The sequence below is a fragment of the Lepisma saccharinum genome, chromosome 3, assembly GCF_977018435.1.
Source record: "Lepisma saccharinum chromosome 3, izLepSacc3.1, whole genome shotgun sequence".
Classification (NCBI taxonomy): domain Eukaryota; kingdom Metazoa; phylum Arthropoda; class Insecta; order Zygentoma; family Lepismatidae; genus Lepisma; species Lepisma saccharinum.
The window spans coordinates 137814012-137886100 of NC_139231.1; the positions used below are offsets into that span (position 1 = coordinate 137814012).

Genomic DNA, 72089 nt, shown 5'->3' on the forward strand with positions numbered 1-72089 from the left:
TTTTGTTAGCCAAAAAAATGAAGGGGGAAAAGCGACGAATGTTGGGAATAATTCCGTAAAAGATGGATTTTGGTCAGTTGTTAGACCTCTACTAGAAGAAAAAAATCTCAAAAGTTCACGTCCTTCTCCCCTGTGCTTCCCCTCAAGCATCAGATTCACAGACTCTTAGTTACTGACCTATATCTAAAAGTTATTTTCTATTAAACTTTTTATCCTCATTACATGGACTGAAGTAAAGGTAATGTTTCGTTGTTCATAATGTAAGTGCATGGTTTTCACGTTATGTAAGAAATCATCTTTTAAAAAAAGACAAGTCTTCCTGTACTTTCAGAAGTTTCTCCATTGTAACTTTCGAATAAATTATGCGACAGAAAATTATTTGGAATAAAAATTATAGCCTAATTTATAAGCGTTAAACTGATACAAGTTTTAATGTATTTAATCAAAGAATCGCCATAAGATGTGTCTCCAAATAGAGGATCGTACCCATCATCTTGACCACTGTCCAGCGGCTAAGTCCCTAATGATTGACAAATTGTTACACTTTCTGATAAAAACTAGAGACTTGGTAGTATAATTATTATGCCATTTAAGGTATTTTCAGTCGAGGAGTCAATCGCTATGTGCGTGCTGATGCCTCCCATGTTGAAAAGAGTCAGCCATATTGGATACTTTTGGTTTGATATATCTCGGGAGCGGTGACACCTATCAACGTATGGTTTTCTCAGAAATGCTCCAAATAGTGTAAACTTTCACATTAAATCAATACATCTATTTTTAAAAAACATAAAGGATTATTTTGTGCAAAACTCATTTTTAAAGCATTTTGTGAGAATAACTGCGAGTTGAAAGTTATGCTAATGGTTATTATCTTACATTTTCAGTCATGTAAATTAGAGCTCATTCCAACATCTCGAAATGCGGTCTCCAGCAATAAAATTTGGTAGAATTGAATTTATTACAAATTGCATTTGTCCAGTAACTTTATAAATATAAAAATAGTATTTTAAGTATTCAGTTCATACAAAATTTAAACTAAAACGTTTAACAAACACTACCCAATATTGCAATAAATATAATATTATCGTTTGATTCGGGAACATTTTTAAGACTGCTAACTAGTAGCGGCGATTGGGTCCCGAACCTTGAGGGTTGGGGGGGGGGAAGGGGAAGTTAATTTTCTTATTAGACAAAACTTTGCATTAAGAGGACATAGTGGGAGGCAAAAAAGTGGCAAAAAGTTGGGGGTAATTGCCCCAAGGTCCCCTAATCGCTGCTATTGGTTCTAACTCACAGTTATTCTCATAAAATATTATAAGTAATGAATATTTTCTAAAACATTCCCGACATTCGTCGTTTCCCCCACCCCCCTTCATTTTTTTTGGCTAACACAGAAGTTTTCACAACACGCCCACATCTCGTCCTCACGAACGCGGCTAAAAATATGGAAACAGTAACGTATAAATTAGCAACAACAGCACAAAATGAAGCCAATTATCAAGTGGAATATCATCTCTCCCTGAACAGTAAGTATATATATCCTTTAGCACGACACAAATGAAAAGTCTCATCATTGGGACGCTGCAGCTCAGTTCATTGCTGATGCAGGACAAATTTCAATCTCATTTTTCTCCCTTACATTAAAAAAAAACACCTCGATGATACTTTCTCAGTATGAATAGGAAGGATGGTAGTTAAAAATATCCAAAAATGATAAAAATCGATTTGGAGGTGTTTTGAGCTGTTCAAACTTGAAATTTGAACATTTAAACAGTGTTCAAATTTTACAAAGTTTCAACATTTGATCATCTCATAATATGCAACCTTCTTTCCTCTTTACAACGATTTCAAGAACTCTTCTGTATCTTAATTGGTTTCCGAGATATACTTAATTGAAAAGAACATTCTGCTGAAAAATGACATTTTGAACAACCCTCATATAATTCGTAATAATTATATTTCAGCAAAATATATAGTTCACGTAAGGGGGTAGGGTTCAACTTTTGGTATGATTAGGGTTGCTTTATTTCATAAGAGAAAATCCAGGACACTGCTGACAGGAAGTTTGTTGGGGAGCGGGGGGTGCTGGATCCGACAAAGTTGTGTGTTTGTAGTCGCGCTACTTAGTATTGATATTTTTCTGTTCATTTTGTGTCAAACAACTTGATTTTTGATTGAATTGTTGTTTCAAGTTCACTTTATGCACAGAAAGGCTAATCGGGACTTGACCTACAGTTCAAAGTGGGATCCGAACCACTATGTGCCTCCACCGGGACCGCCATAGGCGTGCGTATGGTGGGCAATTGCACACCCTAATCATGGACGTTCGAATTTTTTCTTCACGCAGGGACAAGCAGGGTATTTTTCCATGGAGCATATTACCCCGATAATAGTGTTGCCTCCTCAAAAACACCACTTGAATTTGAAATTATCGAATTAATAAAACCAAATTATACGTGTGAAATATATACTTTTAGGTTGACATCCTTGACCCCCTTTTCAGACCTCCATGTCCCTCCTACATTATTGTGCTTTCACCTAGAAATTTAGTGGAGATGAATCTTATCGCCGTTATTAAGCGATTAAGTATTTTCAAGCCGATTAGTTCAGCATTCTCAAGATGAAATTAGTTTTCGCGTCTTTCTTGCTTTATTTCTTCCAGATGGCCAAGAGCACCTGCAGGGGGACACAGAGGAGTAATTGACCTTCGATATCATATTTTATACAAATAAAAATACATTCAGTAAAATTTTCCTGCTTTTCTTACAGTTATATCAACTTCAGATCTGTAGCTAGGGGGTGTTGGGAGTTGGCCCTGGGCGCCGAACGACCTAAATGAAAAAAAATCTAGAAGAGAATGCTATGGTGCCCCATGAATTTTTTTGTGTCATATTAAAAATCAATGTTCTTTTCAGTTTGCAAAAATTTTGATCTAAAAGTTTTCTTGCTCGCTTCGCTCGCATTTTTTTTTGTTTTCTGTAATGCCTTAAAAATTACCAGGAGAGATGTTATAACTGTTAAGCTCTTCAGATTCGTCTTGGTAAACCATTTTGTCTTAAATGTATGAACACAATTGTTTGGAGGAAAAGGAGCGCGGCACATTTCACAATTTATTTATTTGTTATTCTGCATATATATATATATATATATATATATATATATATATATATATATACATACATACACATACACACACACACACAGATACATGCAATGAAACTAAAACAGTGATAAAATGAGGTTTTTCTTTCCCTACTGAAATTTCATCAAAGCTTTTGCCCCCCCTAATCAGAGTGTCTGCGCACGCCTATGCGGGACCCCTAGATTACAAGGCGAGGACACTACCACTGCGCCATCGGGGAGGCCCTCAAACAACTTGAGAATGTTACGGTTTTCCCCTGGTTTTTTTGCACTGCTTTTTTAAAAACAAAATTTCTTTAAGAAGATTCGAGGGAAAAAAATGATAACTGATTTGACAGTCCCAATGTAGTTTCTTATCGCAGAAATTCCGAAACTTTCATGAAATTGCAGACATTTGGTCTGCAGTCCGATCTGGTGTGTGGAATTATGTAATTTCCTTCCTATCCATATCTCGTCCTATACGTCTCAAATTTAGGAAAATAAAATGCCCGAAGAAATATTTTATGAACAAGTGGATAGAACAGGTAATCTGGTAATTTTACTAAACCAAAAGGGTGGGGCGGTTGGAGCCGTTGAACCCCTCCTTAAATACGCTCATGTATATACATACATATGTGTGTGCGTGGATATATGTATGTATATGTATGTATAATTACATAGGTATGTAAAGAAATTCAAAATAAAAACCAAATAGATATATCTTTTATTTTGAAGTGGTATAAACAAAGTGAAAAATAGTATACACGTGGTTTAAACTCAAAGAATTTGAAAACTGTACACAACAAAGTTTCTTTGATTGTAAAATGTGAATAAACATCATTACAAATAAGCACAATTCATTGTCAATCTGTACAATATTATTACAACACTTTTAATCACAATCAAGATCTTACAGCAAAAAATACTGCAACAACTCTTTATCACATTTTAAAACTTTAATTGTGGTAACTTTACATACAGGTTAATAAAATATGAAAAAGAACTTAATTGAAATACTACTTTCAAGCAGAACTTCAATTTTCATTTACTGTTTACAAAAATATGTTTTCGTAATATCTCTCTTGCAAAATATAATTGCATTATTACAATTTGTGCTGTGTAATATACATATATACATGCAATAGAATAGCACATATTTGTCTAGTAAGATTTTCTGTTAGATAAGGAAATACTTGTAAAATAGTAATCCATCTTTTTCAGTATGATGCTTTGTGACATTGAATGAGTTTATTTTTAAATTGTGCACTGGTTGTACGTTTGGTCAAAATAGCAGAAACATTCTCTATTTACAAGTTAATACATTTTTAGAAAGGCAATACGACAGTACTATGGAACTCCCGAACAAAATTAAAACTTGTGGAGGTAATTTGTAATTATTGTAATTAGCGTAGGATCGATGCATGAATAATTTAGCACCTTTAGTCATGGATACACAGTAAGATAAACAAAACAACTTAGCACTTCAGTCAACTTCAAAATTGTAAAAACATGCAATATTTGAAAATTTATTGAAATACTTTTTTGATCTTTCCCTGCCATTTTGATGAAATCAATAGTCAGAAATAGTCAATATAACAAACACCACTCTTTTTCAAACTCTTTGAGGTATGCCTCTCGACTGACTAGACGAGATAATAAAAGTAAGTGCAGATCTTTTAAAACTAAAAAATCTTACACTTTTGTGGTTATCAGTAAAAAAATACCAATTTCTCCTCCTTTGCACACAAGCTGGAGAAGTTATATATGGTATTAGTTATTCACACTGGGTTATAAACTAACTTCATAGAAAAATTACATATTAATGTTACTAAAATAACTAAAAAATTCATCATTATGAACATTTAAAAAATCAAAAGAACACTTTTCTATGTACAGAACATCCTCAATCAACTTTAACGAACCACTATATTCAGCACAATGAGTATTTCTTAACTGGTTCAATCCACAGTCATGAGATGCAGAAATGCTTGTGAAATAAAATAGGGGGACCAACCCAAAATGTTATCACAACCAACAATTTTTAAGAAAAGCACGATTTCTGTATAAACACTCTTAAATTACTTAATGCAAACAATTAACACTTTTCTTTTATCTCAGTAGCAATTTCTTTAAAAATTTGAACTTAAGTAATACTCTTTACAAAATACTTATTCACATAATAACGCTTAATTTCACATCTTCCTGACAGAGCGGAAGGAGTCAAAGGCACAATACGACACTATGTGCTTTAATCCAAGCATTATGTTTATATTGTAAAAAAATAAAAACAATATGCTATGCAAATATATGGAAAAATACTGGAAATTTCTGCTGAAGATAACCATCCTGTATTTTAGCACAGTTAAAGGAGAATCTTTCATTGCCCTGAGCCAATATTTGATCAACAATGGTAACATAATATTATTATGCTAAGTTAAGTACAATGAGAAGCAGCCATCAACAATCCTTGTATTTATTTGTATTCATCATTAAGGTATATCACACAATAATGTCTACAAAATGTTTGATACTTTATATAGGGTTCGTTCATATCATAATCATACTAAAATAATCCAATTAGTTAATGTTTTGAACTTCCAGGCAATTCACTAACAGAATTTGGAGTTAACTTTTCTGAAAACAAAGTCATTATAAATGCAAGTAGCTCCAACGATTTTGCCCAATTAAATTTAAATTTTTATAAAAAATAAATATACACATGTACACTTTCTTGTTTGTAAGACAATAGTGTGTGATATGTTTACAAAGTTGTTATGCAATGCATTGATGGCAAGGCAACAATTGTTTGAGCAAAATGTGGGGATCGAATCCCCGAGCTGCTCGCAGTAGTTGGCTGCGGGGTCCAGCCCCTGACTCTCCTTTGTGCACACCGTGGTGCAGATTCACACCACGGAGAGATCTTCCCACTCCTCTGGTTCTGGTGCTTCGCTCAGCCGAATGGTTATCCTTGTCATTCCCGACAGAGCCTCGTGACTGCGTCTACTCAAAGGGTTTTCTTCGAGGTTCACCTCCTCGAGGGCTGGGGAATCTGACAACCGCTCCACTTCCACATCTGTAACACATACAACAGCATATCATTATTGTGAACCAATATCAACTTTGCACATTTTCTTGAGATATCTACATTGCAACTTTACAATAAAGCACTGGGGATCCGTGAATCACTGATCAACGATCAGAAGCAAGGTAAGTCAACATATGAATAATGAAAAATACTATGAGTTGCCAGAAATAATTTTCATATCACTTTCAACTTTCTTCAATTTAATTACTATTATATTCTAATTCACTGCTCAATTTGTTCTTTTGTCCATGATTTTATTCCTATTGTATTTCACTGCACTTTCTTGTTTAATTTCTTTGTAATTTTGGATTTTATTTTAATTTTAATCTGTACTTTTTGGGGTTAGATGGACCAGCAATATCTGAACCTCGCCCAGAAATAAAGTCAATTCAATTCAATGAACAATTTTATCTAAAACTCCTTTAAAGGTTTTACGTTATTTCCATAAACTACTCTTGAATAATCATATTTACCAAGAATTAGCAACCAGAAAGGGGGGATGCAGTACTCTGATCAAATACCCCAATCACATCCAACCCTGTCTACTAATACAGTGCAACGTTATTCAAAGTATATCCTAAGATTAAATGTGTGCTTACTGTAATGCTATTATTATTTTTATTATTATTATCGTACATGATGTTATTAATTTTCAATGTGCATTTAGCTACAATATCTGGCAAGTAGGTTGTTCATGCCACTCAAATAAAACATTATTATTATCAAGCTTGTTCTTCAGACTTACAAGTAAATTAATAATTAGATTTTACTTAAATATGTGTCTTTCGGGTTAAAAATATGACACACTGTGATTGTTGGTCAAACGTGATTAACGAACTTGTATCTTCAACAAGCATAGTCCATCATTACACAAAATATTTGTATTTCTTCAGAAGAAACAGTGTAGTTTGAAACATAAATCAATGTATGAAATTGTAGGAATGTACAATTTCTTGATAATTAATGGCAATAAAATACTTAAGAAGACAAGATGTTTCAGCAGAGACATCTGCTGGAGGGTTTCCATGACTCTCCTCATTGATGCAATATGGCAATGTCTCCTTAAGTTTTATCTCGCTGCCTGTCAAAGTACAATACATTTTTTAAAATAACAAAAAATAAAAACGGAAAGATCTCCCTGACAGGAATTCGAAGTCACATATCATGAACGTGTTGAATATTTCTAAGAAGAAGGGTCGAGGAACAATATTCAAGTGTACAATCTGCTTAGTCTTGGGCTATTATTTGTCCAAACCTATGATGAGTCAATATTGGAAATAAAATTTTACTGCGGTGTTTCACATGGAGCACTTAGTAAGACAATAAAGTGTAAAGTTTTATAAGCCTTTATAACTGTTTATTGCGCAGATCTGTACAGGCTTTGATTGACTGAATTATGCTATTTTAAGTCGCTTTCTGTAACGTTTTGGCTAATTGTGACAATGTGGACGAATAGTGACATGGCAGATGAGATGGACGACACAACACAAGCCTAATAGAGGATTATTCTGACTACGGGCCCAGGCACATAGACTTTATTTTCAGTGGACATGCGACTATATAAACTGAAGAAATCACTTAAGGAATTCACAAAGTTTACGAAGACACTAGTAAAAAGAAGTAAAAAATCTGAGGTAACTAGTCTATGTAAAAGTGAGTACACATATACAAGCATTTTTCAATGTTTAGTACATATTTGGATGTTTTAGCACAAGGAATAAAGATTTCCCATTTTCATATGTTTATATGTTTAGCAAAGAGCGTACACGCTCTTTGATGTTTAGCAACTAACAATTCGGTGCCCTTGTTAACTATCAAAGAGAGGACTGAGTGACTTTTTCAACTATTCTCTATTAGTAAACTATCACTCTATTTGTGGACTACTTACCAACAATGTGATTTTTCTGTGCGTTTACGTGGGTGAGCTTTGGGATTTTAGAGATAACCCATGGCAAGGTAATAAAGGCATTGTGTGAAATGTCCAGTCGTTGCAGCTCGGCTAGGTCTGCCAACTCATCAGGCAATTTGCTCATCCTGTTGTGTGACAGGTTCAACTCTGTAAAGGAAAAGAAAAGCATTGTTATTCTGGGATTCAATTTCTACTAAGAGGTTCAATTTGTGGGAATTTTCACCCTGACAAAAATTAAAGAAGATTGTAGAACTAGAACTCAAAATATACCATGTAGTTAGTGCTTGCTTGGATGAAATGAATCATGTTCTTGTACACTCACCTCACTTAGTACTCCGGCAGTTTGTTTCTTTATACAGCATATTTGCAGAAGATACAATTAAACCTACAAGTGTATCAACACAACATGTGCTGTATAAAACACACCTTAATACTAATTTCGTTGACCCTGTACAAGTAGGATATTCCAGCTGTGTACAGTGTTCAAAATGTTCACGTTAACTCATTTTACTGCATTTGGGTTGCAGTCTAAGCACCAATTCTTCATCAAATGGTTTAAAATGGAACGATAATTGAACTGGAAATTGTGCAAAGCGCAAAATATAAGTGCTTGCGACATATTAATGCATATTATTTCAATTCAAAATAATACAAAGTAATCAATGTCCTCAGTTCTAATTTAATGGACAAATAAACCACGTAACTTCTTTGTCAATCTTTACGAGTTCAATCTTGTTAGCCTTATATACTGATTAGGGTGCAAAATCTTGGGGACCCCATCAACGAACTCATCCTAAAAATTAAAAAATCCCTCACTGGGGAGAGACTGCAAATAGTAACACAGACAAGCAATTAGCTTTGGATTCAAACAACACTATAATAAGAATAATATCTATCTCTATCAATATGCATGTGTGTGTGTCTGTGTTACAAAATAAAACCTCCCCCATAAAATATCAACGATTTTGCACCCTGATATTAACACAGAATTAATACAAAACGACAACATAGGCATATTTGATTGTTGTACCAAAAAGTAAAGAGCTCTTATGAAAACAATGCTAATACCAGTACTGAGGCATTACATTTGTAGTTTTTGACTGATTATTTGTAAGTAAATATTTTCTTATAAAAAAATATATAGTTATTTCAAGTCTATGTCATATCTAGACTATTGCAATAATTTTTAGAGAATATAATGTTAAACATACTAACATTTTCCTTCTTATTTAGTTGCAGTGACGCCACACTGTCTGCAATGTATAAACGAATTCGAAAAAATCCAGCTGGCAGATGGTACCACTCAAGCTGTGTTGGCGTGAACGTACTTTCCCATGATTTGGAGGCTATTTTAGGTTCTTCCGATCTGGCAAGGGTCCATTGCCAGGAGAGAAAACTTGATCAGTCTTTTATGCAGCTACGCAGTGCAGGAAAACTGCGCTGTTTGCAAGAACGTTCCACGTAAACCACGCACTGTACCCCTGCCAAAATTCTTTCCACAGATCACATGAAAATCAGCTGGCGGTAGTGTTGCCAACCTCAAAAGTTTATACCCTAAAGTGTCAGCTTCGACATTTCAAAATTGCTCCTTTGAGAATTAGCCAAAGCTGCGTTAATTTTTAGGAAACGTAGGGACTTTTGTGCACGTTCTTTCTCAAGCATGTACCATCTTTTCAAACGCGGACATAATTAGCAGCTATTTTTGCCTACGGATTGATTATTTTCTGGTGAATATTTTGAACCATGATTTGGCAACTGCTAGTGGCAAAAGACGCCATGTTTATTTTTCACCAATTCGGTCTGACCCTTTCATTTCTGCGTAGTTTGGGATTCTGACTCTATTTTAGACCGCGAAAGGTCGTTGTTTGGCTTCTGGCCACAAACAACCTGTAAAATACTGCAGATAATGACTTCCGAGGGGACTTTGCCATGAACAGAGCAACAACCTGAGGCCACATGGTTTGTTTTTGCAACGAAAACGCAGTCTTCGTCGCGATCTGTTGCATGTTGTCTAGTAATGCAGGCGTCCAATACGTATTCACTGATATGGGCTTCATTACACTGCATTTTCCAATTGCATATTCCAACTGAACATAAGGCTTATGATGAAGATTTCAAAAAGATGATGTTCAATACTGAACAGTAATGTTGAGTAATGGGAAAACGCTGAAAAGATTAATTGCAGAATCTACGAGTCACGTATGGGGAATATTCGTTAATGGAGGAGGTGCACTATTTGAAACAATAAGCTCAGTGTTCGAAGTGAGGAGGATGCGGGGGATTCTATCCTCCCAGCTAGTAAAATCTTTGTAAGCATCTTCCCAGTTGCCTCATTGTCACCAGCTAACATTTTCCAATTCAAGCCCTAAATAAGCTTATGACGGGCTTTGCATTTCAATAAATATAGGCCTATATTATGGTATTCAAAATTAAGGAATGAATTAATTACATAAGCACAATTATGTTGTATTTGTGTTAAATTAAACATAACGACAGGAATAATTAATTAGAATCAAGAGAATGATACATAGCTCCAGTGTACACATTAAACTTTTTGTTTTCGGACGGGAGTGCTGTGAAATTCGCTGTTTTGGGGGCACATAATGCACATTATTATTGTTGTTATTTGTAGTAGTAGATTAAGACTAAAGGAAATATTACGATCTTGATAACAAATATTTTTTTCCTCACACTATTATTTTCTCGTTCCACTGCTTTTTCTACCATTTTAACATCCATTATTGCATTTTGATAAAGTATTAGTCTAGAAGTCAGATTTGAAGCTTTCTAAACACCAAATTTCACCACTATTTCTATAAGATAAGCATAATATAAATTCTTAAATGTCGATGTCTTCACATCAGTATTCATTAACATAATTACAAAAGCTAAATGTTATATATTACCACAACAACTTCAACACACAAAAATACTATGCATTGGATGCTTTTTTTAAAATAATAATAATAATCCGGTTTATAAATAAAATATAAGAGTAAAATATGTCCTCCTCCGTGGCCGTGCGGTCTAAGGCGCGTGCTTTGGGTTCCGACTGCGGGACGGCATGGGTTCGAGTCCGCCTGGGTTCTCTGCCTGTGTATAGGACCGGTGGCAACCCGCCATCGTGAGGAAATTGGGGAGCTACGAGTGAGTAGCGTAACCCGGTCATAAAAATCTCCTATAACGGCTGAGGGTTCGACGTGCTGACTCCACGTTACGCCATTACCGGTTTAAGAACTCCACACCTCTAGGTAGGATTGTGGGAGGGAGACTGGCAGTCGGGAGATAGACGAAAGCCTTTCCAGGGCTGTCGAGCTACGGATTATTATTATTATTATAATTTATAAAAAACATACATGGAAAAATACTGGACACTGCGAGCACACACTGATAAGTGCGTTCTTTATGATTATGTGGAGTTATTTTATTATTGGTGAATACTAGCGGCGATTGGGTGACAAGAACAGGGGGGCGGGGAGAGGAGACAAGAACAGTTTTCTTTCTGCGGGCCCCCATGGTGGAGGGGTTAGCACATCGCGCTACGACGCCAGAGGTCCCGGATTCGAATCGGATGTTTGTGAGTGTCCATTCATCAATTTCATCATATCACCACTCATCCCATCTTCGCAAATTAGCCAAAAGTGGCACAAAAATGGAAGTAAAATAAAGCAAATCAATCAGTTTACTTTCTCTTAATAGACAAGGCTTCGTGCGGGGACAAAAGCGGGAAAAAGTGGCGGGCAAGTGTCCCACAACCCCCCATAATAGCCGCCACTGTTGTGTGGCGTGCATACAAGGTAAGCTACCGAAGCACTGCTTCGGCATGCAATTCGAATTTTGCATAACTCCCAGGATACTTAGAAAGTGTCGAGAGGCATTTTTGCGGAGCCCGTGAAAGACTAAAATGCCACAAAGCAGTGGTGTACGGTGTTTTTATCAAGGAAAGCCTGCCCCTTGGTGTACTAATGTTTATTTAAAAATTATATGTTCAGTGTTTCGGCTATATAAATGGTCACCGCACGCTCCAAAATGAGTAAGAAGGATAGACAAAATTCAAACATTTATGCAACCTACAACGACAGCAAGCACAACTTGGGAGTGGACTGTAGCGAAAACCTTGATATCAGAGTCATCTGGTGTGAAATTGAGCAAATTTACCTGCGATGAGGGAGAATTTTACAGCGAACTTTGGTGGAATTTTTGTGATGACATTGGAAGACAAATTGCATCCCTTGAGTTCTGTGTGGCGCATCAAATGGTAGACTGCATCAGGAACTTGCATCAGCTGACATTCTGACAGATCTGAAAAGAAATAACAAAATTACGTTAAGTAAAAAAGTTGAATCATCAGTTTAACAACATTTCTTTTACAATTAATGCAAATGGTCAGATAAATAGAAAGATTGAGAAGGTATATTTCTAGCACTCAAAATGCATTCAATTAAACAACCTCCTGCTAAAGATACGACCTTGAAATCCGTGGTCTTTACAAACGCATCAGCTTAAAGGATAAAGGGGGGGAGGGGGGATGTACGCAAGCAGCATGAAATTGAGGCAGGAAGGATTTGTGCACCGCTGACAATGAACAATCTGGCAATTTGCTTGGTGCTTCAATCACGATAGGTAGGGTTCAGTTAAAAGTACAGCTCATGAATTGACATATGACGTCATGTCGTCTGCATCGCTGATTATCGCAGGTTCGAATCGTACGCTGGCAAGGATCATGAAGTCGTAACAAGACAGGCCTTGCACTGAAATTTCCACAATTGAAATTTGATGTTCTTGCCACACCTTTCTCTGTTTACAAAGCAAGTTCTAATCTGACATTTCTACTCTAAATTTAAACGATTATAAGAACTTGTGTTCATTATTTATACTTTAATATTTCATGCAACTTACTTCATTTCAGTGCAGAAGGCATGTTCAAAATAATATTAGGTACGCTAGTTACTTAACTTATTAGCACTCTAACATGTGCCACTATAAGCTTGGATTACAGAGTGTTTTAATGTTTCAAGGGCTTAGTATTTCAAGATTTTTCCGAGGCGTCCAAGTCAGAATGTAAGCCTCACTTGCAACGCTCAGCTAGTGTGGTTAGGTTGCTTGCCTTAAGTTAAAAATATTTCACATTCAGAAACATTTTATGTGTAAAAAGTACTAAATACGCACATATTTGGAACAATCATATCATTTCAGTGAAAATATTGGAACATTTCGCGGTGCACTATAGCTTTTCGGATTTAACGCCATGAAACTCATTTCATTATTATGAAAGAACAAACAAGATTAATTGCTTGCAGCATCGATAACGAAAAAGTGAGCATCTCTCCTTTCACCCGAACTTTTAAAAATTAGGCATGTTTTCCGCTACAGAACGATTGTAAGGAAACGCGCGCGGCTAATGACGTCACGACGGTGTGCCTGCGTGTAGCTTTCCATTACGTGAGAACTACTGGAGCGCCATTCAGTTGGAACCTCTGTAACACTTCTTCCTCGCCCCAGGTTGTATTGGAAAGGCAAGCAATCTCATGGGTAGGGAAACCATTCAATGAATATGCAGACTTTTCAACAGTATCTCAACTATTAATATGGTTATATTAAAGATTGGATTAATTTGGTTTATTTTAATTTGCTTTCTCCAGTTTTGGCTAATCGCGACGGTGATGATGGGTGAGGATTATGGAGCGGAGTTTTAGGTAAAACCTTTTTTTTTTTTTCTTTTTTCGGAAGTTTGCCACACTCGGTCGGAATGTCAACCACACGGCTGCAATGAAATCTGGGAAATCTTATTTCACACAAAAATGCAAAATTTTACCTTTAGCTCATAAAGCACATATTTCTAGGGAAATAACATAAAATGTACATATTTTAGATATTCCATACACAAAAAAAAGTTTTCAAATTCTTCGTGTAAATATGTATTTTGGATTCGAACAAGTGCTCTCGGTTTACCAGCCAGGTTAAGTCGGAATGATTGATTTACTTTATTTCACTTCGCTTCTTGTGCCACTTTTGGCTAATTTGCGAAGATGGGGATGAGTGATGATGTGATGAAATTGAGGAATGGACACTCACAAACATCCATGCCCAGGCCAGGATTCGAACCCGGGACCCCTGGTAGCTGAAGTCGATGTTGGCTACAATTCCTATTTACGTATTTTGGAGTTAATTCATAAAAATAGACGAAATAGGTGGTAAATCAGTAAATTACTATTATTCGGAACTCTCAACACACCGGTTACTGATTTAAGTACAACAACGCGAATGTGTGGGTCAGTCAGTAATTTTGAATGAAAATATTTTTCGCTCTGTTTTTAGAACATGAGAAATTTATATTTTTCAGTTTTAGCACCTAAATATCATCTTCCTAGTGATGATATGATGAAGCTGATGAAGGGATACTCACAAAGAACAGCCATGAAGTCAGGATTCGAACCCTGGCGTCGTAGCGCGATGTGCTAAACACTCGCCATGGATATTATTATTATTATTATTATTACAAGCGTCTAGCTTAGGAATTAATGCTTTCTGGCAACTAATATGTGCCTCCGTTAGTCTAAAAGTCCGAAGAGCCCACGCTACGATCCCAGTAGAGGTTTGCGCACTCCGTTACCATGTCAAATGTGATAAGTTGAACACAAAAATCCAATTCTTTATCCAAATCTGCCCAATATGGGCAAACTTTGCGTAAAATCGCGTGCATTTCTTTCAAGTAACCTTTTAAATGCGAAATTCAAATGGACGTGTCATGTTTGGTTCAGGAAACGATTCATTGATACGGGAAATCATGATAACAAGGCTACACGTAAGCCTCTGACTCACCGATGTTACCTGTTATGGATATTTCTACCTTATTGGGAATGGCGCTTTTCAGCCGGTTTCCTAGACTACTTTTGGTGGGTGGAGCTTGGAAATGCTGAATTTTTCAATCTACCGTAATGGCTATAAGAATATCTGCATTTATTACAGTATTTGTTGTTTGAGCTTTATATGTTATACATGGAACGATGGGATCATTAAATCAATATCATTCATACGAGGAAGGAATCAATGGATAATCCTCTAGGCAGCCTATTTTGCATCCACTGTAGGAACAAAGTTAATCTAAACAAAACTACATGACTTGCGAGATACTTCGATACCCGATGGAGGCACATAGAGGTTCGGATCCCATTTTAAACTGTAGGTCCAGTCCCAATTAGCCTTATTACTGTGCATAAAGTGGACTTAAAACACCAAATCAATGAATCAATCAATTAAAACTTTTTTTTTAAAAAAAGTGCAATCTTCTCGAGTTTGAAAGTTCACTTTATGTACACTTAGACTAATCGAAACAGCACGGACACTTTAAAGTGGGGTTCGAACCACCATGCGTCCATCGGGCATCGAACCCGGGACCCCTTGAGGGGAATTCCACGAAAAGTGACCCTACTCCATGTAAATAACAAAAAGAATTAATCTGAAAATTATTATTGTTATTAATTGCATTAATGTTTATATATTTGGGAATGCATATAGTTTGCATATTTCACCAACAAAAATTATTAGCATCTGTAGCTTTTTTGCGTCACAGACAAATGAAGTCGAATGTTGCTACATTTTTAAAGCGTCTCGCACGTAACGCATTTGTAGGCTAAGCTATTATACTCAAGTTTCTTCATTTGTCAGCACACACCACAAAGTACTTCATAATTCTATGAGATCACTTAATTATGGATGTTTTAATCCAATCGCATGTCTAGAAGTTAATATTTTGTATGTCAAATGTCACACATGTAACGATGGAATGCTTCTTGATTACAAGGCGATGCCGTTATCACGCCATCGAGAGGCCGTATTTATATTTATATACACAAGGGTGTCCCAATAAGAGCGACGGATTTAATATGCTTAAGAAAATACTATATATTTACAAAATGACATTTTTTTTACATCATTACAACGGGTAAATGTTCCGATTTAAGAATGCCTACTTTGATTTTCGCAACATGTCTTGTGGTTGGGTTGGTAACACTGTTCTTACAAGTTCATTTATCAGTGATTGTTGCAGCTTAGTTGACATGGAGCGTTAAACAAAGGAATAACGAGTTTTAATAGAGAAAAATCATTACAAGAATGGCGAGTGTTATGCAGAGAGTGTTAGGAAGCTTCGTGCAATCAATCCTTGGACGTGAAAGTGCGCCTATAGTGAGACATTACATTTGGCAAGTTGATCAAAAAATTTGAGGAAACAGCTTCGACAGCAGACATTAAAACACCGCGCTCTCAATCTAGTCGGGGTACATATGCCGGCTGTCATCTTTCATTCTTAAATCGGAACATTTACCCGTTGTAATGATGTAAAAAAAATGTCATTTTGTAAATATACTGTATTTTCTTAAGCATATTAAATCCGTCGCTCTTATTGGGACACCCTTTTAGTTAATGTTTAAGCGGAAGAAAGGGCATTGCATTATTTATTAACTGATTTGTTTTATTTTACTTCGCTCTTCTGTCACTTTTGACTAATCCCGAACATGATGAGTGATAATAATATGATGAAATTGATGAAGCGACTCTTACATATAATACCTATGCCCAGACGGGGATTCGAACCCCGGATCCATGGCGTCGTAGCGCGCTATGCTAACCACTCTGCCACGGAGGTCGGCAAAAGGAAAGGGTATTATAGCCTTAACTTAGCCGTGTAAATAGTCGCAAAGAAATGTGTACAACCATCTTGTCTTCTCTCATGTATGCGTCTAGCCTACATAACTAGATAACTACAGAGCCAGAAGTCCCAGGTTCGAATCATGTGCGTAACATTGTGTTTGTCTCATCATCAATTCCATCAGTTCGTTGCGATTAACCGAACAGTTAAAAATAGACAAAAATAACCAAATAGAAACATAAAACTTGTTACCGTGGAGGTCCATTGTGGTTCGGATTCCACTTCAAACCGTAGGTCCAGTCCCGATTAGGCTCTGTGCATAAAAGTGGATTTAAAAACAAGGACAAGAAAAGTGACATACAAGAAAATACAGTATGCTCTACACAAAGCTGTCAGCTGAAATCGTTAAACGCAGATCTGCAGATCGCAACTTGTCTTGACCATGCCGACTCAAGCGGTGTGCAACAGCCACTGACCATTATACTATAGCAGAAGTTTCATACATAAACACTAACGAGGTTAAAACACGCGAAGATACTAACCTAAGCCACTCTATTAAAAGGTAATCTTCAGTATCGATAACACAACCGCTCTATCTCACACAGGTTAACGCTTTGCTTCGTCGCAATTTAGCTTTCAACGCAAGGACATTCTGAGAATTAACATATTTATTACAATGCTCATTAGAGGTGCTGCTTCCTCGCATGTTAGCAGATTCTGCGAAGAAACGTTTAAACAAATTTCAAATCGTTTTCTACTCTGACGTAACGTGGTGTGAAGTGGGCCAACTTCCGGTCAATAAATACCAGGAAGGAAAAAAACGGGTGGGGGGAGGGAGACGAATTCTGGGTGAGCGAAGTGAAAGGCAGCTTCCTACCTTCTCGAGTGAAAGGGGACGAGAGAGAGACGTTACGTTATCATCACGCAACTATGGCGTACATGCAAAACACGCGACGAGACTTTTCACCGAACAGAAATGAATGAAGATGCGAACAACATTCTTTCCTTTGTTTCGTCGAACTGATACACGATTTTACACGACGCTCGTTTGAGAAAAAATCTCTCCTCATTGACACCAACAACAATTCTTCTTCTAGCTCTTTTCTGCATCGTTAGTGAAACTTCTAAGTGGACAATTCATTTGTTACTGCAGAAGTCACGAGATAAATAACATGATCTCTTTAACACTGCTTATAATTAATGCATTGTTTCAGAAAATGAACCAATCCTGGCAAACTAATATAATTAATTATCTAATAAATTATATAATTAATGTCTTGTTTCACAAACTCTATCTATAACAAAAACAATAGCTAATACTTAGAGCCTAGATTTTTATGTACACATTTTATTCCAGCGTATTTAGTCGCATAAGAACCCTTAAACATCTACAAATTACATTAATAGAACTTTTATATTAACTTACTTCAATATTTCAAATGATTATACATATCTGCAGTAATTTTACATAAAAAAGTTGTCTTTCTAATCAACGTTCTATATTTCTGCCACATTATGTGTCAGATAAACTTAAAAAGTTGCGAGTGACGGAATATGTGGCATAGAAACTAATTCATACTTGGATGGGAACAGAATAAAATGTTTACGTCACGAATCGAACATGCCATACCTGTTCATAGACTTTTTCCCACGGGGGTGGGGTGGGGGGGCAAAGAACACTTTCCCCGGGAGGACGAACCTTTATTTTTAATTATTTGAAAATCTATTCTACTTCAAAATGAAAAGAATGATTTTTTTATCCATTCGTTTTGTGGGGAGTTCAAATTCAAATTCTTTATTTGTGTGTGCGAGATTCAGCCTGAGGCAATTGTTACATCACAAACTCTTTCTGCTCTAGTTTCCACAAACATGAGTAATGATTTATACTTTGCTTGAAATACGTACATGTTTGTAGAAATTATTTTAATCACTATTTCTTTGTAGTCTTTCGTTGTTTGTTAAATACATTAAATTTATTTGATTTTAATTGATTTTTGTTATTTAGTGTCGCTTTTCTGCTACTTTTGACAAATCGCTACGATAAGGATAGTAGGATGATGTGATGAAATTGATGGAAGGAACACACACACACAAACAATGAAGACCCATACGATGGCAGGGATTCGAACCAGGGTACCCTGGCGTCGCAGTGCGCTGTGCTAACCACTCCGCCACGGAAGGCGGCAAATATATATTTATTTATTTACATTAATGAACTCAACAGGCTGACGCCCAGTTAAAGAGTTCAAGTTACATAATGGATCAGAGATACAGGTTTTCATACATGCTTCAGTGCGAAAAAAAAATTAATGGTGTCGTGCTGGTCGGTGAAATTTCGTTAGAATATTTTTAAGTGAAAGAATATGAACTGTTGGATACTACAGGGAAAAGTTAGTTTTTTTTTGTGCAAAGTAGGAGGGAGGGGGCCAAGTCAATAAGGCGGCCACAGGTGACACCATGGTTAGGAGCGCTAACCCAACAAGGGGACACCATAGTTCTATTTATCACTTGAATCACGTACTACATCTTATTGAACATTTTTGATAAGTGGAAAGGCATACGACGATTCTACATTCAACTGTCACATGTAAAAAATTCGCATCAGCAGAACAATAATACACTTAAAATAGGACACACATGGATTACAGCACATGTTCTCGCGTGAAAAGGGGTTTGATAAGGGTAGAAAGCAGTATACAATAACAACAAAGCAACAATCGAACACGCTTCAAACAAAAGAAGCCCATCAAAATGGCGCAGTTTAACTTTGCATGTTGTAGGAAGCGCTTCCTTATTCCTTCCTCCACTTCGGCTGCTATTGTAGGTTTCTCCTTCACATAATCCCATTATTTACTTGACTGTGAAATAAAAACTTTCTCCTCCGCACTATTTTCCACTTTCACTATTCATTATACGACTTTAATTTCATTTTCAGTGCCACCTGCGCGTTCTTCCCTTCCGTCAAGGAAGAGGCGACGAATCTTCGCTCCGATCGACATGCGAGCGAAACAGTTTAACAATGGTCGCGATCGGGTTTTTACAACACCAAGTCGAGATTGAAGGTTTGATATGAAGAGGCGTGCTGTAGCCTCTGTGGCGTTTAGATTGGCCTTGATTCATTTAACTATCATTTTACTCAACAGTATCAAATATTTGCAAAAGCCGCGGTACCTCAGTTGGTAGAGCATCTGGCTATGAGGATGAGTGATGGGGATACTCACAAACAACACCCATGCCCAGGCCGGGATTCGAACCCAGGACCCCTTGCGTCTTAGCGTGCTGTGCTAACCACCGCGAAGGTCGGGAATATACAATGTATACTATAATGAAAATTTTTGTAAATTTTAGATACAGTAAAGGAACCCGCTTACGGTTTTGCACCGAAGTAGCAAACTTTCGAAAGGTCGCTATCTGTAAGGTATACCTTATAAGTAGAGCCCGGAAGTTCAGGCATTTATTTTCGTTAAAATAGGCAGGCAAAAAGGCATTTATAATGTGAAAAATAGGCACTAAAAATGAAAAAAAGGGCAAAGTAAACCGAAAAAAAAGGCACATTTGGAAGTCGCTTACTTTTATCTATAATTTCTGGTAAAATGTTAAAATCTACATTGGGAAGAGCATTTCAATTTTCTCCGTCTTGATTGCACATAACTACAAGGTGTTTTTTAAAGTTCTCACCATTCATTGATAGTCGTCTGTCAGAGAGAATATTTCTCATAATAGAAAATGATCTTTCTACTTCGACAGAAGTTATTGGAGCATACAGAAAACAAGCTAATGTAGCTGGACTCATTTTGGTAACAGCATTTTCACCTTTTAGAATATCACAAATTGTTTTCATTTGTTTCAAGTCCTTATTTGCACTCACTACCCGTTTGCACTTTTCCGCAACAGCTGACCCCTTTTCTCCTGGCACTTCCATCATCTGCTGCATAGATTCCTCGAAGATTTTCATGGATGCTACAAGTCTCTCGCCTCTTTTTTCCTAGCTTTGTAATTGTCTCTGGCAATGCACCATAATGTGCAAAAATAAACGACAGTTCATTCTTCAGTTCTGAATAGCACAGGAGTTTTTCACTTCACGAATTCAAGCCGCTTCATTTTCTGGAAGAGCATCTATCACCTCACTGATTTTTTCAAGGTTGTTAGCATAATATATAGCTGCTGATATCCAGGTTCCCCATCTCGTCAAGACTGGTTGCGGAGGTAAACTAAGCTCAGGCGCAACTTCCTGAAATGTTCGGGTTCGAGAGGGAGATTTCAGAAATATCTTCTTTGTGTTCGAAATCAACCTGTCCACTTCAGCAGTCAATCATGCACAAGGAAATGTTAACCGAAAGGCAATATCCGAACTCAGCATGAAATACTTTTTTCTCACACTTTTCTCCTTCAGCAATGTAGAAACATGCGTGAGTTCAATATTACTTAAATAAGGCGAAAATTATTCACATAATAAACGGAAGAAAAATAAATGCCAACATATTTTTTTAAAAAAAATGGTCAAATTTCATTGAAAAAGGCAAAAAAAGGCATTATAATTAAAAATAGGCAGTGGGGTCCCAAATAGGCAAAATGTAAAGGATTCTAAAACATTCGAAACAACATAAAAAACGTATATCCGGAAAAAATTATCAATATATGCAGTAGATAAAAAGAGGCATTTTGCCAAACTTCCGGGCTCTACTTATAAGGTACGAACCCCTGTGCGTGTGCACACATACCTACCATGAAGGCAAATGGGGGTGATGTGGAGGTATAGAGCTCCACATGTTGTTGATCTCGACCATAGTTGGGATGATGTGATCAGCACCACGCCTTTATAGATTGCCCTCAGGGCTGGGTAAACCTCGAAGTCGCGCAGAAACAGGGAAATGACTAGAAAAATTCCTGGTCCAAATCACCTGTCCCAGGATTAGAAAGATTGTCTCTAAGTCCACTTAATGCACGGAGTGGCCAATAAGGACTGGGCCTACAGTTAGAAGTATGATCCGAACCACTAAGTGCTTCCACCGGGATCGAAGCTGAAACTGCCAAAAGTGTCAGAAAAGCGAAGTAAAGTGAACGAAATCAAAACTAGTTGTATTTTGCCCTCATTGCATTATAGCTATGTGTTACGCGTGTTCATTAGTCCATTTTTTGTAGATCTATGCAAAACACAACCATACTAATATGTATAATATACACGGATTATTTATTGAGGACTTTTGTTTATAACAAAGTGTTTTCATGTTTCTATGTTAAGGGTTTAGGAAGAGAACGTATCAAAAAACAAAAATAACACGCTCCCTCTTCTTAAGAGGTGGATGTCTGAAAATACCTTCTTCGGGGTGCTTACGTCATAACTTTCAGGTTTCTAGATACAGAGGTTTGGGCTGTTGAGTCCTTGAGTGATAGCCACAGCACCATACGGCGCCTTTACCACATGCATACTCACTTTATCAACTCCAGCACACCATAAATATTTTGGTCCGTGCTCAAGAACCGCAAGGAATCTGGAAGTGCCGGCAGGTCACATCCATTCCCATGCGATACGCTTCCATAAAACCACAATGAGATTACAGTCCGAAACCGCTAATTCGGAACTTTGTTTCCGTACCAGATTTCGATAAAGCATCTTCCTTCTCAGCGCATGGCCTTGTTCTCACGTGTCGCGGCTCCTTAGCCAACCGGAACACGGAACCTGGACGGTCAAGGCGACATCGGAGTTGTCTAGATTTTGAAAGAGCAGGACAAAGAACAGCGATTGCAAACGGTAAAACGAATACAAAAAGAAGTGACGAAAAACCCTTTAGGTTTGCTCAAGCAGAAAATACTAAAGATGGAATCGTCCACAGCCATGCACTATTTAACCATTTAGATGGATTGATTTGGTTATTTGGCTAATCGCGACGATGAGGATGAATGGTGATTGATGAAAGGACAATACCAAGCACAGATGGAGAGAACAACGCAAGTCTCGCAGAGGATCAAGACGCCAGAGCCTCGTTACTAAAAATGCAGTCCTTTGTGTACTATGTGAAAGACACTCCTTACACCTCTTAACCATTTAGTGATTTAAAGCAGAAAAATGTAGCGAACTAAAACTATGATTCCAATCCTTAGGCTACGCTTACTAGCCAGCCTTTGTACCTGCTTCGATTGTATTAACCTTTTTAAACGCTGAAAACAACAAAAGTAAAACGTACTCATTGACATGGACGTCCGCAGGATTTTTTCCAGGTAGGGGAAAGCAAGGTAATTTTTCTCCAGGGGGGGGCAAAGGAGGCATATTTTTTTCCCTTAATAGTGATGCCCCCTCAAAAAACACTATTTCAGTCTGAAATTATGTGTGAAATATAATTTTCAGGTGGACATTCATTTTCCACGGGGGCGCGGCCCGCTTGCCCCCCCCCCCCTTTCCGGACGTCCATGCGCATTGAATACATTTTCAAGTCGATGGATCTTTAGTTCCAAGCCAGATCCAAACGATTGAGTTATTTCCCCACAGGGAATGGAAACCAGGACACTGTAATTTCATTTGATTTGGTTCTTTTACTTCGCTTTTCTGCCACGTTTGGCAAATGCCCAGGTCGGGATTAGACCCCTGGCGTCGTATATCGCGGAGTGCTAACCACTCCGCTACGTAGTTCGGCGGGACGGTGTCCTGTAAAACGCGCCCAGTACGGTCCCTACCTGTCAATGAATCATATTTTTCAAATAAAACTGACTCCCATCACACTTTATCCAGACTTTGGACTGGCTAAATAGCAAAAGTAAATTTTTGTCATTTTGGTGTGTTAAAAATTAACTTACAAGCATCGTCAATATTGGATTTTTTTTATAAGTTACTATTTACATTATGTACATTTTTATTTCTATACTTCTAACTTTAGGGCCATGAACTCAAGTTTTACTCCATTTACTCAAGTTTTTGGATGTAGGATATTGCTTTCAAACAAGTTCTGATGTCGCCGTCCTCTGCGTAAGTTAGGTTAGGTTAGGTTGATCTCTGTTTTGAACAACGCCAAATCACAGTCCCGTCTTCTTTGGTTCTCTTTACGATATACGAGTATCCTTCATAGACGGCACATGGCTTACCGTGGCTGGTCGTTGTCGCTTCCATATCGAACATATAATAACATAAACACACAAGGCGACGAACTGAACTGAACACTAGAAAGTAAGAATAGAAAGCTGTAAAGGATAAAGTGAGGGGGAAATCCCAATGCATTGGAACGTGACTCATGGTGGGCCGTGACTCATTGTGACCAGGTAGTCGCTAGGAATGAGTTTTCCCACAATTGGGAATGTCATTACCGCCGCGCGCACGTGTGTTTATGACGTTGCCCAGCTCCTTCTGAGTTTATCTTCCATTGAAAAGGAAGGTGATTGGTAAACGAATGTAAGATGAAAGTATATATGAGGGATATACATTGGGAAATTAGTACTTATGTAAAACTGAGATTTGAGAGAGACGACAAGATGGCTGAGAATATGGAAATGATAGAAACAACGCGTGGAATGCCTTCGAGCATTTGCATGCCTGCAAGAATTCAAATAACGTTTGTATTGGTGCAAGTGTATATATATACGTAGCTATTACTTATATAATGTTTGCAAAAAATTACACTGTATTTATAAAGTTTTTGACGATTTTATGTAGCGTATAATGATTAAGTGTAACAGACTGGCACATTTATGTTGCTTCCAAAGTGTACATTTGCGTAGTACTTGTAGAATGCTTTCAATATTTTAACAATACTGTATTTACAATGTTTTTTTACGATTAACGATAAATGATTAATAGTTAATAGGCTGATACTGATTTATGTATTTTCTGTTGTGGAATAAAATTGATACAAGTAATCCTGCGTAACGTCTTTTGAAATAAGTAAAGAAAAGTCATATTTGACTCTGTGGATAGATTTAACATTTCAGTGTAAACACAAGTGTGCAACGTCATAAACATACGTTTGATTTTATGTTTTAAGTCCACTTTATGCACTATGCACAATGTGCCCATAAACTCACGTGCGCGCGGCGGTGATGACACTCTGGATTGTGGGAAAACCAGCCCAGGAAGGTCTTGACATATGTCACGTCGGAAATGAACCGATAAGAAGCCTCAGCGCAAACGACACGACACCGCTAGGGATGAATACTTAAACTGGTCGCGATTTACACAGATTTTTGTATGGGCGCGATTTCCATACATTCCGGCGGGACACCTTGAAAACATGCACTCAGTAATATAATATTATAATAGTATAATACGCGAGTGTTATCAACAAATGGCTTTCTTCCGGTTAGAGTTAACAATGTACAGAAAATTACAAAATCAAGATAATCAAGAGTTGATCATCTTTTTTAATGCTTCCTTATCACATATCCACGAAAATTTTAAGCACAACTTATAACGTATATAGTAGAACGTATGAAAGACCCTATTATTAGAAAAGACACCTATAAACAACTCATAAGAAAATTAACCTTCATTAGCACTTACATTCACATAAAAAGTTAACTTCATCTTATATTTCGAAGTTTAGTTGCAATGTTTTTCCAAAATGCAAACGTCAATGCGGAACATACAGTATATACGGTAGTAGCATTTCTCAAATGATCATATTATATATTGTAGCAAAATATTTTTTTCGGAGACCGTCTCCACCTTATCTCCGCCACTGGATACACACACACACGCGCGCACGCCTTGTTTACAAGCAGAATTTACAGCCAAAATAACGACAAACCAATTTCCTATTTGGCGATAACTTTTAACATTGCAAGAAATAATTTATACCAACGAAGTTGGCAACCATGAAATTTGTCTGACTCATCTCGGTCGATATTATCTCCTCGCCTTGCAGCCGGCTATTCCCGTGGTTGCTACAGAACGAAACGAGACGACACTCACCCAAAAGCTGGGATTCCTGCGCTTCCTCACAACGGTGGACCACGCGGGTAACTGCGCTGGCCATCACAACCACCGAAGCCTAGAAACAAACAACATTCGGAAGACGGAGTAAATGGACACGAAGCACTGCACTCGCGGGGAACGCGAACTGGCAAGCGATTGCCAGCAGAACTCGATTTGTTGCGCCACGAACGCAGGGATACCAACTGCCGAAAATTATCAACAAATTCAATTTAAATAAATAGCGTTTAACATTTTACCTTCCTAGTTGCTTCTCCCTCTGGGATATAATAAAATTGCGTACTTATTTTTCTTTACCTCCTTTTACATATTTTCTTTTTCTTTTCCCGTATTCTCTTTCTAGTTTTCCTTCCCCTCTTCTCAATATCCCTTGTTCGTGCTTACTTCCTCTCCCCTTGATCATCTCTTTTCTATATTTTTATTTCGTTTCCTCTCATTTGCTTCTGTCTCTCTCTCTGTCTATTGCTTGCTTCCTCTAATCCATTTCTCTTTCGCGCTTTTCTTTCTTCTCCTTCTCTCTCTGTCCCTTCTTTCATTTTGTTCTCTTCTGTTTCTACCTTTTCATTTCTCTTTTCTGCCACTTCTTTCGGATCTTTATTTCCTCTCTCCTTTGAAATGTTTCTTTCTGCACGTAAACACATCAATGATCATACTTATAAAAACAGAAGGTTATCCCCCTTTGGAAAAATTCCTGCGAGCTTGCTTGCAATGAAGGGGTCTCTGATTCAGGTTCAGCCTATCTGAAAATAAAATTTACTTAAAACAAAACTTTTTGAGTGTCAAAATGTGAATTTTTTAGGCATACACATCAAATTACGCACGCAAACAGATTCGTTTGTTATGTAAATAGAATTGTAATTGATATGCAATTCACAAAGAATACATCTATTGATCTAGACAAGTTTCTTTCTATTGTGGTTCTTCTAGCCTTTGAGTTAATCACGACGATGAGGATGATGAAATGATGACAGACACGATATCTTATGGAGGGTTCGAACCCGGTAGCTGTGCCAGCAGGACGGTAAGCTATACCCACCCTTCTTCTTGATCCAAATTCCGTCTTCCGAGACTTTCCTTTGTGTAGACCCGATCTTTCGCATCAGAGTACGTGGAGAAAGGTTAAAGACCAGTGACGCAGAATAATACCTTCGGATAGAGATAGCGATTGTTAATGCATCTTTGTCTTCAGAAGATCAAGGCTCTTTAAACAACAACGGATTTGTCCGGGAGAGAAACCAGTCGCTTCCTGAATATGCCTTCTTTTTCTCCAACAGTTCGCACGTCATGCATCTAGCTATAAAAATGTGGTCGGAAAAATAGCAGCAGGAAGGTGGGGAAGGTTACTTCCATACATGTACGAAGTCCTTCTGGACAAGTCTCGCGCTCCGTTGTTGCGCTCCTCCAGTCTTTCTTTCTTTCGGCAGGTGGCGCGCAGGTCGCGCGTGAGTCATGCTTCCGCATCCCATGGTTCCGGAGCGGTGTGATGGGAACGGGTTTCTCTCGGATCGCTCGAATCAAGGTCAGATGCAGCAACAAAACAGTCCCATTCGATGTTCATGTGACTGCCCAATTCAACCTGAGAATTCAACTTGTTCGATGATTCTTCCAATTAAGTTTATTGTTGTTTACTGATTGGCTTTACTTTCTTTACCTTTCTGCCACTTTTGGGTAAATCACGAAGATGAGGATGAGTGATGAAATTGAACAAGGGGCACTCACAACAAACACCCATGAAAATATATATTCGTATTTACTTTAAGTTCAAACAACATGTTTAATTAAGCCAAAGGGTCTCGGGTGGTTCGATTGATTGATTTGGATTATTTCACTTTGTTTTTCTACTACTTTTGGGTAAATCGCGAAGATGAGGATGAGTGATGAAGGGAACTTACAAGGAACGGGACTGGTGCTGGACACACCAATCTTCCACAAACGTCAAAACTAAATGCTATGAGCTCTATACCTGGATCCAAGCGGGATTGTTAGGCTAGGAAGGACAGTTTAAATCTCTTCGCACCAATTCCCAAGCCAGTATTCGAACCCGGGACCCCTGGCGTCGCGGTTTCGTAACCACTCCGTCACGGAGGTCAGCTCTTTTAGTCAGGTTCAAAATCTTAAATTTAATTTCAGTTGACTATTGTTATTTAGCGTGGCTTTTCTGCCACTTTTGACTAATCGCGACGTTGAAGATGAGTGATGTTATGATGAAATTGATGAAGGGACACTCACAAAGAATACCCTTGCCGGGATTCGAATGAGACGAGAGTTCTGTGTCACATGTCTTTACATAGTGTCTTGTCCGTATTTTCACAATACAATCCCAAACTGAAGTGTGATACAACCTCGTATAATGGATTCAGGACTTCATTTTAAGGTGCAGCGAAACCTCATGTTTTGGGTTCGTTTTCTTGGTTGTAATTTCTTACGTTTCTTCACTAATCTAATCTAATCCATTTATATAGCTACATTTCAATTTTGGAGCATTAGACAATATACACTGGTCATGTGAAACAATTTATATTCTAATGCATTTATAAACCTCACTAATTCACAGAATTGTTTTTAAATAATGTAAAAGAAATAAGAATCATATACAAATTCGTAACACTGTTATAGCTTTATATAGCACCTACAGTGTAATTTCAATTTAACATTTCGAACTTTGACTTGCTTTTTCGTAGTTTTTTCTGCTATTTTTGGCTAATCGCGACGATGAAATTGGAGTGATGCTATGATGAAACACTAATGCTCAGGCCGGATTCGAACCCGGGACGTAGCACAATATGCTAACCACTCCGCCACAGAGGTCGGTTCGGACTATTTGATTCTGTAATTAATATTAACACCAATGGACACAGCGAGTTTCGCATAGCTATCATACCACACCAACCGAAAGCCGCGCAAGGCTACGTATTGAAAGAAAGCCAATTCCTCCGCGAAGATTTGCATGATATATCGTGAGAGGTCGCCGACGTTTACGGCGATCATAAAAACTTATATAACTTCCTGCAAAACGCAGTGCCAGGCAAGCGAAACAAACTGTTGCACAATTTTCGTTCGGTTTACGTGATTATTGTTAGAATAATCCCGTGCTGCGGTATTGAAAATATACATCACGAATGGTTGCGAAGCTTGCATTGCGTGCTTTCGTCAGTTCATTAAGCCGAAATGTTGAAACATGTAACTGATTGGTTCAACAGTGAGTGTTAAGACTAATAATGAGATTGCTAACACTGCCGCCTTGTAATTAAGGTATTTGGGTTCGATTCCTAGTAGAGAAACACTGCACAGTGTTTGGATTCCTTTATGAGTGTGGAGTGCCACCGATGTTACCTGGTTCGGGTTCAGTCTGGGTGTGGGTGTTATTTGTGAGTCTTCCTACATCAATTCATCTAATGATCACTGGTCCTCATCGTCGCGATTAGTCAGAAGTGGAAGAAAAGCGACGCTAAATAACAAAAATACGGACGCATACGAACGTAAAGTGGACTTTAAAACAACTGAACAAATGTTGCTAGAAAAATTAAACTGCGTGATGCAACAAGATTTGAAGGTCTTTCCAGACATTTGGTGACGCCTGCTCCTTAGCCGATGATATTTGCTTTTCTCCGCCGGTGCTCGATGCTTCCTTTCAAGGAGGTCCCCTATTGTCCTCACTATGCTAGGTCAACGTCAGAATTTTATATGCACGACGGGAATCGAACCAGGATCTGCTCATCCCAAAGGCAAGATGACTGACTACCCATTCGTCTACGAGAAAGCCCCAAGTCTTACCGAGACTCCAAATTAGACTTGGTATCGAGAACGAGCCTGATAGTTGCATTCTCGTCCTGACTGATTTCGGTATATCTAACAGTACAATAAACGAGCTGGAAGAACAAGATTCACAGAGAGAGAGAGAGAGAGAGAGAGAAATAATGAGAAATGGGAGAAAAATAGAAAGGCAAAGAAAAAAGAGGGAGAAAGAGAAAGAGGGAAGAAGGAGTACGAAGGGAAAGAAAGAGTAAAAAGACAGAAAAGTAAGAAATAGGAGAGAGAAGAAGTGAACGGAGAGGAAAGGAGAAATGGAAAGATAAAGAGAGACTGGCAGAGCAGGAGAGAGAGAGAGAGAGAGAGAGGAGAAGAGGAGAAAAGAGAGACGAAGGTAAGAGAAAGAGAGAGAGCGGTAGAGGAAGGTGAGAGACAGAGAAATAATGAGGAGAAGACAAAGAAAGAGGAAAGGGAAAAATAGAAAGGCAAAGAAAGAAAGAGAGAGGAGGAGCAGGATAGGAGAGAGAGAAAGAGTAAAAATCGAGAGAAAGAAAGAGAATAGGAAAGAAAGGAGAAGTCTATTGAGAGAAGGAAGAGGAAAGGAAAGAGAAAGGGAGAAATGGAGAGATAAATATAGACTGAAGAGTCAGAGAAGGAAGAGAGAAGAGAGAGAAACTGAAAACCTGATCTCTCGTCGCAACATGTTTTTTCCACATCATGGCACAGACGAGGACTGAACTCAGGAACTCACGTGCACAACGGTCACCGCACGCTTACCTGCAATTAAGTTCGACTAGGACTGCTAAAAAACTAAAATCCCCATTATAATATGCAATAAAACGCTAATTAAATGTTACCGCTTCTTGTAAAGGCAAAATAAAGTAATAAAAAATATCAATAGTTTGTAATAAAGAGAACAACACAAAGAACACAGTAACTTATCACCGTTACAAGGTAAAGAGCAGAACAGGAATAGTAATAAATGAAAAAAATAATAACTTTCTATGACAGCAGCGTTTGGAATGATGTAATTCAGGATTTACTACTGCCTTTTCACTTTTTATGGGTTGCGCGGGGACACTGGCAACCAATCGCTTCAACAGTTTCTAGAAATTACTTCTAAGCAGCAACATGTGGAAAATGAATTGCACAAAAACTCCACATACAGCAAGTTTTCTAATATGGACGCACCTACAATGAGGTAAAGTCCGTAAAAACATTCTAAAACATGTTCCGGCTTCGTTCCCGTTTCGAAGTATAATCAACAGAAAGAGCCAGTTGTACACGACTAGACGATTACGAACATGGCGAGATATAAATTTCTAAATCATAAGCGGGGTTGCCGGTTATAATCTGTTGATATTAATTGAACGGCTCGGGGGTAAAACATAGTAATGATAAAAGAAAACCTCAACTAAACAAGGACTTGCTTCCATTACTATAAGAGTCAAATACGATAAACCCTAGACTGGAAGTGACATTTTGGACATTATTAAGTTACAAAGTAAAACGAGCCATCCTTCAATTTTTACTTGTAATTGCCATGCAATTTGCACTGAGCTCATTGAACGCTCTGAAATTGGCCAACACAACACGAAAACAATTTATCCACAGTATAGCAATAACCTTTTCTTCTTAATAAACTTAATAATGACCAACATGTTACCTACCATGTTTTATGTCAGAGCCCTTCAATTTTAATAAAATTATGTTTTGTTAAAACATTTTACTTATCGCGATATGTGCGGAATAAACGTTAGAAAATATTGAATAATAAGCATTAACTGTTGCCAGGACGAAAAAAGAAGACTGTAGTACTTATAACCACAAGTTCCTACCCGTGTAAAATTAATTATAAGCGTGTTTTCTTGTTTACTAAAACTATTTCTAGTCTTGTCCTTTCAACTGTGTTGTATGTACAATGTTTACGTATTAGAAAGGCCTCACTGGTTTAACAAGTTTCTCATGCAATAAACCCTAACAAAAGACAACAGCTTAAATGGATAATAACATCAGACGATCGGACTGATATTAACTTCGTTATTGTTGAGGAGATATTAAGTTACCTCGTGGATAACAAGACAACGCGGAAATAACTTCAGATTAACTCTGAAATGCGATTTTATTTTTATTATCCTCTCATCTTACAACTCAAAGATGGGGTTGGACTGCCTGGTCCGGGCATGCCCTAAATGCTCGCAACAATGGGTCAATATCGCTATACGTGGAAGATGAGAGAATGAGGAATTTAGAAGGTTTATAATTCACTAAGCTTCCTGCTTCGTGTTTACATAAATCCACCGCACGCAACTTTCACTTTCGGTCTCGACGGTACCACAGCATCAATTCTACAGGCTGCAACGAAAGAATGTGCTCGCGAGCCGTGAACGATGTTATCTTCTGGAGATACATTGCGTGCCCTTAACGAGTTCAATTCACGGCTTCTTCAAAGAAGGAAGAAATGTATTTTTGGGGCAAAACAAAATGTATTCTCTCTTCTTTTCGTGACAGCTTTGTATTTATTAAGAATGCTTTTAACAAAAATTACATGCACGTTTCAATGTAAGTCTGTGTAGGAGAGAAAATCAAGTATGTGCATGTCCCAAGGATTTGTTTAATTGGAAGGTCGGTATTGCTGCTTCAACCATTTTTCGTCTTCTTCTTCTAGGAGAACCAAACCCAACTTGCCTAACCTAACCACCACAGATTATTACCACACCCCAAAAAGATACCAGTCAATGGCAATGCTTAAAACAGTTGTAGCAGCAATCACTACCTATTGTAAACTGCGTACTGGTACCACTCTGGCGTATGCAGTGGAGAACTGATGGGGCTGCAGCCCCTCCGAAATCTTGAGACAATTAACATTTTCAAATGAAAGCAGTTAAGAACTTGGGAAAAACCGTAAATACACCTTAAAATCTTAAAAGAACCTCAGATTACCATTTTTGTCTTTGAAAAAACTGTTAAAATGAAGGTAAAAATGGTAATTTCGAAATATTTTCCTGTGAATTACACTCCCTCTAGAAAGCAGAAACTTAAAAATTTCAGCTCCTCGGGAAAAAAAATCCTGCATATGCTAGTGTGGTACCATAAGGTTAATCGTAACGATGCGAATGAAATAATGTACACAACCAATGAATGCATAAAGTATGGGAAAAACAACAGAGTAAGAAAAGTGAAAATGACATCTTGGTAACACTGGGTGCATCTCAGTGCAACAGAGGTTGTATACAATACCACTACATGTGATTGAATCTCGGTGCATTTAGAAAAAAATAGTAACCATCTGATATCGGTACTCATATTAAAGCTGGGAGTCTGCACATTTTAGAATTGTGTACATGCTACATTTAATTAAACGGTCACTGTTGGTTTCTCTACTCTACAATCGTTTAGCATAACTTACATCCGTAGCCATCATGAAGGATACAAAACAAATTTGGAACTTTGAGGAATATGGCGCCAGAAAGAAACATTCTCTGAAATTATTATGTCTAAATGAATGGAAGCTCCTGGAACTGTGACATTTTTTTCGCATTGAATCTTAACTTGCTAAGTTACTTGGGAAGTTTAATTCAATTTCTGAAAAGTAAACGGAAGTAGCTATAGAAAAAAATATCTTTTACACATATACGTACTCTGGAATCAAGTAATGGAAAAATGAAAATTACGGATATTAAAAACACAACAATGCAAAGTCTGTTAAAAATATTAACAAGAACACAGATGAAAAGGAAAAGAGAGTAGAAAATAACAAAGAAAAAAGCGTACTAAACAAAAACAAGCGAAGTAAAGGTAATTAGAGAGGCGAAAAAGAAAACGGATACAGAAATATTATTACCATTTTGTTTTTTTAAAAAAGCATCAAAAATATTTTTTTAATGTTTGTGTTCCACTTGCAGACGAATTTGCCCTATTGCATCACCTACGTGCGTTTTTTTTCCTGCAATCTTTTTTTCCCTATATTTCCTTCCCCCGAAAGCAATTTAGTGAAAGAGGAACTTTCACTCTGAACATCACAGTTTTTTTTCCAAAGAGGTTGTTGGCCTCCTCTCGCCTGTGGACCGTATAGAGGACAGCACTCCAAAACTCGAGGATTTTATGTTTGTCGACGGCAATTTATGACGTTGAATTTGCTCGAAATGTACGATTTGTCGACTACTTCCGCCCTTACTCCAAGAAAACATAATCATTGAGGGTTCATTAGTAGTCATAAACAATATCGGTGGCGTGCATTGGCGGATTTAGCAGGAGGGACACGAGGGCACTTTCCCCTCCCAAAATGGATAATAACTATATTATGATAAGCATTGATAGCATTACCGAGCAAAAATGTTTTATGAATCCTTTTCGAAGTAGTAATATAATAAATCAAAGTCTAACACTCGCGACTGGAATTTCTAGACACTCCAACACCAGAAATCGAATCCGAACTTTGTTGAATACAAGGTAATAACGTTAACTTATTAACTGATCACACAAAGCGAGAAAATTTTTCTAGGTAAAATATTTCCGATGTTTGTGACAGTTACTTCTGAGGCACTGAATTCTCAAGTTTTCTGTAGTAATGATGCAAGGCTATACTGCACAAGCGACCCTTGTGTTTTACCGTTTCGGCATAGAAGAAAAATATGTTCACTCATAGTACTTAATTCGTGCTTCGAATTGGCACTTGCATTCTTCACTTAGAAGTTCCTGTTCTGTGAAATACCGGTAATACATTTTCTTACATTACTTACCATAGCTACTTTCCTGTATCGAAATCCATGATGAAAACACACAGTCTTAGCAGGTTGAACTTTGGTTTTTAACGTGAATATATATATATATATATATATATATATATATATATATATATATATATATATATATATATGCGAATTTACACTAGGATTCAACGTTCTTTATTTCGTGTTTTCATCCGTATTTATAATTTTCATTTTATTTTTGGACATTGAAGTTGCTATTCTTAATAACTGTAAAATATTTTCGTTAATTTAAATTGTTTTTGTTCAATTTCTTCGGGAAATATACGATTTTTCTTTATTTTATTGTTCGAGGTTGTCCTAGCTTTGTGCTATAAGGGAGACCCTGACATCACTTGTCTCCCTTATCGCACAACGCCAGGACAACCTTGTGTTGTGACGTTACTCGAGCAATGCCTACGTTGTTAGGTTAGGTTCGTTAGGTTCTCTCAGCATAAATACACTGTGAATGTATTATTCATGCTAAGATATCTAAAGCCAATAACAAATCGGATTCCACTTTGATTGAAAGTCCAGGCTCGATTAGTTTATCTGATCACAAATTGGACCTAAGACTAACCCTTTAATATTTAGAAAATTCTGCACGCTATATTTCCCAATGTTAAATCTGGTATTTCTGCATCATATTCTCTGCCCCGCCAGAAAGAATTCTAGATCCACCTATGTTGGCGTGCCTATGAATTTCCCAAGCGTGGGATATATGGCCGTAAAAACGGAAGGTTTATCACTTATTTCTTAAAAATATCTGCTTGTCATATTTTCCTGCACTCTATACTCGTTCTCTTAGAAAAGATGTGTGTAAGGGGAGCCAATTATGGATCAAGATCACCCGTAGTAGAATGAGGGAAGTTATTTTTTCTATTTCGTTTTTTTTACGTTACTTTTCCTGCATTGATCGCGACGATGACGATGGATGATGAATTGATGAAATTGATATGCGGTGATACATGTATGCCTTATGCAGGGATCGAACCTGGAACCTGTAGCTTCGTAGTAACAGAACTGATCACGGAGAGAGAGCACTTGACCACGTGGATTGTAGAGTTAACATTCTGATAATTTGTTGCGAGTGAGTAAAAAAAAAGTGAAAAGTAAAGTGTTCCCCTGTGCATAGCACCACGCCATGAAGGCGTATAGGGGGTGTGGGGGTAACGCCCCACACTTTCTTGATCCGGTCGTGAGTGGGGGTGATGTGATCAGCATCACGCCCCTGACCGCCTTTACCCCCCAGGGTTTCCCCCAGGTACCCATGTTATTCGACGCTGGGTAGGCGCCGGGGCCGCTTCCACCGTTAGAAAAGTTCCCGGATTTGAACCGGCCGGGGATCGAACCCGGGACCTTGAGCATGGTAGTCAGACGCGTTACCGACTGAGCCACCGCGGCCACGTTGCGAGTGAGAGAGAATGAATTCTTTGTTATTAATATTTAGTTACAGACCTATCTCTACTTTCCCATAGTTCAGTAAACATTGATGGCCAATGCAAGTTTCGTCGAAGAGGCAAGGGTTAAACCTAACCTTTAAACTGCCGAGCCGGTTTTCGAAAGTAACCCCTCTCTCGCCGCGGCCTTTGCGGGCGATTTTTAACTTTTTACACTTATTTCAGAAAACGTTATATCTCTGAGACTATTTGAGCAATCTACTTCGGATAACTTTTGTTTGAAAGCAAAAACATCGGAGCATGCGACCGTGTACAATTCAGAAAGCCCAAGTGAGAAAAACGGGGTTGGGAGGGGCCAAGTCCCCAAATTTCAATGAAAAAATCTGGCATTCGCCCCCTCTTCTCCCGTTATTTTGGAAAAACGGCGCAAACTTTTGCATTGTTTTAAAAAAGTAGATCTTTTGCAACAAAGTGAAACTTGTTTCAAGTCCCTAGTTCTCATACAGGCTGAAATATGACGCAATATGTACAATCCTGCATTTTGGCTAAAAATAGCTAATTTGCATAATAGAGAAAGGGGGAGGGGAGTTTCTTCCACATGACATTTCAAAGTCTTATCTCAACATCTGTCAGCGTTTACAACCTCACATACAAATATGAAGGTCCTAAAATCACGTGAATGTTGTAATCGGCACCATGGGTCATATATGACCCATTGGCTGTTTTCGCCTATGCTTTCTATGGGGCATATATGACCCATTGGCCGTTTAAAGGTTAAGACACGTGCAAAATATACACAGTTCTGTAGTACGCTACGTGGTGTGGCAAATGTTTAATTTAAACAACGTACAGTACAGAAACAGTATAAATAAACATAATGTACTGATGTTTACTCGGGTTAGAGTTAATGGCATTGTAATTTCTTCCTAATGCACCAAGCACCAAATGCTAATTTTTAACAATTTCTTCAAATTTAATAACTACATTTTTAAAACACATCAACTCTTAAATTAACGTTCCAGATTTTCAAATTTCTTATGGGTATGGACTTAATACAAATATGCTGCCATCTATGAACAAAAATATAAAGTTGAAATTTATGAAGGGCATATTTACTATCAATATAAAATACTTACTAAAAAGCTGCAAGTGCAATGAAATGAGACAAGTCTGACGAAGATTTAACCACGAATAGCCGTCAAGGCGAATCCTTACTGGTAATTTCTTGCTGGTTGCTCAACTAATGTCGAAAAGCAAATTACGATATACAAGCTCCTGCTAGCAAAGGTGACACTTTCGTTTCTATAGTTGTGGTTAAGCGGGTGGCGTGAAACATATAATAACGCACTTCTCCAAATCACATGGTTGGGGTAATGGTTGGGGTAATGGAACAAAAAGTGCAAAGCGGCTTTTCATGACCACGATCTTAACCTTCGGGTTTGATATTTGCCTTACGGCTCCATTTTCTCCGCCAGGAGACAACTTTCTAATAGCATGTGGAAGGCATGACGGCAGTTGGGCGCCCTCTGGCTCTGATTTGTGGATTGCCGACAGCGGAAGAAGATCCTTGCGTCGCCCTTCCAATTGGAACCTAACTACACTGTGGTTAGAAAATAACTGATATCGCGGAGCCAACAATGGAATGGAATAGAAAGCTGTTCATTTGCGCAAACGTATTTCGGTTTCACAATCCGTTTTTGCAACCAGGCTCTGTCATAATGATCTCAATAGAAAGCATAGCGATAAAACTATAAATATTGCAAAATATTATGCAAAAATAATAATTCTGAAAATTACAGAAAACAACTCAAATGTTACTGGCACATTCCCATCCGAAGGATCAGTTGGATGGAATGAATTGATTTTTTGAGTCCACTTTATGAGCCGCGGTAGCTCACTCGTTAGGACATCTGACTTTGGATGTCTGACTACCATGCGAGGGACCCGGGTTCGATGCCCGGCGGGGAAGAACCAGGATTTTTTCCACCTGATAAAGCGGCTCCGGCGCCCACCCAGTGTCGTATAAAGTGGGTACCTGGAGGAAACTCTGGGGGGTAAAGGCGGCCAGGGCGTGGGGCAAAGCACAGGGGAGCACTTTACTTTTTTTTATTCAACTTTACTTCATGCACAGACAGGTAAATCGGTACGGGACCTATAGTTTAAAGTGGAATCCGAGCCGCTGTGTAATTTGCCTCCACCGGCCATCGAACCTAGTCCCCTTGATTGATTGATAGATTTGGTATATTTTACTTCACTTTTCTTCCACTTTTGACTAATCGCGAAGATGAGGATGAGTGATGATATGATGAAATTGATCAAGGGACACCATAAACACCCATGCCCGAGATCCCTTGCGTCGTAGCGCGCTGTTCTAACCACTCCGCCGCAGAGGTCAGCGGATCCCCTTGATTTCAAGGCGAAGACGTTACAACTACGACATGGAGGGGTTAGTTGGTGTAATTTACGTTGGTCATTTTGAATTTATGTTGGTATTTCGTGTCAGTTTAAGTCGCTTTTCTGCCACTCTTCTTGGTTAATCTCAATCTGAGTGGTGATTGTGCTGAAGTGATACTCACAATACACAAGGACCCCCTGTGGGTCACACAACTCCAGAAAGCGGAGTTCAAGTTACCAAAACCTCGTTAACTTGCACTAAGTGGACAAGAGATTGACATTTTAGTGCTTGTTGTATTAATCGCTAATTGGTAGAGCCTATCAGATTAAACGCAACGTGTAGCGGAGAAGTTGAGGAAAGAAAAGATACATTTTATAAATTTTACTTTTTCCTCTGTTCTGAATTTTATCTCTCTACAACGACTTAGACATAAGGATTACATTTTTGACGAGAAGCACAATAAACGTCTTATAATAATTGCAAAATTACTAAAATCGAATCCCCTGTGCAGCGGCGTTGACATCATATGACTTGGAAAAGGGGGTTGGGGGGGATATGAACGAACTGTATACGTACACACCAACAATTAAAAAACAATGATTAAAAATAACTGTGTATTCAAAAATATTCCAACACTAACACGGTATAAACGCAGGTACAACAAAAACCAACTTTACAATTTTGAGTTTTCTGAAAAATTCAATTTTACTTGGCCTTGTTATTCTATTCAAATGAAACTTTCGTGCAACCTCATCGAGATTATGATACAGAGAAAGAAAGCTTACCAATGTTTTTGATGTTTCTCTCAATCATTAAAAAAACAATTACATGAGAGTGAATACTGTAGGGAGGCAAGAATGCACAATATCCCTGATATTTGGCGAGGTGCCTCTGTCTCTATGCGAATACGCTTTAAACATGTGTTGGGTCAAAATATGATCTCCTCCGCAGTAGATTTCTACGCTAGGTCGATGGTAAGAAAACTTTCGCCTCGCTTACGTCCAGGAGATCCGCGCTAAGTGTAGAGTAAATTGCACACGTCCGGCAATTTTAGCGAAACCCAAGGCAACGGCGAAGTCTCATTTACGATTCTCATTAACGTTCGAAGAAATTACATGTTTTTTTTGTTTTTTTTATTCCAGTACCAAACGCCGACTCCCTTCGTCATTTACCTGCCTGCTAATTGTTACAAAGCAAGTGGTCAGTTCTGAAACGAAAGTCTCACGTTCGCAAGAGAATAAGGTTAGGTGCATTTCAAGTTGATCTTTTCAGCCATTTCATCGTCGATTTATAGTTATGAAGCTTTCAGACCAAAGCGACACGTGTCGCTTCGAAATGAACGCTCAGCAATAAATGCAACTTTCCGTACCGAAACGACACGACAAGCTAAGCTGCACGTGTCGCTCGAATTGGTACAATAGTGTGCACCTTGCCGCCTCGGTCTGCTGTTCGCGCACGAGAGGCGAATGCATGCTTGTAGACTGAACGGGCTTGTGTCGCTTCTCATTTCGGTGTGAACCCGCGCTGTCGCTCCGGTCTGAAATCTCCCTTACAAGGATTGTTGCAAATGTAAACTGTTATCATTTTGAAGATATTCTCTTCACTTTAGGGCTGCGCGTGCCCTCCTTGCACATACACACACACTATGCCCTTCACTTCAATGACTTCTACACGTGGTCACAGTGGCGTGCCCAGAATTTTCGAAAGGGGTGAGGGGTTAAGTGTAATTTTTCTTACAGTAAGTCATGATTTTGTCATATTTTTCTGCATTTGACATATTCTTAAAGAATACTGGACCATTGGGGAAGGGTATGACCTCTACCCCCCCCCCTTAGGCACGCCACTGCCTGGTCACTACTTCACTTTATGTCTGTAATAATCATGAGCTGTCCCGAGAACTTCGTTTTCTGTTGTACGATTAAGGGTTGAACGAAAGTTTGCCTAAGTTATGGATTAGGTAGCTGGGACTGGATACAGTGTAAAATGGCATTCCAAACACTGAATTTCGGTCCCACACGAACCAAGTACTACTTGGAAACAATATTAGTGAGGTTGCACACATCAATCAGTTACAAACAGCGGTGAACCGTTCTCTAGAGAGTCTAATTACTATGCCAGAAACCCTTGTTCGATTCCAGTGGCGAGTGACCTCGGATGGGAATTTTGCCGACGATCTTCTTCCATAAAGCGACTATAGACCTCGCCCAATATCTAATGGGTACTTGGATGTAAAGAGATTGGAAGTGTGGGATAATAGGATCAGCTTTACAAGAGCCAAATTGAGAAAGTGTGAGCTCTACCTCCGCAAATTGCATGCGCTTTATTGGCACGGTGCAATGCACATTTACCGTTCAACCACTAAAGTTGTCCACAAAGCCAATAAGGATTCTACCTAAGTTAATGTCACCCACGGAATTCCCTTGCCGGGAAATCAATCCATTTCCTTTTCATTACAACAAAATAGCAATGGAAAGGTTCCACCGAACAATTCCTGTCAACAAAACTGTCTCGGCTATCACATAAAGAAATTTAAAAAGTTTTTTCACATTGCGTAAATCGAGGCAAACTTTTTTTTTTAATGTACGTATCTTAAAACTGGTGATTAGTATTATGATTTCATTTGCTTTATTTTACTCTGCTTTTAAGCCACTTTTTGCTAATTGCGAAGATGGGAATGAGGGATGATATGATGAAATTGATGAATGGACACTCACAAACATCCATGCCCAGGCCGGAATGCGAACCCGGAACCCCCGGCGTCGTAGCGAGATGCGCTAACCACTCTGCCACGGGGGTCGATTTAGTTTTATGACTCAAGTCCAAATAAAAGAAGAAAGTAGAAGAAACTTCCACAAACAGAGAGAAAATCGAAAAAGACGTGATTCCACAGGATATTCACGATTATCGTGATAAACAACCCATTGATTCCAGAAACAAAGACACCGAAGTTCGATGACACATTTTGGGAGGTAATTGTCACGAGCAGCAATAATACTCCATTCTTCGTGTTTTCCTTCTAAATCCCTTATCGTTGTCTAACAAGCTTCTGACAGCTCTTGCAAGAGTCTCCCAATTGTTTCGCAAACTTGACTCGTCATCGTTGCCGACGAGTGATATACGGGCATTCAGTAGAACACCCACTCGCCGCCAACGGACCGTGCCATCACAAAGGGAGAACACCGGAGATCCCATTGTGTTAATTGGCACAAAAACAGCTTAGGGTGAGAGGGGAAAATACCTTCTTTCGTTTCATCTGCTAATCCCTTCTCATGCTCAGCTCATTTGCATATTAAAGATTTTGTATTCCCTTCTCTCTGGTGCAAAATAATCACGGTGTGGATTTGATTTTTGTTATTTATCGTCGCTTTTCTGCCACCTTTGACTAATCGCGACGATGATTGGTGATATAATGAAGAGACAATCAGAAAGAACCACCACGCCGGGATTCGAAACAGGGACGCCTGGCGTCGTAGCGCGCCGCGATAACCAGTCCGCCACGGAGGTCAGCTATTTCCGTGTTGAGAAGTTGTTAACCTTTTAATCACAATCAAACGTCCAGGTGTGGATATCGATATGGAAGAAGAAAACGAATACACTACGGTAAGTAACAAACACGCCGTGTATACAATGACACAACTCGACGTTCCACATCGCATCAGTAATCGCAGAAATAATCACAGTTAATCCAAAATGAATCCCATTAGAATCAATACCCAACAGACTACTCAACATATTTGTTCCTCTTCAAATCAAGATTATCCACTATACCAACGAACATGTAGTTACGAGTCTCAACCATAACACACAAGAGAGAACAACAGGCTGTTGGCCTCCCTCCCTAGATGGCAGGTCAATTTATAATAATTAATACTAACATTCGGTACTGATTTCTCGCTTATATCAACACAGGATTTTTTTTACGTGAAACTTTATCGTTGGCTCTGCTAGGAATTACTGAACTCTGCTAACAACAACTGGTATAGTGGTTAAATGTGGGAATCTCTGATAGTGTAACTGAAATGACCTTGTAAACAGAGAATCTATAAACTGATTTGATCGAGCGTAAACGTGTAAAACTAAAGTTGAAGTCACGATTGTGCATAAATTGTATTTCGAAGCAAAATCATCGTAAACTGTGGCGTCCTACAATTTGGTTGGTGAGGGCGAGGCGAAGTACCAGACAAGTTGTTATCTTCCACAGATAAGATAACGATCCGCACGCTGTCTTTCTCGATGTAACGAGTTCTGCCAGCTTTCAGGGCCATGAATAACTTTACCGTCCATCGAGGAAGGCTAAACAGGGCAGGATTATCTTGCAACTTTTATTTCCTGTTTCCTAACCCTTAATTTTTCAATTAACTGCCACAGTTGACATTGAATTTCAAAACCAATTCTACTGAAAATCAATGACTGTGAATGCACAACTCTGAACGAAACGAGAGAAGTATACAGTGTTACTAGACATAGCTACTCGAAAAAGATCATACCGTTCAAATCACATATACATTTTTGTGGAAATTCCTCCGTGCACAGAAGTCAACACCTTTTGTTAAATACGTATGTTCAGAAATATTCCTTTCTTAAATTAATATACATCGAAATGAAACTTAAATATCAGCTTGAATGCAATGGAAAAAGCAAATTTCACAATAATATTCTCAATGGCAAAACTTTTCCTTACAATCGTCATGGAAAGCTGTCAATGTATTGTAGTTTCTGGAATCAAGGATTTTCTACACAGTAACTCTCACAAAAAAAGGAAGTTTTGGCAATTGTGTCAAAAGTTCGCGGAAATAAATTTGAAAGTTGTAATTTAAAGGAATTCCAACTCACTGAAAACGGAAACGTGTCATGTGAAATAGAAACTATTTCATAAACTTACTGAGAACCTGCCCACACAGAGAACCTATGCTAAAATGGTGAGCATGTGTTCATATCTTGACATAATATAAGCAATCATGTAGTCCCGAAATTTTCACCACGTATACGGTAAGTTTCGTGAAACGTTAGGTAAGGACCGTGTTTCCATGAACTTTGGATTAAGTTTCCATTAAATATCATTGAACTTCTAGAAAACATGCCACTGATGGTAAAATAGTGATCATAGGCCTATATCTATGCTTGTCATAAAAGAAGTTTAGCGAAGATATTCGTAAGTTAGAAAAATTATAAAACAAGTATTTTCATGATTGAATTTAAACATAAAAGCATAATCGAAAGTACGAGGTATATGCATTGAAGCAGAAACTATGTGCTACTGAGTAAGGTTAACCAGAGGGTTACGGCGTATACCGTTGAGTTGAATTGGTGTTTTAAGTCTACTTTATGCACAGTAAGGCTAATTGGGACTGGACATACAGTTTAAAGTGGAATCAGAACCACTATGTGCCTCCGATATCGAACCGGGACTCCTTGATACCGTTGAAAATAAAGAAAAAGTGAAACATGTTTTACATAGTCACTATGTAAAATACCGATTAACTTTTAAGGCATCTTTGAATATATCCCATAGAAACTAAAAACTACTCTTAAACTTGCTTAATTTTTGCTTATTTTGGCCACAACAATCACTGTGCAAAAAAGTAAGTGCAGATATTCTTTCAAATTAGGACCAATTGATTGCGAGAAGTCTCATTTCAACATCGAACATTCGACGCATAATATGACGACATGGATTTAATAACACAGGATGATACTGATAGTGTTTCTCTATTGAAAATAGGTTTTATAAAGGGGTTGCAGAAGAAAATTAAGGGGTGCGCAAGGAACTCTTTGCACCTGCTTGGCTCCGCTCCTGCATGAGGGCTTATGAATGGTAGCTATGGCCAACATTTTACCAAGTGATCAAAATGCTCATTTTAGGCTACCCTAGTGGGCTAGAGAAGGTAAGCTCAACAAATCCATTGTGCTCCAGTGACGTCACTCGTTCCCTCCAGTATGCAGTGCAATAGTTCTACTAACTGGGTCGAGTCAATCACCTCGCCTTATCAGCGCAAGGACACCACCTTTGCGGAAAGATCCTAGGTGGCGTGCCGGGCGTTTACGTCATATAATAGTTTGTTACGAAGGCGAAAGTATGAGACATGATCCGTGATGTGAACATGCAACGGGCGGTGTTTGTTGTGTATGTGTGTTTACGCTCTAATAACTGTTGGTTGGGCGATTTCTTTACGAAAAGAATGAAGCAAAACCAACCAGCAAATGCACCATCGGTGTTTCAAGTGAAAGAGGCTGGGTCGAGCTCGTAAAAAGAACTTTTCTCATGAAGTTAGTTTCACATTACATGGTGAATCACACAAGGCTTCAGCATGCAATGTTGTGTGGACTTACAAAGATACCCGCTTACGCAAATGACCGTATTTATATCACTAAGTTTCAACATGAAACACGCTAAAGTTTCCAAGACGAGCGTAGTAGTGGTTAGCACAGCGCACTACGACGCCAGGGGTCTCAGGTTTGAATCCCGGCGTGGGCATGGGTGTTCTTTGTGACAGTCCCTTCATTACATAATTTTAAAAAATGGTCAATAAGCCTCATCTTTGCGATTAGCCAAAAGTAGCAGAAAAGCGAAGTAAAATAATCAATCAACGAGCATAGTAATGCAGCAGTCTACGAATTACAGTTAGTGCTCTGTAACAAGTCATACTGATGAACAGCACGACGCCAAGGGTCCCGCGTTCGAATCCCGCGTGGGCTTGGTTGTTTGTGAATGTCCATTCATCAATTTCATCATTTCATCACTCATCCCCATCTTCGCAAATTAGCCAAGAGGCACAAAACGCGAAGTAAAATAAACTAAATCAATCAATCAATCAATGATGAACAGCAATTGATCACACCTAGTCTATTGGTTAATTGAGTGTGTATGATTTGAAACATCCACCTCCCCTTTTAAAACATGGTATATCACGAATATATATATACATATAAACGCGGTAAATTTTTAGATCTCTGGAAAACTGTCGCAAAATTTCATAAGGCATTAATTAAATTGAAATTAATAAATACTGTTTACAGGTTTGAATCCCCTGTGAAATTGCCTCTTTGGCTATTAACTTACTTTTCCCCATAAAATCTTACATTAAAACGTATTTATGTTCTGAAGTCTCTAAGTTGTGAAATTACAATCACTCCTTTCACGATACATTTTCTAATACAAAATTGTAAGCACATGTTTTGGATCTAACAGTTTGCTTTGAAAAAAAATAGACGCAAAATCGAAGGACAGGTCGTTCCGGATAAAAGGCATGTAAAATAATCATACTATGCTCCTCTGCATTTTTGAGATATCGCCAATGTGACACTAGCATTCAAGATGATGGTACTTATTGGATAATTATTGTTGTTTGTTTGCACCATTGGGTTAACCTCCACGGTGAGAAAAAGAAAGCTGAAGCGAAGGTATCATCATACTAGCATGTGAATGAAGCATTTTTTCACTTTCTTCTTAACTTATTTATTTATTGAAAATTCCAGATACAGCACGGGTGGCCATTTTACACTGAAATTGTCGACAATGAAAACGCAATAATAATAATAAGAAGAAGCAAAAAGATATTAAAAAATAATAATTAAAAGTAACAAAATAACACAAAGGGAATACCAAACAGTAAACCTAAGAGACGCATGGCCTTTTTTGCGGTGAATAAAATATGTTCCTCAAATGTGCGCTTTTGGTCGAAAACAATGCCTAGGTCTTTGTGAGAGGATACTGCTTTGATGTTATTGCCAGCGATGGAGTAAGATGACTTTAACAGATTCTTCTTGAGAGAGATAGTGAGAGTAGTACACTTGTCAGGATGTAATGTAAGGCCCCATGTCAGGCACCAGGAAGTAAATGTTGCTATGTCATTCTGAAGAAGATGAGTATCGTTGGAGGTGGAGATTTCTCTGAAAATTTTAGAGTCATCTGCGAAAAGAAGGTAATTGCTAGAGGGAGCTGCGAGGTCGTATGAATAAGAGAGGTCCTAGAACACTACCTTGTAGAACTCCAGAGATGACAGGAAGAAAGTAAAATACGGTTCCTGGAAGAACGACACGTTGTTGGCGATCGCTGAGGTAATCTGTGAGAAGGGTTAGAAATTTGCCATGAATGTTGAATCTATTGCATAATTTGTGAATCAGAAGACGATGACTATAGATCGACCACAAGGAAAAAAACCTTGGGACGAAAAGTCCCCGCGCAGCTTTTCCTTCTACCTCGGGCCATAAGGAAGCATGACCAACTCTCCCCCTCCCCTCCTCGCGGGAGTACGGTGCGTAGGAGTAGTGGGTCTGGCAGGTTGTTTTTCTCGTGGTTCCACTATAACAGTATCAAAGGCTTTGGACAGATCAAAGTATATTACATCTAATTGTGAATTATTTGAAATACATTTCATAGCATGTGAGAGAAAAACCGACAGGTTTGTGAGACAGGATCTACCAGGAAGAAAACCATGTTGGTTTGAGCTTAAGTAAGGAGAAACAAATTTATACAGTCCTGTCTTTGATTCTTTTTCACAGATGATGGACAGAGGAGAGGGTAAGGAGATTGGTCGGTACGAAGAAATAATATTTTTGTTGCTTTTCTACCACTTCCGGCTAATCGCGACGATGACCATAAATAAATTAATGGAAGGACGCTCAGAAAGGAGCACCGTGGCCAGACTGGGAACTTCTGGTCAGTTAACCCACCCACGGCGTTTGGTCAACGTAGGCGGTAAATCTCAGCCAGGATGCAACGGGATTCGAACCTGCAACTTCCCGGACACAACTTATCATCTAAACTGTTTCGGTATGCAATGGTACAGGAGACAACATGACGAAAGAAACTAAGAATTGTTGTTCGACCATCCTACGAGACTGCGTAAATCTCTATGAGAGAATAGTCTTCCATGGTACATTCTCATTAACCATCAACGAATTTATTAAACATTTTATTTTAATTAATAACTTCATTCGCGTCCCTGGCGAATAAATTGCTAGCGAGCTCTTCACGGTTACAAGCGCTGCAAGTATGAAGGGAAAACAGGATGCATTAACGAACTACATCCGCATTGGAATTCCTGAGAACTGAACTGGATATTTCAATTCTAAGCCACATCTTCCCTTTCTTTTCCTGAGTTCCCCTCCCTCTCCTCCAAGCATTTGCATTCTAAAGCAAGAAACTCGTGATGCAACCTGACGAATACCTAAGAACTGCATACCAATGCGAGATATCTCTTTGAGAAACTGAGATCTCACTTTATCTCATCTCACTTTGTGTGCGTGGCTTTGAAGAGAGCAACGAGGAACATATTGCAAAGCTCACCTCCTAAAAACTTGAAAAAATGCTTTTGCGTATGCATAAAGACATGCGTAACACGTATACTCCGTAAACGTTGAGATAATTACCTTAGTATCGTGCAGAAGGACATTATTTAACTATTTAAAAGCTATTCTATTGTCAGTTAATGAAGCCGACTAAGCCAAAAGGAACACATTGCCAAAAGCATGATATAAAAATAAAATATATTGAAGCTTGCGCTTATTCAGTTATTATGAGAGGACATTACGTCCACGGGAAATATTTTTGGTGTGCGATTACTTCTTCTCTCGTAGAGAATTACAATATTCCCGGTGTTTATAAACATAGACCTTTGGGAGGTACTAGATTTATGATTTCTAAAACATTACGAAACAATCGTTAATATGCTGGTATTTAAATAAATTGACCCCAGTTTCTAACCGTGTGTTTGTAAAGCATGTTCATCATTGTTCGCTCAACCTTCGCTTGACTTGATATTTGGTACTTATCGTCGCTTTTCTGTCACTTTTGACTAATCGCGACGATGAGGATGAGTGATTTGATTGAATTGATGATTTGATTCACGAAGAACACCCATGCTTAGGCCGGCAAACGAACCCGGAGCCTCTGGCGTCGAAGATAATCACTCCGCCGACCAATCTTTGTGCCGAAGTGGTTAGCCTAAAATAATTTGTGTCCCTTCATCTATTTAATCCATTCACCATTCATACTCATCGTTAGATTTAACCTACGACGTAAAATAACCACAATACAACAATTACTACATAAATAATGTCCTCCCCGATGGCGCAGTGGTAGCACCGTCGCATTGTAACCAAGAGGTCTCGGGTTCGATACCCGGTGGAGGCACATAGTGGTTCGGATCCCACTTTAAACTGTAGGTCCAGTCCCACGTAGCCTTACTGTGCACAAAGTACACCAATCAATCAATCAACTACATAAATAGGCTAATATTTTCCAAACTTTACTAACGATCAGTAAACAGAGATGGAGACAAACCCACTTGTTCTACTGGTAGATGTTAGATCGCATCAATTAGGCTAGACTAGAATATTCTAGACTGTGAATTACTAAACTTTACCATTACAAAATAAACAAAGACATCAGATAACATATCCATTAGTAACACTCGCCCCCGCGCATCATTTATTGTTTGTGAAACTGTCGTGCGAATTTCCAATGAGAATGTTCCCTAAATTTGAAGTAATCTTCTACAGTAAACAAAGTCTGTACACACTTCTCCACGTTGATGATTCAGGGATGATTCAACTCGGGAAATCTCGTTAGTAAATGTGTGATGCGCGCAGGTTGAGCGGGGAGAGAATTTTAAGAAGACACGCTCTTGTGGACAGCTGTTACGCGCAGTGATGAAAAGAGGAGGTAAAGAAAGATCGGAAAGAAAGCGAGGACGAGATAAGAAAACAAAAGAATGGAAAAGACAGGATGAGGCAGAATAAAAACAAAGACAGAGAAAAAGAGAGAGAAGAAAGAAACAAACAACGGATCAGAAAGAGAGAAATGACCAAGAGTAAAAACACAGAAAAACAGAGAGAGGAAAGAAACACGATAGATCACAAAGACAGAGCGGACGAGACACAGAGTAAAATCATACAGAGAGAGAGAGAGAGAGAGAGAGAGAGAGAGATTAAAGGAGACGCGATGGAAATACCCGTATAGATCTGAACACTATATTGGTACAGTATATCATTAACATCTTGCATTTCAACTTCTACGTTAACTGCAAACGACACAAACAGTTAATATTTTCAATATATTTCATATTTTCCATTATAAAACGTAGTCTAACAAACCATAGAAATATGCATTAATTCAGGGTACACACAACCATTTTTGACATGTTATATTGTCTTGTACTTTGTAAAAATATAATTTTCTCTATTTTGTCGTATTAGTTTTAACAGTGACAAGGCTTTGTTGTAAAACCAGTCTTCGAGATTATCATTATTGTTAAGAAAACTAAAAAAATCAGTGTCTTAACTGCGATTCGGACCTAGATTTACAGTCAGCCGAGGGCGTAAAGTTGGTGTCTTTCGACCAGGGTTCGAGGCCCGGCCATGGGTGTTCATTGTGAATCATTTTCATCTCATCACTCATCCTCATCGTCGCGATTAGCTAACAGTAGCAGAAAAGCGATGCTAAATAGCAAAAATACTAATACGAACACAGATTTAGAGCTGTGAGGCGTTGGAAAATTTCAGGGGAGGCGTGGTGAGCAATGGAAAATATATACATGAATTACCCCCCCCCCAAAAAAAGTTGTGGCAAACACAAACCCCTTGTAGGTCTCAGAAAAGAAACTTCTGCAAATAGTTCTCTCTGTCACTCATTAATTGTGTTCTTAAGAAATAAAACAAAATGATGTAGCTTGAAATTTTAACTGCAGTGAGGGCAGAATGCTTTGTAATGTAGGCTTATTAAGCACTTTTATTAATTAATGAAAATGTTCTATCAACAAAACAAGTATTAGTATTTTTTAATATCTGTAATAATAAAAGCATTGTAAAATATTCTTTGAATTAGATTTATTAACCCTAACAGCACAGTTTTGTACATCAATAATTCATTACGCGTAGAGGGAGGGGGGACGTGGACTAATTTGAGGACGCAAAGGGGGGCGCAGGCCCAAAAAGGTTGAGAACCCCTGGTATGGTGGATTGTATAGTGTTTCGATCACCTCATCTTATCCTTTCCTCAGACCAAATATGTGTCACACGATCTAGAAAAAACTTTGCACGTCGATGCTTTATTGTATATTGATTTGGTTTACCTTGCTTCGCTTTTCTACCACTTTGGGCTAATCGCGTAGATGAGGATGAGTGATGAAATTCATAATTGGAAACTCACAAAGAACATCCTTGCCCAGGCCGGGATTCAAACCGTCGTAGCGCTGTGTGGAAACTCTTCCACCAGGGGTGTCGGTACGTGGATGCCTTGAAGGCAGAAATAAGCACTTCAACAGTTCAAAATAAGTTGAACTTCATTACCCTTGTGCGTTTTTAGAGTAAATTTTCATGTATTTTTAAAGCTTACAGAAAGCATTAACCAATATAAATGATGGGCAGGCATTTGAATTAAGAAAGAAACCAGGGCTATCACGACCAAGCGAATGATTTATTGCAAGCAGGACTTTCATTTTTAGACTCCCTGCGCCAGAACAATCGTTCTTCACTGAGGCAACTCATTATCATAATTCGGCTGTCGTGCATGAACTTACCTGGGAGAAGGGCTCCCGAGCTGTGTTCACGACGTATAAAATCGACTCGGGTTCGTTCCTACCTTTTCGTGAAGAAAACGTCAGGGTGAGGAATTTTCGTGTGGTTGGCAGTCGGCCGCTTACTGCTTCTGACAGTTACGAGGGAGCATCAAATGAAAATATTAAAAGCCCAATAAAAATTGTAGGACAGCCTGGATACAGCTCAAATTTACATGCGGTATCAACTAATATTTACAAAACGACTTCAAGGCTGCAACACTAATCAAGTGATCTTCAAAACGCCATTTTTGTCATTTTAAAGATGGCGCCTTATTTACACACACACTTGCACCAGTGAAGACGGGTGGTTTCTTGCCCTTTTTCAGCCTAAAACTTACAGAAATTTCTCGGCAAGTGAAAATTCAATATGTCTGTGAATTCTTACCACACCAGCAAGTTTACTAATGGATGAGAAAGTTCGACAAAGGCCTCAGTTCGCAGGCAGATGGGTGGAAAGGCCTTCGCAGTGGCTCATAAGTGACTGCACGTGGACCATAAAGACTTATTCTTCTTAAAGGTATACAGGCACTAACTCAAACTTGAAAATATATGTAGATCAGTAATAGGTCTGTGCTAAAATGCAGCAAACTGAACATGTAGAAATCTACTAGACAAGAAACAAAAACAAATGAAGGTGTTCACTTGACTCTTCCTTGTATGTATGTACAGTGATGTAGTTCTGGAAGCAGAAGTGTATTCGCAAACACAAGAAGCTATCTTCTTTAGTCAGTTTATTTAACTGAAAAGTGGATGAGCAACTAGTTTGTAAATGATAACGATCATCCTAAGCAAAATTTGAAAGAAAATAAGTGTGTTTCCGCAATATCTGTGAAATGACCTCGCAAGAGAATATCGTTAGGGAGGGTCTCAAGAATTGTCTTTCTTTCTTTCTCCATATTTTCTATTTTTCTCTTTCTTTACTCCCTTTCTCTTTCTTTCTCTATTTATCTATTTTCTCCTGTTTCTCCATCATTTTCTCTCTATTTCTCTCTCATTCCTTCTTTCTCACTCATTCATTTTGTCTCTATTACTTTCTTGCTCCTTTTGTATCTTCTTTCTTCTACCTTTTCAGTGTTTCTATCTCCTTCCATTTTCACCTGCTTCTTCTTTATTTTATTTCTGCGTGCTTCTTTCTCGTTGTATCTAAAAATGCCATCGTGAAAGGGAAATAAAATACGACAAGAGAGCAAACATAAATCGAAAATAATGGGATTGTGAAAAAAGTAGATTGTCTAAGAAGAATTTGAAGTAGAAAAAGTCTTTAAATTCAATATTTTCAGCATCGGCCTGTTTCTCGCTTTCCTTGAAGGGTGCAAAATGGTCACATGTGCCGATGGCCCAAATAAAAAAGGTAAAAAAGGTAAAGTGTTCCCCTGTGCATAGCACCACGCCATGAAGGCGTATAGGGGGTGTGGGGGTAACGCCCCACACTTTCTTGATCCGGTCGTGAGTAGGGGTGATGTGATCAGCACCACGCCCCTGACCGCCTTTACCCCCCAGGGTTTCCCCCAGGTACCCATGTTATTCGACGCTGGGTGGGCGCCGGGGCCGCTTCCAACCGTTTGGCCGAAATATGTTTATGAATTCGTTCATTCATTCTATCATTGTCGGCTACCTACTGAAACTTGTTGCGTATCTTCATGTAAGTTACTTGCATACGCGGAGGGGCTACAGCCCCGTCCGAAATTTCGAAAAATCATTTTCAAATAAAATAACTAAAAAATCGGGAAAAACCAGTGGTAAATGCAAGCCTCATAAAATGAACCCGAATTGCCAATTTTGAGAGTGGAACGTTTTAAATATCCGAAATATCTTATTGTGTATGCCGCCTCCACTAAAGCAGTCAGGGGCGCCAACTTTTGAAAAACACTGGGTTCTTATATAAATTTAAACAAAAATCAAATTCTACCTTCCATGTATCATGATATTAATGCACACTATATTAGTTATTTTAAATCTGTTATTTACTAATTTCAATACGCAAATTTACAACAATAACAAATATAATAATAATAACACGATAAATTGTTAGTTGCAATATGTCTCCACGGGCCCCTACTACGATTGGCGCCACTGAAAGCATCCATCTGTACGGACAACGAAGTTAGTATTAAGGTGCGTTTTATACAGCGTATGTTGATAGACTTGTAGATTTAATTATATCTTCTGCAAATATGCTGTATAAAGAAACAAACTGCCCGAGTACCATAGGTGAGATGAGTGTACAATTCCAGCCCCTCCCGAAAAAAAAAAAAAATCCTGCGAACGCCAGTACTGTAAGTAGCTGTAGATCAACCGTCAACACGGTCAGGCATGGCATCGGCAAACTGGTCACAGGAAAACGCACAAGCGGATTTCTACTGTATACTCTTTACGCACGCATTTCAAATACATACAACGCAATTTCCTCTCTTTTAGAGTACGGAATCGGCCTGTCGCTCTCCCGGAAGTACGACACAGACTGAGCACGTACTCAATGAATATGCAAAGCACACACGCACCGAAGTCGCCGTGGTTTGTCTACAAAGTACAAAGCGAACTCCGCCAGCACACACCAAAGCAAAAAGAGATTCGTGGGAGAGGGAAGGCAAGATCCTAACTGTGAACGTTGTGCGGAGGAAATGAGCCGCTTCAGTCAAAGGCGACATTAATATCGTCTAGCTTTCCCCGTATGCCACAATGGAACCCAAGAAAATAATGACATCGGGACACAAGAACAAAAAAAAAAAAAAAAAAAAGTAAAACTACAAGAGGTCGGACAAAACACGAAATGGAAAGTTATCGTACCGCAAGGTGAAGGCAGCGAACAGAGGAAAGGAGGGGTGAAAAAATAATTTTCTCCTCCATTATCCTCGAGTCTGTCTCAGCGTATCCAACCCATGAAACTTCGTGGAAAAGTACTGACCAGCTCCAACACAATATAAATGCGAGCAACAGTATGCCGATCGCGAATGGTTCAGCGGAACGACAAGTCCGTTTCTCCCTTAATGATCTGTCGGGTGAGGTCAACGTTTTGTCAGAGGTATCTTTGAGAGAATTCAAGCCAGATTAGTGGCGGAGTGGTCTGCGTAACGCGCTAGGAGGCCAGATGTCCTGGGTTCGAACCTTGGGATGATTATCCTCATCGCCGCGATTAACGAAAGAGGTAGAATGTGATGTACAAAAACCGAAATAGAGACGAAGGGAGAGATTTAAACCACACTGTATTACACTCTATCTGGATTGAGGGTTCTTGTGTGTCGTAATCCCTTGTCAAATTTTAAACCAGCGTTTTCAATTTTATTGAATTTGTACAGTACTTTTAGTTATTTAAAGCTGTTTCTACCTCCTTAACTTAATCGAGACGTTAATGTTTGTATGAAGTTCGTTCTAAGTCCCCTTTATGGTCAGATAGGGTAATCGCGACTCGGCCTATACTTTAAAGTGGGATTCGAACCACTACTTAACTCCACTGTGTATTAAACTCGGGACTGCTTCATTACAAGGTTATGACGTTTTCACTACGCCATTGAGATAAGATAAAATGGGTGGAAAAACAAAACACACTCGCACCCTAACAGGAAGGCGAGATCGTATTGTGAGAATTTGGTGTTTCTTTTGTTTAAGTCCACCTTATACAGAGATAGGATAATTAGGACTGGACCTACAGTTTCGAACCACTATGTGCCTACCTACAACGTGCATCGAACCCAGGACCCCTAGATTACAAAGCGGCGACGTTACCACTGTGGCATCGGGGAGGCCAGATTATACGAGTATTTTGTATTGGTGATCTTGGGTGGTCCACAACTAAGAAATATGGGAAAGTATAAACTTATGACCTGTTACCAGGAAAGCTCTACACTCAAACTTATTCTATCGGGAAAATTAATAAGTCCAGGCAGTAAAGGAATGATCTGTATAAAAGCTGGTTTACAAAATAAACTTGTTCTACAAACGTCTTCACATATTTCTTTCAAGCAAATAAAATACATTTTTGAAGGAAAATATCTTATGGCAACAGTGTGGATAATAATAATAGGATGTGAGCTGCATGAAAATAGGAGTAAAAAATATGAAAATCATAAGATCATTAGCAACAGGCTGACACTTTCCTTCCATTAGTGACCGTAATTTACGTCATGGCTTAATTACCTATTCTGTAAATAATGTTGAGCTCTTCAAGGCTTGTATTACACTCATCAAGACAATAAGACATGCATTATATGAGTCAGGGGTTTTTCATGCTTACTGCATTTTAAGAGAGCAAAGAAAGAAATAAACGAACGTTGCCTTCTTTTCCTAAATCACTAACTCTACCTTCTTAAACCCGAAGGTTTATGTGCAGCAACATACTAGTAAGCCTTCCATCTGTCCCTATCTTGAACAAGATCAATCCAATCTTTTCCATCCATACCGATTTCCTTTAGGTCCACCTCAACGATATCCCTCCATCTTGGCCTTCCTACAGGTTCCTTACCATCAGGTTTCCCAACAAGAATCCTGTAAACTCTTCTTTCCTCTTCCATTCGTGCCACACGGCCTGCCCACCTAAGTCTAGATTTAAATATTCTAATAATATCTGGACATGAATATTCCCTGTTCACCGATATTAAAAATTGCAGTCAATTTGAATTGACTGTAGAGCCTTCCCGATGGCTTAGTGGTAACATCAAGGGCTTGTAATCACGAGGTCCCGTTAACGACACCCTGTGAAGGCACATAGAGGTTATGAATCAACTTTAAACAGGTCCATTCTCGATTAGCCTTTTGTGCATAAAGTGGACTTCAGCTTTGAATTTATTGTAAATGTATCTGTGCCGAAGCACCAACAGTTATATAGCACGTTCAAGAACTTTGAAGGCATAAAAAAAATAGCGATAATCCCGTGAATTAATCCTTCACTTATCTAAAGATAAACTCTCTTCGAGTCGGCTTCAGTATTAAGCGAAAACGTTGTCAACATATAGGTTCATAAAGTAATGTGAAATAAGTGATATTTTCTTCTTATCATAATGCATGATAATGGGGGTGGGGTGACAATGGAGCATAGTGTACAAGCTGACAACCTGGACTTAATAATATAATAACAAAGTTTAGATTACTGATATATATCACAATAGGGGAATAAAAGTTCTTATCAGAATAATGCAGTTTCAATGTAATGCACAAAAAAAACATTTCGAGAACTGCGTAAATTAGAAGTTTTGCAACATCTCAATTGAGCTTTGCGAATCCATATCATCTACAGAGCTGTATATGACAGAAATGGCCGAGTAGGAGCTGTAATGCAAACAAATTTTAGAGTTAGAGTTAGTTACTAACCTCACTAATCGGAGATATCAGCCACTAATGAAAGAAGCTGCATATACACTCTTGCCCATAGCAATCAAAGCTTTCGACAACATTCGGTTAGTGTGCAAGCAACATTTCAAGCAATATCATGCAGGAGCGTCTGGTAAAGAAAAGTTGTTTTGAGTCATATCCTAGGGGTGAATATCATTTTTACATTTTGATGGATAATCTTAAGATCAGTGACCTTTCGTTAAGACATGCAAATGAAGGGCCAGGGGGAAAAACGATGAATGTTCATTCGAGACGATTTGCCAGGAAATGAAAAACAAAGTATTTCTTTTCATAAGAACGTTAATATATGCCAAAATAATAATGCGTTTTTCAGGCACTTCTCATCGTTTCCCAACCAAGGCCGTTCTCATTCTTATAGTACAGCTTCTGAACTATCAGATGGCGCTGCGATCTCAAAATGGGCGAAAAATCGACATTCATCGTTTTCCCCCCTGGCCCTTCAAATGTCAACCTCTCTCTTCCTGGACTGCATTTTGCACACTAGCAAGGCTCTGGGCAGTATAGTCCTCTGTGAGACTCGTGTCTTGTATATTTGTGGGTGTCCTTTCATCTTTTCAGATTAACACCATTCATCATCATCTTTGTCATTAGTCAAAAGTGGCAGAAACGCGAAGTAATATAAAGTAAATCAAACCAAATTAATCAGTCTTAAGGTGAGTGCACATAGGGATTTGACTAATACACAAGATCAGTACGGTTAGTGACAACATGCTAAGTTTCCCATCTACTGTGTAAGTATAACCGTAACAACGGGTGATGATGAATGATGTAGAAGAAACCCAACAGAAACACCCTTCCCAGATTCGAATTCTGGAGGAACACGATCCACGGATGCGACTGTATTATAGTAGGCACACGCTGCAAATACTTGCTCACATCACACAATTCTGCGGAAAAGCAAAATTTAGTCCAATCAAGACCAGATTTTGTTTAAGCACAGACACAAAGTAATACACCAGATTGTTTCTTGATTTTCCCATCATGCCAAGCCCCAACATTGCCCACGAAGGTACCGGTATACAGAGCAGCCTCCAAGCTGCCCTGCATGTTATCTGGAGCAAAGACTGAATCCCGCGCCCACCCCATTCGCACCTTTGGAAGAGGACACGCACACACCCTTACCCTCCCTCCCAGGACAAAATAATTGACCCTCCCCTACTTTCGTCTTTGATCAGAAAAGAAAATGGTTACTTTTGCTCCGAAATAACCACTGAGTTACATAGCTGTAATTTTAGCAATTTTTTTTGCAAGTTTCAATAACAATATCCTAGTTCCAGATTGCAATTAAAAACCAAACCACAATTAATCATTAAAAATTTATGTACAAAATTATAGTATATGATAGAAATTCACATTATTCCATCTTAGTTGATGTTATTGGCGTAGAATTTCGTTTAATATAATTAATGGCTTTTATCTTCTTTGTCACGAATTTCTCCAACAATCCACGGGGAATAAATAAGACTTCTGTCAGATGACAAATAACTAAGATTACCAAGCTGCTAAATTACAGCTTTCATACAATTCATTACATTCTACATTTAAGTCCTGGGACACGTTTTATAATGAGAAAACATTTCTTATGAGCTGAACTACAAGAGCATTAGCATGCGCTTCAGTCAATAACATGTTGTTGTTTTTTTCGACGATCACGAGACTATGCTTCATTATTTGCTATAGATCCTACATTATCAAGCTTGGTTTGGTTTGCTTTTTTTGCAATTTTGTGTAACATGATAATGATTCCTTCCTGCCACTGGCGTACGCAGGGGGGAGCTGATGAGGCTACAGCCCTCCCGAAATTGAGAAAATCAAAATATTAAGATGAAAGCAGTAAAGAGCTCCGGGAAATTACGGTGATAAATGCAAACTCGCCTTAAAAATTACTCATCCCGATTACCATTTTTGTCTATGAACAACTTTTAAAACGGTTAAAAATTGTAATTACGAAATATTTTATAGTTTATCCCACCTCTACCTAGAACTTTAGAATCCCAGCCCCCCCCCCCACCCGAAAAAAATTGTGCGTACGCTGGTGCTTTCTGGAAATGTTCTATTTGTGTTTGAGCCTCTCTTTTAAGTTGGTTGCGACTAGGAAGAACAATGAACTTTAATACCTTATCCATAATTCGAACCTAGGTCTCCAGTTCCGTAGCGCGCTACAATGACCATTTCACCAACGAGTTTGTTTTGTTACTCTATTGCAAGATGCTAGTAACACCAACACTTTTGTGTTTAAATTATATCCAAGTCGCATCGAAAGGGTATGATGGAGGTGAAAAATATAATAACCATGTGTGGTTCGAACTTCCGTTTAAGATAGCTATCAGTTAAATCCTACCTGCTGTCACCTCTCGTGTAGTAAAGAGGTCCCTGGTTCGATTCCAGGTCGGGGCACATTAGTGGTTGTTCGCGCAATGTAGCGGAGGTCCAGTCCCGATTAGCCTATGTGAGCATAAAGTGGACATAACCAAACTTTGCTTTTGTTCATTCCTAACTGGAATTTTAAATTCACTTTCTAAGAAGAACACGTCTCACACATAACATGCCAAAATATCGACAAGAAACGTTTGATGAGAAATATCACAATACGAAGTGCACAAAATGATATGTACAGTAAAATCTGTAACGTACATACAAATAGGTTTGCGAATCAGTTTGTCACCATGGGCATGAACTTTCTACGGTTCGGTACCAAGGTTATAGAGAACAAAGGTACGTACGAACGGATAGGAAATTGACGGATGCAGCTTGAATGCAAACGACTTCGCAACACTTCATTTCCCTTTCCACCGATAGGTTTGTAGATGCACACACAGAATACAAGACGAAAAAGCACCAGAATGAACGAACGTGCACTGTCAACTTCTTCCTTTAATGCAAACTCAATTTATGTTAGTATGCGAGTAAAGTTGTCATTTCGATGTGAGACACCAAAGCATACAATAAAGCACCACACGCATTAATAATAACAAAACAAAAGTTGCACGTCACTTCCTTCGTGAAATACTCACCCAAATTGTTGTTTTCTTTGGCGTCATTGCATCTTCCGACAACTCTGATTATCGCCCTGCCAGCCATTCTCGTGCAGTGCATGACAGCTGGCATATTTTGCTCATTGTTGGCTTGATTTGTGATATCAGCTCCAAACTGAGGTGGCCTCATCTTGACACTAGCAGAAATGACAGCAAGTCTTCCAAACTTCTGCTCACAGCAAAGATTCCAGTCTCTTTGTTAGGTGAAAACAAGTGTATCGCACCTTGTACTTGCGTGTGCTTTCCCTTTCGTTTCTTTCACTATCCACAGTCGGCACTCAACTAAAACTTTGATAAAACCACGCTGCTTTGTTTATATACGAACATATGATTGGCGACGAGCCCTGGCGCGACTGCTCGATCACGCAGCCCAGTTGCGCAGCAGACGGCAAGGCCCCGGACGTGGTTTCTCATTGGCCCAGAGCTGCGCAGTCGAGGAACGGTGCTCGCTCATATGTTCGCAAGTGTTTCGAACCACGCGAAAATACACCAGTTTAAAACCACGATTTTTGTTTACGTTCGAGAGTTCAAAGCAACCGAATTGCGCAGCGTAAAAAAGGAACTCCTTTTATTTTATCTTTTCCACACTATTTTGTAATATAGAGCAGGTAGTTTTGTGCGCCTCGATAACGAAGGGATAGCTTAGCGTGGTCTATAATGCCGAAGGTCCAAAGTTCGAATCCCGTACTGCGCTTGTCTGTTGATTAATAAACAAAGAAGTATATTGAATGACATATAGCAATTAGAGCTTCAGTTTGTTTTCAAGTGCATATTATGCACAAAGAGAGTACTTGGGACGGGATCTACAGTTTAAAGTGCGATCTGAACCAGTATGTTCCTTCATCGGGTATCGAACGCGGAATCCTTGATTACAAGGAGACGACGTTACCACTATGCCATCGTAAGGGACTGCAACTAGAGATATTCATTACGCACACAGAATTGAAACATGCTTGAGTTTGGATAAAAGCCCTTGCATCTTTACAAACATAAAGATAAGCTTGGACTGTGAAAGTGAGTTTTTCAACTGTTTAACCGGAAGCTTGAGAAGTGGGATAATAGTAGCGACAGCACCTAGGATTGTTTGCATCCTCTTTGTGAATGATTGCGATGCAAACTATTTCGATATCTTGCTTTAATATGAGAACGCTTCCAATGACTGAATTTTGTCGTTGCAAAAAATTAGCACACTATAGATACAGGAATTGACTGTTGTTATTATCCATCTGCGTTTGTGTAAAGTAGATCAAATTAATTAAAATATTACTACAACCACATAAAAATAATAGAATAAGAAACAATTTCTCAATCCATATATTCTAGGGCTGAGTTAATACCGATGCCGATGTATCGGTATCGGCCGATACTAGTGGTATCGGTATCGGAAAGTATCGGTTGGAATTCATCTACCGATACCAGCCGATACTTCTCCTGCATATTTGGTCATCCACGGGGTCAACAAAAATGCGTTCGCTGAGTCTGGAAATTCTGCAAAATTCCAACTTTCTTTTCATTTTGCACCAATTTTGTACGAAAAACTGTATTTTGTGATTACATAGCAGATACTTTAATATTCTGATATAATTGTTGAATATTCTAAAGCAAATTTCTTGGTAAATTCATGTAATTGGAGAAGCCCATTGATAATTTTTGAACAAATCTAATTACTTCAATTTTGAAGTAGCGGTGGGAATCGGTAAGGTATAAGTATCGGTATCGGCTCAGCCCTAACTGTACTGTATAATTAAAGTCGCGTTGACCGATGATTTTTCCATACAAGTTTTCGGGTTCGGGTCCTAACTAGAAATGGGTGCTTCTTTGAGAGTGTCCATCATTTTAAGATAGAGAGAAAAATCATTTTGTCGCGAATAAGGGAATAACGCATGAAGAGTAATTAGAAAATAAGTGCGGTTACTCGGGTGATTTCCTTTTAAATACTTATTAGTACCTCTGGGTTAATAGTGAATTAGAAGGTTAAGAGGACGATGGAAACAAAGGGACAAGCAAATTAATGAAATAGTCTTTAACTGAAAAGTGATGTCAAGGCGGATAGACCCTTCTTCCTCTTTGGACTTCACGAGCCATCAGACCACGCTAATTTTTGTCGCTCCATAATCATGAATAGTGTTTTTCATTCAACAGTTGAATCATATGGGTAGAGTCTGAGCGGACGATCCACATCATTCAGATATGATGTTGGTCATTAACCGACAAAACACGTTCCGGATATCCTGTAGTGTGACGAAATATCTTGTCATTGCTTTCATGATCCATCAACTAGTTTGGTTCGATTACAAAATACCTATATATCGTTCTTTTTCCAATTATTGAATTTCCTATTTTAATAATTTGATAAGTTTAGTGATGTATGAAGCCAGGAGTCCTAGAATCGACTTTAGGCTCTAAGCCTGCTGAATGTTGACTTTTGCTGCCGTCAGCTACCGTCGACCCCGTCTGTTGCGGGAACTCAGGCTGCGAATAATTGCTTGATTGATTGATTTGGTTTATTTTACTTCGCTTTTCTGCCACTCTTTTAAGCAGCGGTGAAGTAGTCGGACCGGGGAGACCCGGGTTTGATTCCCGGGGTGGGTGAAACCCGGGTCGGGTGATCTAGGTCGGAATTTTTCCGGCCTTGTCCCCGCATAAAGCAGCTCTGGGGTTCAACCAGCCTTAAATTATTGGGTACCTGAATGAGGGTGGATTAAAGGCGGCACCTCCAAAATGGCCGAGATCGAGAATGTGTAGTGCCCTACCCTCCATGTCTCCTAAATGTACTCTCATGGCACGGTACTATATGCACGTGGAACTTTACCTTTCTTATGACACTTTTGGCTCATTGCGAAGATGCTGATGAATGATGATATGATGAAATTGATCAAACACCCATGCCCAGACCGGGATTCGAACCCGGGACCTCCGGCGTCATAGCGCGCTGTACCATATACTCTGCCACAGAGGCCGACACGCTACGAATAAGCTGCACAGGATTGCAAAAATGTATGTAGAGTACACGAACTACTCGCATTGTAGTGTAAAACAAACTTCTTCAATAAAACATGAAAAAGTAAGGATTAATGTACGAAGTGGCAACAGCGCAGTTTGTCTGTTCCTTATTAGCTCCTCGCTGTCCACCACATGAGATTTTCCTGGTTTGTGATTGACACAGGGACTATCGAACGATCGCTAACGCGGGAAAGGTGACAGGTTGGACCAAACTCTATTTTTAGTGGCATAACTGTAGCCGCGACGACCTAGCATCCGGCGCGGAGACTGCCTTTATGGCAGTGACCCTCTGTTGCAGCGTTTACCTACGAAGGAACTCGCGGTCAAACAACCAATTAAACCTACTGCTTGGGCAAGAAGAGGCAACAATGAAATCCTTCCTCCCCGAAGCAGCCAGCAGGGAAACAGGTTTTTGTCAAAATAACCGTTCTGCGCTGTGAATGAACACCGGTTGGTACTGTGGCATGACTTTAGTGTATCAAGGCTTTCCTCAGAAAAGAAATAAATGTTGATCAACTTTTTCGTTGTCCGTATCGCTTGGTTTCATTATCGTTTATCTTAATGTTGATGATAAATGACGATTAGTTGAAATAAACGAACGAAATACAACCCTTGGTCCGACCGAGGATCACATGAAATTGGCGAAGGGACACCAATAATTAGATCCAGGCCAGGACTCGAACCCTGAACCTCAAGCTCGGTCACCGACGAGGCCATGTGCCTGTGGTTAAAGTCGAATTACTTTCGCAACATCTCCAGCGGACTGAGCGAGTCTGTCTAGCGAGCTTACTGGGCGTGTAGAGCCTGAGCAAGGGGTTTAGCGATATGCTCTGGGTTGAGATAACGTCAGCGGCTCGATTAGTTGATTGGCTGCTTCGAGAGTTGTGACTCGTTTCGAAGCTTCAAATGCATAACAGCCAAAGATGTTGTGGGAACAATCTCCCTCTACACGGATGATTTTGATAGGGTGTAACGGGATGTGGATTGCTAAGAACCCACGCTAGTATCAACCTGTTTACTTCGTAGTACACTTTGGTGCCTGGATCTACATTGGTATTTGAACCAAAAAGGCAAAAACAATGCTAACATATCAAATCAAATAATTAAGATTAGTATAATTATATTAGTATATAATCTACGCCGGCCCCCGTGGCGGTGTGGTAAGCACATCTCGCTACAACTCCAGGGGTCTCGGGTTCGAATCCTGGTCTGGGCATGGATGTTCGTGAGTGTCCATTCATCAATTTAATCATATAATCACTCATCCCCATCTTCGCGAATTATCCAAAAGTGGCACAAAAGGCGAAGTAAACTAAAGCAAATCGATCAATAAATAATCTACTTAATTTAGGCTATTATTTAATATAAAAATACCAATTAAAAGAAATAAGGAAGCAAGTAGTGTACAAAAGAGCAAATACACACCCGCCTACAGGCTCCGGCTGGTACTCTCGCCCTAAAATTAAAAAAATAAAGTAGGAACTAGAAATTAGTCAGCTCGTATTAAACAGTTTTGTCAACATGGTGAGCCTGAAAAGAAAGATAAAGCGTCATACATGCATTCATATGTCGGTGGAGGCACGTATCTAATTTAGTTTCTATTACAATGACAGCAAAACTGCATACACACACAAACACACACACACACACACGTCACACGTATGTGGGGCACAAAGCAACAATAGCGACAAATTAATGACAAAAACGAAAGGAGCCTTAGAGTTGATTTTGATCAGATAGTTGGCAACATGTATTCGTCAAGTGACGTCAAGGAAGGTGACAAACGCTCATTCGTTTGGGATTCAATTGGCAAAACACATGATGGTTGTGTTCCTGCGGAGGTGTTGCGACCACGAAAACAAAAAGAAATGCCGCAAGAAGTGGGCTTCTCTGAGAAATCGAGTGTATTTTTAGGCGTCGCATTGGACCTTCTGAACAGACAGTTTATTGGACCTGTGGCTGACCCCCGATTCCCAGTGACTTCTTGGCTATTTCCAGCTGCCATTTCATCTGCACGCGTAGCGATGCCAGTTTCCCGCCCCTTGTTGTGTGTGTGTGTGTCTTTGTCAAGCAGGGCACGTCAATCACAAGAACAGATGGAATGTTGCGAGATCATTCGTAATTGACGAAAGCCAAATCTTATGTCTTCAGTCTAATCAAATAATAATGTGGTTCTGGGAGGGGAGGATAGTGGTGCTGACCGCACCATTAACATTTGGGGAGGAGGATTTTTTGAATAAAATAATATAAAATTATACATGTATATACAGTGCATTCATTTTGGATCGGGGCCGAGATAGCGCGTAACTGCAGACGGCGAGGCACGGCGCAGATGCCGCTTTTTCACCCCGTAACGTCCCCCTTATTTTTACGCACATATCTTTATCATGCAGACTAACTGTGTTATAAGAGTTGTTCAACGTGGTGACCAACTGCATTCCCACATTCCCGGCATCTTTTGATTAAATTTTCATTGACATGTTTGTTCGGTTTGGGAGTTGTTTTCTTGCCATTGTTAATCCGACAGGACGCACGCTGGGTAAAACCACCCAGAAGAAAATTGCTTATAAAGTTCGAATTTTAATTGTCTCAAAGCATGTAAATAATAATATCTTCAATGATTAACCTATTTTTTCATGTTGATTTTTTGTAAAATTTGTGTTAAATGCATTTGCACCTTGACACCATGCTACAACATGTGCAATGAGGTCACGGTGGCATGTGGGGCATGAGGAGCAAAGGGGCTCAGAATATATTTCCTTAGTAATTAATTGACTTTAGCTGGTTGAAGAAAGGGAATAATAATATAGGGGAATTTAGATCAGGTCAAGTTTTCGGTAAAGCTTTTAAAAAGCTATTTTTAGTAATACGATAGCAGTGGAGGCGATTAGGGAGGCGGGGGGGGGGGGTGGAAGTTGCCCCACTTTTTGGCACTTTTGCTCCCGCACTATGCTAAACCTTATGCACCAAGGGAAAGTAAACTGCCCCCCCCCCCCCAAGTTTTGGAACTCAATCGCCGCCACTGTCGGATATTATTAGATACGCTGCCGTAATCAAATACTTTATAGGGAATGTGACATGATCTGGGGGGATGCGGTTTAGAAATGGTGTTTTCAATTCCTGATGGGGTTTATTGAAATAATTATGAGACAAAGCAATGCTATCTTATTCTCAATGGAAATATTAACTTTCCAATAGTTTTTTAGCCTTAGCAATATGTATAATTATATAAGTAAATGTATGAGTGTATTGTGTAATAAAGCAAACTCAATAACAGACCATATCCTTTTCTCTATTGGTTAACTGTAACCATTGAAACCTAGCCCCCAGACACCTATTGGATCACCGACTTGACACCGGGGAAGGAAAGAAATAGAGAAGCAGAGGAAGAAGAAAGGAAAGAGAGAAGTAGAGGAAGAAGGAAGAAGGAAGGAAAGAGATAGAAAAGGAGATGAAGAAGGCAGGAAAAAAGAAAAGTTGGGGAAGAAGAAATGACAGAAAGATATAGAGAAGTTGAGGAAGATGGAAGGGAAGATATAGAGAAGGAGAGGAGGAAGAAGGAATGAAGGAAACAGATAGAGAAGTTGAGGAAAAAGGAAGGAAAGGAACAGAAGTATTGAAAGAAGGAATGATAGATAGAGAAGTAGATGAAGGAGGAGGAGAAAGTAACGAGAGGAGAGATAAAAACATGATGCCCCCAGCTCTCTCTCTCATTCTCCCTCCCGGGGCGAGCTAGGGATCCTGGGTTCGAATTCCGTCCCGGTAATGGGTGTTCTTTGTGAGTGTAAGTAATTAAGCGAAGTACAATAAAACAAATCAACAACACCATTCTTCCCCGTACGATATTACCAGTCTTCACAGCAATGCAAGTATTCGCTCTCTGATTCATCCTTAGTTATATGGTTCATAATTGCTTGGTGTTAGATAGCATCTGATTCGTTGACTGTGAAAACAGGATGTGCCTCTGCCGTTAGTTGGCCATGTACCTTGCGTGCAGTCTCCACATCGTCCGTGACGCAGGCTGCACTACTCAGTGCGTTTCGCATCAGGAGCAAATCCGGTTGAAATTCGAGCGTTTTCACCAGGTGGTCGGACCCGGGAAACTATTCTCACTGAAAGCGAACCCGGTTTAGTTTACTTTCGAAGTGTACAGTTGACACGCACCTTCACTGGTTCTGTGACTGGTCACAGCTGGTTTGCCACAAATCGGACTTCTCGGTTTGGCTAACAGGGTAACAGATGACCAGGCCCTGACAGGTCACTGGTGTCGGATTTATACCTTTCTTTAGTTTGAAATGAAAGGTTATGGAAATTCCTTCCAATAAAGTCGTATGTATTATCCTTTTGCACTGACAATCCTGAATCGAGTTGACTGATGCAGATTTGCTTGCAAATCTGTAACGGGGCAATCCTTCCAAGATTAATCAGCGGTTTGTTCCCATCGCAGAAACCGTAGGTTTTTGAGGAACTTGTCCCAGGCTAATGTCAAATCCACCCAAGGTAAGGGTATTCGTCCCTACAGTGTTACCAGTCTTACGGCAACCGGATAAAAAAGGCCGAAAAGTACACAATTTGGTCTCTTTTTATGCAGAAAAGTTGTTGACAAAATCCCAAGGTATGACCGATATTTACGTGTTTCCACGGTTTTGCATAATTACATCATGTAACTTAGGTTTTTACAATATCTACATAAAATAATTAAAGTTGGAAATAGCACATCTTATTAAAATATTTCTCAAATGCTAAGAGAGATTACAAAATAATTAATTTTGATATCTAAAACGATTGAAGATTCATTCCAGAATGTTCGAATTTCGTGCATGGCACAGATTAATCCATGCGCAGATGCTGCAGTGCTGTTTTACAATGTGAGCGCTGCCAGATTCGACTGGGGCGACACGCAGTGAAGGACTTCTGGGTTGTAACAACCCCATTGTCCTTCAATAGGTTCATTACAACCCTGAAGTGTCCGTGACTGTACATTCGTTGCCAAAGAGTACTCCCTTCAATTCAAGTGTCTAGTGCCATTACCCACTGGTTCTTGACCTTCGTGAGACAGTGATCCGCTAAACTCATTTTAAAAGTCGATGTCTCGATCCCAACAATTTTACACGTAACGTCTTTTTGAAATCTTTAAAACATTATAGCCTATATATTAATTAATATGTACCCTTGAAATTAAATATTAAACAATAAATCATGTTCCGCATGTTCCACATGTTCATAAATCATGTGATGGTTCGACTCAGTCTAAAAATCACACAACTGGTTGTTCTACTCATAGTCTAAAAACAGCTGACCAACTCTTCGACTCATAGTCTAAAAAATAATCGACTGATTCTTCGACTCATAGTCTAAAAATGAGTCGAGTGGCAGTTCGACTCAGTCTAGGAAGCAGTCAGCTCATTGTTTGATTCGTATTAATAGAAAGTCGGATTCGATTATGTCAGTGCCTTTTTACCGTGGTTTTAACAACAGCATATATGTAAGTCGATCCGTGCTTGCTACCTGGGCCAGCCACTGTCACTCCTGAAGGCCTGGAGCATTACGCAGTCGATGTGAAGCATTTGATCTTGTACAGAAGTAAATTAACGTACATGTTAAATGTGGTGTCCACAGTAAACCTAGTTGAATTACATTGTCAGTTACCTAACTACATCACTCTCAATTGTTCCTACTAGCTGCCATAAACAAACAGGCGTGTTCGGTCCATGCAAAGGTATACAGCTTAATTAAAATGTGTGAACGGAAGCTTGTAATTGGTCGTTAAATGTTTTTATATCGCTCGCTGGCGTGACGCGCCTTGACAGAAGCTTGGTGTTATGAAAGATGATCCGATCAAATTAACTCCTTCCGACAAAGGCATCAACCAAACTAAATATTCTATTATTCGACTTCAAAAAGTGAATCAAGTACTTCCTGTCTTAATAGCCTATGATCAAGTACGAAATTTTGGGGGGAGGGGTCCAGGGGTCAACACCCCCCCCGAAAGACTTACTAGAATAATATAATGAAAATGTACTTTTTTTTCATTTTTGTACTATAATCGATTGTTGTTTATTTCCTATGAACTTGGAAGACAAGGATTATTATATTGGGATCATACTGCTTTGAAGGCAGTAGTACCTAAGGATATTTATGCACATTACTACTTATGAAAATATGCATAAAATATTAATCAGGAACATCCTTTTTTATTATTAAATAAATATTCAATCCTTTATCTATTTGAGATTAATTCGTGACACCACAAATTTCCATGTTTTTATACACATTTGACGATCTTAAGTACACGCAAACTATATAATAAATATATACTGTTATATTTATATTCTTATAGCATCTGTTTAAGTATTCATGTAATAATAAAAATGCAATATAAATTTCCATAACATAACCCACAGCGCTACAGCCCTTGAAGGGCCTTGGCTTACCTACCGACTGCGGGTCTCCCTCCCACACTGTTCCTCCGTCACCTGTTATAGCGTGGAGGTCTCAGACCAGTGTTGGGGTGACGGATGATCAGCCCGACGAACCCCCAGCCGTTATTGTAGGTCTTCTTGACCAGGCTACGCTCACTCACTCGGAGCTTCCCAATTTCCTCACGATGGTGGGTTGCCACCGGCCCTATACGTAGGCCGAATAAATTCCGACCAGAGCCGGATTCGAACCTACGCCGTCCCGCAGCGAACGATCTCAAGACGAGTGAACGCCTTACCCCGCTCGACTACGGAGGAGGACTTATAAATTTCCATATTTTAATTAATATTTAATTTAATTATAATTTAATTGGTTTAATATAAACATTATTATTATTATTATTATTTGTGGGACACTTGGTTCGGACCCCCTCCCCAGAAATATATTTCTATGGTCGATACGTACTTCTTTAAATAAAATACACAAATCGAGCAAAAACACCGAACTTAACGGATTAAATAGAATGCTCATATTAACGCGTCGTTATAGAGGAGGACAGGGAATGTGTTCCCTCCAACAATCCAGAAAAATGTTCCATTAATAATTGAAAAGCAAATCATTTCATTCTTTCTTTCTGCTGAAGACTGCTACTTTGCCCGATCCCAATTTTGAAAAGGAATATACTAAAATTACATAAATTACGATAGAACCATCGCAGAGTATAGACTAAACGTCAGCCTCTCTGTCTGCAATGGGATAGTTTAGACTTCACAATTACTTATTACCCACACCATTGAAACTTCCTCAAAGTGAAGTATTTCATGTTAGTTATGCATAAATGTTTTATTATTGTTTGCGACTTCCTTAGTACAAGAAAAACATCGAAACCGTTATTAACACGCATTAACATGATCATATTACCATGTGTGGCGTTGCAGTAAAATCTGTTATTTTAATTCAAGCATAAGATGTTTTTTTCTGAATAATTAAACATTATTTCGCGAAGCTGACCATAAATTGGAACTTGTGTTGTAAATTCCTGAACATTTCTCTTCTTCGAATAACTGCCGGAGTAATTTACAGTGCGCATTTGTTTATTTATGTCTGCTCAAGTGCAGGAGGTTCCAGTTGGCATGGCAGCTATAAATCAGAGCAAAATGCAACTCTGAAGATCAAGGCGCGTGTGTGAGTAAGAGTTCACAACCGGGCCAACGTAATATGCCATGCAGTGGCGGCGATTAGGGGGGGACGGGTAAAGGGGCAGTTGCCCCCCCCCAACTTTTTGCAACTTTTGCCCTCGCACTAAGATAAACCTTATCTGCGAGGGAAAGTAAGCTGTCTTTGCCTCCCCCCCCTGTTTTGGCACCTTGCCCACCTAGTTTTTGAACCCAATCACCGTCACTGATGCCATGTAATGGCTACCAGGAGCGTTCTGTTCCATTTATTTTTATTGTAGCAGCCACTACGAACAGGCACGTATCTAGAAATATGTATCCGGGTGGGGGGGATAATAATAATAATAATATTTAAATTAAAAATAATTATATTAAATGAAATTAGTAGTAATTTACAATGCATAAATTAATATTTTAATATTATATTATTATTATTACATCAATAGATAAAAAGACAAGAATACATACATAAGAATGGAGATACGTATAATAGCCCCCAATCGACATCGCGCTACGACGCCAGGGGTCCCGGGTTCGAATCCTGGCCTGGGCATGGATGTTTGTGAGTGTCGATTCATCATATCATCACTCATCCTCATCTTCGCAAATTAGCCAAAAGTGGCACAAGAAGCGAAGTAAAATAAATCAATTCAATCAACCAATCAATCAACAGCGCCAATTCATTATCTAACTTACACTGTAGTTAAGATCGGTATAATCTGTATGTAAACAAGTGCCCGGGCTATGAAATGAATGTCAAATAGATGAAGAATAGAATATTTATTAAATAACAAAAATGATGTTAGATGCAGCCGAAGAAAAGTAAAGTTTCTAATTAATATGTTATGCATATTATTATGAGTAGTAGTGTGCATACAGCTTCTTCGTAATGTTCATTCAAAGCCGTATGATCCCAATATAGTCCTTGCCGCCGAATATACCACCCACGGTAATATTCTCATTACCTAATTTCAGTACTTGGTAAATTTTTCGAGGGGCGTCCGGACCCCCTAGGCCACCTCCTAAATACGTCCTTGACTAGGTACTGAGACGAGACAAGTGTTAAGAAGTGTCCCTGCGAACGTTTCTGATGTGAGACCAGTAGATTGATTTGTTGTTTTAAGTCCACTTTATACACAGTAAGGCTAATCGAGACAGGACCTACAGTTTAAAGTGGGATCTATGTGCCTCCACCGGGTATCGAACCCGGGACCCATTGGTGACATGAGTAGAGCTGAGCCTGTACTCTCACCAATTCCCACCGATTCCGATTCTTGAAAATTGTAATAATTAAAAGTTGTTCAAATTTTTAATAATAAAGAGTGTGTAACTATTTCACTCTTGTTATATGCATCAATATAGCAGGATTTTTGCTTTACAATTTTCAAGAATTACATTTGAATATTAAATTATATGTTATGTTATCACAAAATTGATATTTTGGCACAAAAGTGGTGCAACATAAAAATAAACTTCGAATTTTGCATAACTTTCAGGATAATTACACTCCATGACAGTGTCCTGCGGCATTTTTGCAAATTCCATGAAAGACCAAAATGCCGGGAAAATATCCGGTGGTATCGGTAAATTAATTGCAACCGATACTTAGACTATCAACTTCAAAAAGTGATAATTACAAGATTCTCTGAACACACACACAATGCAAACATTCATACGTCTGAGAAATAATTGTCGTTCACACAGACACCAATTGCAACAAACAGCAAAGGGACCAAAGCGCTCAAGCAATATCCATAGAGTGGTCCGAATGTCTTGTAAGCCCCTGCAGAACAATTTACAATATTACGATCCACTATTCTCCTCACGCGAATAGTTAGCCTCCATGTTCTGTGTGAGATTATTGTCTGTCTCTTCGTTAAATCTTGGAGTGAAATCATATTACACTTCCCTTATTGTTTTACTGTTCTGCGGACGTGCATACACATCACACACACACACGCAAGAATCCCGCCGGTTCTGTGCCTCAGAGCGCTAAAACTTAAAAGAGTCTGCTTTCGATCTCGAATCTCAACCTGTGCATGAGTGTGTTTGCATCAATTTTATCTCATTTTCACTCACCCTCATCGTCACGATTAACTATCCAAACGTGGCAGAAAAAGAGACGTAAAATAACAAAAAAGACAAATACGACGAATTCCTAGAATGCAAGGCTACTATACTGGAAAGGAAAATAAGGTTCAGTGGACATGCTTTTGACTCGTTGAAAAGTTGGCAATGCTGACCTGACAGTCCACACTTAAATTAATGTGCACTTCCTCAGTGTTATCAGTGGGGATGTTTCTAACATGATAGAAAATCAGAAAAAAAGTAAACGAAGATAAGTCCCTTAGCATTCATAGCCAAGACAAGATACAGTGTGTCCCAAAATAGTGTTTACACTGTGTGAACATTAACAACAGGAACTCTGGTAAGACCAAGTAGGAACTCTTTTGTGCTTCACATACCTTAAAGTTATGGATGTTCATAATGACTTTAAAGTTCTACCAGAGCGTATAGAAGAAATAGTGTGCGCACTCCCTGAGTTGCCGTGGTCCACCGCCTAGATGGCAGTGGTG

At 38.9% G+C, this 72089-nt stretch overlaps 1 protein-coding gene across 1 annotated transcript; it reads right to left on the bottom strand.

The window, feature by feature from the left end:
• Nucleotides 1-3824: 3824 nt before the first annotated feature.
• Nucleotides 3825-59211, bottom strand: Sclp (leucine rich repeat containing protein 20 sclp). Its single transcript, XM_083119492.1, has 4 exons — nucleotides 58895-59211; nucleotides 12273-12416; nucleotides 8094-8261; nucleotides 3825-6193 (listed from the first exon to the last, which is right to left on the bottom strand). The coding sequence occupies exons 1-4, from the start codon at nucleotides 59043-59045 to the stop codon at nucleotides 6024-6026; spliced, it is 633 nt and encodes a 210-aa protein (XP_082975618.1). The 5' UTR covers nucleotides 59046-59211; the 3' UTR covers nucleotides 3825-6023.
• Nucleotides 59212-72089: the final 12878 nt, after the last annotated feature.

What these genes read in the sequence shown, in the direction of transcription:
- Sclp (XM_083119492.1), bottom strand. Translation starts at nt 59,045, where the DNA reads ATGAGGCCACCTCAGTTTGGAGCTGATATCACAAATCAAGCCAACAAT. An exon ending in CAAAGAAAACAACAATTTGG is followed by an intron (nt 12,417 to 58,894) that starts GTGAGTATTTCA and finishes ATTTCTTTTCAG; the next exon opens with ATCTGTCAGAATGTCAGCTG. An exon ending in AAAATTCTCCCTCATCGCAG is followed by an intron (nt 8,262 to 12,272) that starts GTAAATTTGCTC and finishes TTTCCTTTACAG; the next exon opens with AGTTGAACCTGTCACACAAC.